Source organism: Borostomias antarcticus, assembly GCF_949987555.1.
Source record: "Borostomias antarcticus genome assembly, chromosome: 24".
Classification (NCBI taxonomy): Eukaryota; Metazoa; Chordata; class Actinopteri; order Stomiiformes; family Stomiidae; genus Borostomias; species Borostomias antarcticus.
The window spans coordinates 7,356,327-7,418,668 of record NC_140257.1 but is presented as its reverse complement, the minus strand read 5'-3'; the positions used below and the strand labels follow the sequence as shown (position 1 = coordinate 7,418,668).

Here is a 62,342-nt window from a genome sequence, read left to right as displayed (position 1 = left end):
TATTATCCAGGTAAAGTATTGTAAGTATTTTGTACACTCTTTAGACTGTTAAATTCGTAACTGCTAGATTTCCAGTAGGCTAGCTGGTTGTCTGGGAGACAAAAGGAAACAACAACTACTACTCCGCTCTCCCGGTGAACCGCCATCGAGCCAGAGGGAGAACAAAGCATGAGTTGCTGGGTGAGTTAATTAGCGGTTTAATGTGTCTTTGTTTCTTTCGAAATTGTATTCTTTCCCGCTGTAAGTTAACTACAAGGTTTCCTTTCATTGCTGTTTTGGGGTTTTAGGCTGCGTCGTGTTTATTAGGGATTTTGTTTCAGTATAGTTTTTATTAAACTGAATTTCCCCGCGCACGCCCACATACAACATCCGGGTCTTACATGCAACATTTTGGGAGCACCACTAGGTGTCCCTGTAACACCGGCTACTAACATATGCCTATATGTAACAGGATTCTACTGCTAGCTTGCAATTTGTCTAGGCCTGAGATTTCGTTATGCGCTAAAGCATTTTTGATTTCTTACATCCCCATCTGAGACTTAGTGTTAAATTTTTAGCTAAGATTCGGGCTCAGCTAGAGGTGGTTGAGATGTCTAGGTTAAGGGAAAAGCCTGTTAATTCTATAGACTGGTCTGCTTTTAAGATTTGGGAGAGAGTAGCATGAGAGGGTTTTTTATTTAGGTCAGGAAGGAAAGATAAGGAGGTTCAGCAGACAGTCTCTCCGCCATTTCCCCAGCAGAATAACTCTGATTTAAAATTAGATTTTTCCCCCTCGACTCGTTGCTCCGTGCTCACACCCAACCAGGCTGTTGCTGTTCCCCCTTTTCATGCTCCCGCCATTAGCCACGTCCCTTCTCTCTCCCCTCTACAATACGAGTTAAGCGCGCCCCTTTCTACGAGGTATTACACCGAACAAGAACAGATCAGGAAGGAAGAATTGGCTAGAGCTATATCTGAGGCTAAGTTTAATTTGGAACAACTGCAAATGGCTAGAGATAGTCTGGAGGGACCGCAAATACACGCGCCTCTGATACGCTGCCCAAACCCTGTTCCTCGCCCTTCACAAATAAATGATGCAGCTGGTTATGCGGCCTGGACTCCAGAGATTAGGGTTTTTAGACCGTGGCGCTCTGATGAACTGCGTAATGTAGCTAAAACCTTGCCCGATCCAACCAAAGACATGAACGAGTTCGAGAATCTTTTTAACAGTTTAGTTCGAATGTATGAGCCTCACGCCGAGGAAATCGCCATGATCATGCGACAAGTACTTGGGTTAAAATGGATCGAAGTAAAAGACCCGTTTGATATTACGTTGCCTTTTTCTCATGTCGATTTTACTGGCCAAAACGCTGCGCTGTTGAACAGAATCAAAACTCGATTCCCTAAAAAGATGGATTGGGACTGTATCACATATTGTAAACAAAATTCCGATGAACAGTTCGAAAAATGTTGGGAACGGCTAGAATCAGTTTTCGCCGCACACAGTGGCATGGACAAAGCGAACGCCGATTATAAAAAGATTTTGAAACAACAGTTAATGAATAACTCTCTCTCCTCTTTGTCTGACCGAGTGAGGATGATATGCCACACCTGGGAATCAACTTCTCTCGGGGAAGTTGTTGATCATTTCCGGTATTACGAACGCCTCCGACATTACATTGAACAACGGAATTTGAAAAAAGTCAAGGATGGTGCCGCTAGACTTCAGGCTGCTCAATTGAGACAATTAGACATTCAAAATAAAGGTGCAGGTCTGAAACAAAAACGGGGACGACGACAAAGGGAGAATAGGCAACGTAGCAGTAGGTCTAAGCATGTTCACAGGTACAGACAGAGTGGGAAAGATGAGGCATGTTTTCATTGTGGTCAATATGGTCACTGGATTGAACAGTGTCACAGTTACCGCAAGCTGAATGAAAGGGAAGAGCCTCAGATTTGGGGTCGAGCGCCACCTGCTGGAGTTCCCTTGAACAACCCATAAGGGAGATTTTAACTAGCCAAGATAGAGCCATTTTTTTTAAGGTAAATAAACAGGAGAAGACAGATGTAGCTGAGGACATAAGGTTTGTGCATGATGGTGGGAGGCGAAGTAATGTTTGTCAGTGTCTTAATCTGCATGCAGCATCACCTAACCCAATTATATATTTTTAAATGGTTATGTTAAATATCTCATGTTTATAGTTTGAGGCACATTCATCGGGCCTGAGTGTTTTTTCTGAGTGTTTTTACAGACAACTGTCGTTCCGGGAGTGATGGGTGAATGCCGAACCAGGAGGCGGGCACAGGACCGGAGGTGGAGAACAGGTTACCGGCCTGTTTCCCTACAGATGGGCGATCTGTGGTTCGTGGGATGCAGGGCCAACGCCATGTCACCGACTCACTGTGAGCGACAGATAAGTATGACATAGGGAAGAGACCATTTTGTCCGAAGCGTGCCCAATACTCTGTCCTCAAATGCAGAAGAGGGAAGTTTTAGATATACAATTTTAACTATACAAATGAAGCTTTGATGGATTTTTTGATTAATTGATAATTGATGTCTTAATTAAAAATGAAGCCAGTTCATTTTGGTGTCATTTTATTTGAGTGATGCATTTTTTTTTTTTTCCCCATCTCTGTTTTATCCTGACTTCAGGAAATTTGTTTCTACCCTTAGGGGGGTGTTATTTTGTTGAGACGAGAATGTGTTTATTTTATTTTATTTCATAAAATCGCGAGAGAAATTCTAGAGCCAAATCCAATTGCCTTGATCATGACTGGGGACTGGGCGTGTTAAAGTCATTCTAACACTGCCCCTGATGTCACTGTAGGCTACTGCAGAGCCTAGATCCCTGCTACTGTCCGATTCGGTAAATGGCAAAAGCTAGATTCCCCACTGACAAACTACATAGACTGACGAACCGACTGGCTCTTATGACACTTGAACAGACACCCTGTTTAAGTTTTCCTGACTGAATAACACAATTTTTCCCCAAAGCAGGAGCTTGCACTTAACCATGTTTCTGAGTATCTCCAACAGACTGCTGATAACCGTTCCTGACCAAAGAGGGGAACAGGGAAACCAGACCAGAGGACTCTCCTTTTGCTCTTCTGTTTTGTCTCTGTTGTCTCTCTCATCTGTGGATCCACAGACGGAGCACTTCATCAGCCTGTACTGGGGGAGCGGGAGCGCCAAGGTGGCCCTCCAGCAGCACGACCCGGGCCGGCCCTACGTGGAGCAGTACCGTGTGGACCGGGCTCAGTTCAAGAGCCTGTACGTGCTGCTGGCGCCCTGGCTGTGTGGGGTCCACACGGACACCGTGTCCCACCGCACCTTCACCCTGCTGAACCAGGACAGGGACTCCCTCCTCACCTTCCGAGAGCTCGCTGGCTGACCGCTCTATGTAGACCTGCCCAATGGGGAGACAAGAGACTACCAGGAGCAGATGAGCAGCCTGAGAACAGGCCAGAAAACATGGAAGAGAAGTAGATGTTGCGGGGTGAACCTACCCGTCAAAGATGGAACAATCAGCACCAGGGCATTCTGGCCTGTGTGGAATAGCTGTCAAAAGTAGCTGAGAGGACGGTCCATGCAGCCGAACCAGAGATCTCAAGGGCAAAGCGGTCACTGCCACACTGTCCTCTCCTCTGATGAGCAATCGGAGAGTGACCTTGACAGTCACCGCCACACTCTCCTCTCCTCTGATGAGCAATCGGAGACTGACCTTGCCGGTCACCTCCTTCTCGTGGTTGTGGTATGACAACGTGGACAATCTCAACAGAAATGACTGCACCTCTAACCGCACACACTGGAACCTACATTAAACATTCAGAGACGCAAACATGGAAGCTATGATCCAGAGGAAATTACATGCGATTATTCACAACAAGAGTGAATGAACTTTGAAATTATCTTGAAAAAATATCATATTTGTTTACAAGAGTTACAATGGTTGAAACATGAGTTGATAAATAAGTTTGGGTTTTTCCTCTAAATTGACCAAGAGGTTTTTTGCCCTTCTTACACTGGTAACCATTTCATCTTTTTGCCTTGTTCAAACTTTAAAATCAAGGTTTTTTGGTGAATGGTTGTCCACTTTTAGACTATAAATAGTATATACTCATGTCATCTTTTTTACCTTGTTTCCTGTCATATTTCTGAAACAAGGGGTTTTGGTGCGTGATTTTGCACGTGGAAAGAACATAATCTATTTTTTGGTTAAATATTTAAAAAAAAAAAATTTTGCTCCACCTAGTGGAGAGATTACTTCCTTTCCACATGTATAGCATAGCTGAATGTTTACACTTTGTGTTTGGATTTTATATTTTATTTTTGTGTACCTGTTCAGGCACAAATGGGGGATTGTTGAGGAATTTACATCCAAACACCTTAAACCTTTGTCCTCTCACTTCTCTTGTAATTCATCACCTCCCCCAAATATTCACATAGCTGTGCTGACATACAAAATGGCTTCCAGAAGGCCATCTGTCTACAACAGAATAACCATCCTTTGTCCCCAATTGCCACCCTTTTTCTCATGTCACATGTCTGTACTCTTGGCCACGCCTGCCATTTCATATGACGTACAATAGATTAGCCAATCACATCCTGGAAGCACCATACCTGTGTTTTGCTTGAATAAAAGTGAGCCCAAGAGGCTGAAGGCTTCACTTCGCTGAATAAACCACCCTTGTTGCGTTCTTCAGGAAGTCCTTGCGCTCGTATGCTTTTCACAATAAACCAGACTTAACCTTTTGAACGAATCTTGGTAAATCCTTTTGACTAGATCAGTTATTTTACTATTACACGTTTTCCGAAGAAGAACCTTCTTAAGGAGTTAAGAAGGGTCCAAAGAAGAGGTCAGCTATGACGAAGCCTTAAGAAAAGAGTGTTTCCCGAGCGCGTTCTTAGAGCCCTTCTTAGTGCCCTTCTTAGCGCCGCGCTAAAGAAGCTTCTTTACAGGAGCTGTCCACCACCTCGGAACTGAAATCAAATCAATCCATGGCAGGCTAATCGATTGTATCCATATTGGATCCATATAATTGCATGCTGCCAAATGAAATTTTTATGTAACAAGTAGCGTCCTACTTAATGCTAAAAATGATCACGCGGGGAAACAAGGCGCCTGAACGCGATTATAATACTAATTGCGAACTGAATCCACACATCTCCTATTTCCCTGCTGTTCTGCCGACCTATTCTAGGTAGGATAACGTTATGTCCTATTAATTTGCAATGTGTATGTAATGTGCTAAACAAATTAAATAGCATTGCTCGCATTGCCCACTACAAATATGAAACACCAGTGACAGGCCTACTATACATACTAAACTAAACTATACTATACTAAACATCAACTGATGCAAATAATGTCCAATAACTTGGAAAAAATCTGAAAAATAAGTCACTAAAAACATGACAGTGACAACAATGAAATATAACATTACATGATGCCTTGACCCCAACAAACATAATGGGGAATACAGATATGCAAGGAGAGCAGGAGTTGAAGCCATGCCCACCAAATATCAACAGCTCACCGATGCACGGGACAATGCGAGACCCTGTGACAGGTAGGCTAGAAATAATAGGCCACAAAGGACACATTCAAGATGGCACAACAAACTGCATGTAGCCTATAAGCAACAAACCAGGCCAGGTCCAGCCTGGCTTATGTGCGTAGCTGGCTTGTTTCTGTTCAGGACTGGTCGAACAGAAGCTAGTCATGCCACTGAAATAGCTGTGAATTGAAATGACATGAAATAATGTCTGATAAATTAAGATAGGTCTTGTCGACTGGACACATCAGTTCCAATGCTTCCAATTCTAACCCAGCACAATAAGAGCGGGATAGCCAGTTAGCTCATGAGTACGGTGGCCGACGCGTGCAAATCACAACGGCAAATCCGGAACACAACGGCAAGTTCAAAAAACACAACCGCAAAGTTCAAACACAACAACAAAGTTAAAAAACACAACAGCAAGTCAGAAAACACAACTGCAAGTCGGAAACACAAATGCAATACAGAATACACAACAGCAAGAGAGAAAACACAATCGCAAATTGGAAACCACGATTGCAACTCCCAAAAACACAACGACAATAACCAGAAATCACATTAGAAATGTGTCAACCGGAAAGGGATTTACCACTTGTTGAATCTGATTGGGCAGCTATAGTGTTGAATCTGATTGGGCAGCTATAGTGTCAATAACAGTGGGACATGTGCGGGAAGCGAATATTTAAATTAATTTGAAATGATACGTTTAATGACTGGGTTTAAGAATGGAACTATTTTTCTCCCACATGCAGGAGCCTATCTTGCCTCCTGCCAGGCTGTTATCTTGCCTCCTGCCAGGCTGTTGTTATAAATAAGAAGTTCTTAACTACTTGCCTGGATAAATAAAAGTTATTGATTGCTGATGAGCTAGCTAGCTAGCTAATTGTCATTGATGTCATATCAAATACTGGACATTTGTATCTATAGCTAGTGACCTGCTTTAGTAGGCTAGTGGCCTCTAAGTAGTTTGCACAAAACAGCTGATCAGACGTTACGATGCATAGCCAGGCTCTTGGCTAGTCTATGTGACACCTAGATGGCAATAATAGCGAAAATAATGAAGATATGTTTTGAGTATATCTGTGGTGGTGATGGGATAACATTCATATACAGAGAGAGGACGAGTAGTTGTTTTGTTGTATATTCAATATACAACAGAGATCATTCTCTACAAAATAGATTACATCCTAATTCGTAGCATCATCATTCATTCATTGTCCTAGTGATTTTGACGTTAGCTGGTTGGCTGGAGTAAGGGCCGACTGCTTCATGTTGAAACGCAAAATGTCGCAGCCCAGCAAACACCCCAAGGAGGTTGGTTTGGTGCAACCAGTAGCGCCAGTTGGGTGGAGTGCGCGGTTCACTGCAACCTGGTTACACACCGTTCCTGTGGGTGGGTGTCTCTCTGTGGCACGGCGGCGGACCAGTATCCAGTGCGCATATTGAGAGATACGGGAGCAGCCCAGTCTTTTATACTCTCTGATATTCTGCCTTTCTCTGAAAAGTTTTCCACTGGTTCTAGTGTATTGGTGCAGGACATCGAAATGAGCTATGTGTCGGTGCCTCTCCATCTGGTGCACTTCAGTTGTGATAGCCAGTGGAGTGTAAGTGGGCCGTGCCTCCGTCTTTTCCAATAGGTGTAAATGTTCTTGCTCTGTAACGATATTGCTGGTGGCAGGGTTATGCCTATGCTGGAGGTTTTGGAACATATCCCTCTGTTCTACAGCCCGATGTGTTGGCCCAGAGCTAGGTTTCCTGAAGTGTTCCCTGTGTGCGCATGTAGCCTACCCGTGCGCAGGACTGAGTGAGGACTTGGTTACCGTGTTCGCGACTGAGTTGTCCGACTCATCAACTGCCCCAGTTCCATCTATGTCCACTTCGCCTACCGCTGACACAAGTGCTCGTAGTCAGAGCATGCTCCAGAGTAAAAACCTTGTGTCCGAGCCTACCCAGCTACCTATGACACGCAGTAACCTGATTTCCTTACAGAGGACAGATGTTGAGTTGGCCAAGTGTTGGGAGGCTGCTCGGGATTAATGGATGATGCTACGAATTAGGATGTAATCTATTTTGTAGATGATCTCTGTTGTATATTGAAATAATATACAACAGAACAACTACTCGTCCTCTCCTCTCTCTGTATATGAATGTTATCATATCACCACCACAGATATACTCAAAACATATCTTCATTATTTTAGCTATTATTGCCATAGGTGTCACATAGACTAGCCAAGAGCCTGGCTAGGCATCGTAACGTCTGATCAGCTGTTTTGTGCAAACTACTTAGAGGCCACTAGCTTCCTAAAGCAGGTCACTAGCTATAGATACAAATGTCCAGTATTTGATATGACATCAATGACAATTAGCTAGCTAGCTCATCAGCAATCAATAACCTTTATTTATCCAGGCAAGTAGTTAAGAACTTCTTATTTATAACAACAGCCTGGCAGGAGGCAAGATAACAGCCTGGCAGGAGGCAAGATAGGCTCCTGCATGTGGGAGAAAAATAGTTCCATTCTTAAACCCAGTCATTAAACGTATCATTTCAAATTAATTTAAATATTCGCTTCCCGCACATGTCCCACTGTTATTGACACTATAGCTGCCCAATCAGATTCAACAAGTAGTAAATCCCTTTCCGGTTGACACATTTCTAATGTGATTTCTGGTTATTGTCGTTGTGTTTTTGGGAGTTGCAATCGTGGTTTCCAATTTGCAATTGTGTTTTCTCTCTTGCTGTTGTGTATTCTGTATTGCATTTGTGTTTCCGACTTGCAGTTGTGTTTTCTGACTTGCTGTTGTGTTTTTTATTAACTTTGTTGTTGTGTTTGAACTTTGCGGTTGTGTTTTTTGAACTTGCCGTTGTGTTCAGGATTTGCCGTTGTGATTTGCACGCGTCGGCCACCGTACATGAGCTCACAACAACTAGCAGCAGCTTCCATAACATTAATGGTAGCGGTCAGTGGCTAAAGCAGTTACACTGTAACGTTAGCTATTTTGCTGCAATTGGTTCAACTTCTGTTTCTGGACAAAGGTAAAAAGATTGGAGTGAAAGGATGAACGTATGGAGGTTTGGGGTATAGTCCCATGAAGTCATCCCCACTGGGTCCTTGAACCCCTGTGTAGTGGGGTAGGACATGACAACACAGTTCTACTGACCATTGTCTGCTGACCACAAAACAGTTCTGCTGACCATTGTGGGACACATCTCCCTCAGGTTGCAATGTGGGATCTTGATAAGAGATCCTCAGAAACACACTCTGGTCTCCCCCTTCCCCCCGCGACCAGTAACCAGGCCAGGCCACATTCCACATGCCAGCCCAGGGAGACAAAGGAAATGCCATTCTTTGTCTTGTTTTCTGTAAATAAAGTGACATTATATCCCAACCATGGATGCAAACATGTGAATAAGCCCGAGAGCAGAGGTTTTGAATGAGATATTTGCAACTTGTGAACTCTGAAACTGAAACTTTAAACTCCGTGAACATCAACTTCGCGCAGCAACGCTACTATCACTGTTCCAGCGGGAGCGCAGGCGCGCTGCCCCCTTCATCAAACCGAGCGACCATCAGATCACGTGCCTCCTCCATTCTTCGAGCCGACCGGCCAACAGCTCCGGACACCGCGCTTTCAAACACACCGCTACTAAGGTTGCATCCATCAATCTCCTTTGATTGTGGTGTGAGATGCCAACGTGTTGTTTTAGATTAGAAGATTTAGGACAGGCTGTGATGACATTCATGACATCATTCTTTTCATTCCTGCTGTGTTTTCATATTGCCACGTGTTTTTCCCATCTATTATTGAATTGTGTTAAAATATTATCTTGATAATTGAGTAGTATAACTTATAACTATTATTAACTTTTGACCACGTCCGAGCGTCATCACATTATCTTAGGTCACTTGATTGAGTCAAGAACTCCTCCTACAGACTGAGATTGATGAATAAATTAGACTATTGATAAAGGTTATCTTGTTTCTCTGTACATTAAACAGAGTGGTGCCCCATATACGAGTTGATTTAATGCATTAAATCAATTTCCTTCATATTTGTGACAACCACGGTATAATCATAAATTATACCGGTCATAGTCATAGGTCTAACCCTAGAACACGCTACACCCGTCTCTCGTGTGGGAGTCCTATGCTCTCACCACTACTCTACTTGTGCAGCGGAGATCGGCGGGTTGGTTTTGGTGTCCTTCTTCCAGTCCCTAGTGTGGGTTGGGGTTAGAATAAGGGTTGGGGTTTGGACAGGATCTGACCTATAAGGTAAGGGGTAAAGGTTGAAGTGAAAGGATGAACATGTAGACGTTTGGCATATAGTGCCATAAAGTCATCCCCACTGGGGCCTTGAACCCCTGTCTCCTGGGTGGGAGTCCTATGCTTTCACTGCTACTGTACTTGTGCAGTGGAGATCGGCAGGTTGATTTTGGTGTCCTTCTTTATTTTGGTGTGCTGGGACTGCTGCCTCTTGTGGTGCCAACAGAGAAATGTAGGTCAACATTGACCGGAGGGAGGAAGGGAGGGAGTGATAACCGGACAATCACTATTCTAGGTGCGCTGGCTTACAGCCAAGCACAAAAAAACACTGCCTCTTGTGTAGGTGTGCTGGCTTACAGCCATTCACAAAAAAACACTGCCTCTTGTGGTAGCAACATAGAACTGCAGGTCAACAACCCGACGGATAAAGGGAGGGAGGGAGAGACAACCGGACGTTTGCTATCTTTGGTGCGTCGCCACACACAAAAAAGAGATGGCTGGGGAAGGTAACATTTATTTCTGGGTATCATTCTAGGTTAAAAAAAAAAAACGAAGCATTTAGCCATCAAGTTTTGACGCATTGGACTTTTTGTTTTAGAAGCCACCGGGAGCCATATAAGCCAGGTCGAAAATCGCACTGTGGACAGGGTCACCCAAGGAGAGGGTCACTCCCTCCGTCTCTCTCTCTCTCCCTCCATGCTCTCAGAAGCCAGCCTCCCAGTTCTTGTTTGAACGGAGCAAGAAGCAGGGGGCGGGACAGGAAGAGGCCCTCAGACAGAGACAGGCATGGCCAGGGGCAGTCCTGGGACAGCCCCACAGGCTCTGTGAGTCTGTCTTATTGTTCAGCTTATTGCCTTCATTAGTATTAACAGAATAGCACCATATACACACAGGGCCGCAACAAGCCACTTCACAGACCGGATGCAAGACGCAAAAAGAAAAGAAAAAAAGAAACCACTGTTTCTTCACCATTGTTGATCAATATAAGACAGATTTATTTATTATTTAAAGGGGTTCATTTTTACATTGCCGTTCATGTTAGGCGTGCTTAAGACATTTTATTTTACACATTTAGCCTGCAGTCGACGCTGCCTAGGCCTACCGACTTGTATTTTGTCTCATTTTTAACTTCCCTCAAAGCCTATAGCCTACAGTTAAAAAAAATAGCAATAATAATAATGAAAGAAAGAAATTCTTTAATCCTCAACCATCCATTGTAGGCTATATGGAACAATCAGTTATTGTATCCCCTTGTAAATGATTTTGGCTCATTTCCACATCTCATCTTTAGCCTATCTCCTAGATCCTCACACGTCTGAATTTCATGCTTGCCCATCTGTCTAGTATCTCATCAAAATGTGTGGAGCATGTGACTTTATTTTCTATAGATATGACTGCCAGATGTGTTAGTCACTTATTGTCCATTGTGGAACCGAGGTAATTTTTAATGGTCATTAGTTTACTGAAGGACCTTTCCGCGGATGCTACTGTCACTGGCATGGTCAGGAAGAGTGAGTGCTACAATTAAATTAGGGAAAAGCATGTCTAGATTTTGCTTTAAAAGGAAGTTCAGTTTATCTATTGCCTTTGTGCACCTATTTTCATTTAGTAGACGGCTTGCAGGATATATTTATTGTATGATGTCTCTATGATGTTACTGATTCTTCCATTTCCTCCTGTGTCATGTTATCCATTTTGATTATAAAACTATACTTTGCGATTTGCACCATGTTTTCAAATCTGTCCGTAAGCTATGTTAAAGACTCTGGTAACTTGGCTTGAAATAATAAAAATGCATATATGATATCAAATGTTAGTGTCTCTTTAAGCATCCACAAAAATCTGAGTTAAAAGAAACATTCAGAACCCTTCGAAAAAAGTGTTCAAAAACGGCTCATTTTGCTCTCTAGACCATTTCTCAGGATTGTGTGGGCGCGTCAGATCAGGATTTGATTGACATTTTGATCCGCCAATGACAAACAATCTCATCAAAACTAGCAACGCACTATGCACAGCAACTTAAAGTCCAGCCGTATATGTTTGAGCCGTCAAATACTCAATTCTCAGAGGATGCAGAAATACAGTAGAAGCCCTGCCAGCTCCAAATAATTCATTTTAATCGATCACTGAATGGTGAGTTCCAAAATGCTTTTCTATCCATTAGTAGAATTAGTTAGCCACAGCTAGTTCTAACCATACTAGCTAGCGCTAACATTATTAGGCTGCTAAGCAGCTACAAAGCACTGATTTGGCAAGCTAACAATGTTAGATTTCTTTAGAAAAAGGTGAGGTTAACAATAAACGTGGAACATTTACTTAAACGTTATCATTAGCAAGTAACTTACATGATCGATCTCTAGGCTCTGGGCAACGCCCATTTCAAACCCACTGTCAGGAATGTTAAATGAGAATATTTCGAATTTTGATAGAAAGTAATTGCTAATACTTTTACATGTTGTTTATTATGTACATAATACACTAAATTACATAGTTAGAAGACGTTTGTGGATTTGAGTTTCCAGAGGCTTTAACAACTAACTACTATTTATTCTCCAGCTAACGTTAACTCTGTTCTGAGTGAGGGAGCGCAGATTTATGAATCGTATAGTTAGTCAGTCACAAATCAAAATTGATTTTGAAACAGATCTACCGTCAACCCTATGATAGTTATTTTTAATAATGTTTGCAAATATATTTCTGTGATTCACAAATACATTTGTGTGATTCACAAATAAATTATTGTTTCACAAATGTATTTTTGTGGTTCACAAATATATTTCTAACTCACAAACATGTGCACCGCTTGTATTTACTTGCACCGCTTGTATTTACTTGCACCTGTGACACGAACCAGAAATCTATTATGAAACGTTTAGAAAAAATCCACCCTGCCTCATCTCCAGCCAATCAGATTACAAGGCAGCTCTGACCAAACAGTGTGCGTGGTCTTTTAAACAGTAAAAGTCTCACTTCAAGAACAGCAAGCGAACGAGAAGATCTGTGAAGAGCTGCAACCAGTGCAAGCTAACAACTTTCAGGTAAGTTCACAAGTACTTTATTGTGCTGGTTCGCCCGACATTGTGTAAGGAAAACTAAAGACACCTTTGCTACCCGAGATCTCTTTCACGCTACCATCGTGTGTCCGTCGTATACTTTCATGTTATCCGACTTCATAATTCAGTGTTCCATCAGTGGAATCATGAACACATTTCCAGGAATTGGAGCCAGCTAACGTTAGCAATAAGCATTATCCAGTCGGAATGAGTTCCCCAAGCTGCTAGCCAGCTTGACGGCAAGTGGCTACAAGAGGAAAATAATTAAAACGGGCAAGTTCGGTAGCCTGAAATCCAGCGTGCTTTCTTCGTTCACCGTTTTTTCTCTCAACTTCACAAGTGAAGTGGAAAAGTAACCTAAAGTTCTCTGAACTGAGCGAGTCTGGATTCCATGCTACCGAATTTGCCCGTTTTAATTATTTTCTTTTTCTAGGCAGTCTATATTCTTCAGCCTTCTTGCATGTGTCTGACCTAATCCAGCTGCTTTGAGAATTGTACTTGCTGGTAACATCCTTTTCTCTCATTCTCTGAGTCTGAAGACTGCAGAGCCCGCACGTTATTTGTGTTTGTATGGATTGCATTTCCGTCCCCCTTTTGGTCAAGGCAATCCTCCACATTCGCAGATTTGACGACCGCGTGACCTGGCTGGTGGTAGCAAAAGGCTCCAGGAGGAGTATCTACTTAGAGACAACTTGGGTGGGTCAGAACATCAGCACCAAAGAGGGGGCAGTGACAAGCGGCGCATCATCACCGACATCTGCAAGCCCAAAGGTCAATACACGCGCACACACACACCAATGTTCTGTGAGCCTTCAGCCTTCTAACATGTCTGTACATAAATACAGCTACATCGTCTTAAATGCTAATTGCATCAGTAGATGCCTTGACCTCCTTACCCACCAACCTTGCTCAATGACTTGTCACCAGGCACCACGGAACCCAGTACACCCCAGGTGCCAGGGCGAGTGGAGATGAAGCTGGAGGTAGAAGGCAGCAAGTCTCAGAACTGAACAGACACTGGGACATTGAACAGAAAATATATGAATGAAATAAAATGCGTACCAATTTCCTGTTGTTTCTCAATGGTAAAAGTGCCTATTTATGCCCTCACTGTCTCCTGTGGGTAAAAATGAATCAATTGTCATAGATGCCATAGGGTACACCTTTCAGTTCTATAAAGTGGAGTAATTAAAGGGTTAGTCTAGGGTGAGTCTTCCGAAGGTTACCTTGTAATAAGCAGCTGGTGAAAATGGACACTTATGTACTGTATGTCCTTTCATACCCTCCTGTTGTACCTCATCACTTATGGGGTGCACACAACCTGCTGAATTGGGCTGTCAACTAAGAATAATTAAACTTACAGTAAGAAAGACAAGTACTGCCCCCCCCCCCCCCCCCCCCCGAACCTGGTGTCCCCACATCCTTTAAATTACTTGACTGAGTGACTGACCTTAACTTGACAGTCATAGACCACGGCTAGCCTGCTGCGCTGTGGTAAAAAAAAAAAAGAGGACACTGTTTTATAACATTGCTTGTTTATGCAGTAAAATATAAATGCATTTTTGTTGGGTAGCACTTCATATCATGGTAGGTTCTCCAGTAACACCTGCAAATCTTAGTCTGAACAAGTAAACACACCATCCATTCCTCAACTGCACTCTGCAACCCTGGAGGACAACAGCACAGGTGAGACCACAAGCATGGTGTTCCTCACAGTAAAATGCTTCTAACACCCCTAGAATGAGTGTAAATGTATCATCTGAGAATCAAGCTGAAATTGTGATTACAAGTCTAAAATTTCAAAGTGCATTGAGCATCTACGGTAGTTATAGAAGATACATTTGACTCCCATTATTTATTTGAATTGTATTGGGGACCTATATGGTGTGATCATGTCCTGTAGCCAACTTTATAAAAAAGGGCAACAAAAAAGACAAGCCTGGGAATCTAAAGTGTGACTGAAATTGTAAGGTCCCTTCCCTAAACTCTGGACTTCAATTAATCCCCTAACGAAATAAGAAACCGAAGCTGAGTGACGGAATCAAAACAAAACGCGCACACTGATTGGTCGGAGCTGCCTCGTAATCTGATTGGCTGGAGATGAGGCAGGGTAGATTTTTTCTAAACGTTTCATAATAGATTTCTGGTTCGTGTCTCGGGTGCAAGTAAATACAAGCAGTGCACATGTTTGTGAGTTAGAAATATATTTGTGAACCACAAAAATACATTTGTGAAACAATAATTTATTTGTGAATCACACAATTGTATTTGTGAATCACAGAAATATATTTGCAAACATTATGAAAAATAACTATCATAGGGTTGACGGGAGATCTGTTTCAAAATCAATTTTGATTTGTGTCAGCAGTTTCATGGTTCGTGTCTCTCTCCCCAGAATGGTTTGTTTCTCGGGTGCAAGTAAATACAAGCGGTGCACACATTTGTGAGTTTGAAATATATTTGTGAATCACCAAAAAACATTTGTGAAACATGTGGTGTATATTGACAAGTATTGAAACAGATCTAACCCCATAGAGAAACACCTGGTCATCAATGTAGGCACATGTGAGTACAAACACGCACACAAATACATTTGCATAGACGGGATGAACAAATATAATATTGGGTTAATGTTAGCGGTAGAGATGTGAGATAAATAAGACAAATCACTGATGCCTGTGACGCCACAATATCAGGTAACATTGAGCAGTTGCTTCCCTGTAGTGCAAAGTGTGGTGGTTTTCTCTCTCTTTCTGTTATGTTATGTTATTTTTATTTGTAATGCGCCCCCCATCCAATAATTACATCGGCCCGGGGCGCAGCCCGGGAGACAAATAGGTAACAGAACGAGACACGACAACACAGAGACAACAGTTAGAGAACAGGAGACTGAAACATTCATGACAAAACACATACACGCTAGCTCAGAATACAACATTGAAAAGGTGTGTTTCAAGTTTCGCGTTAAAGGACTCTAGAGTGGGGGTGGTCTTGATGCTCAGAGGGAGCCTGTTCAACAGCTTCGGTGCCATTACTGCGAAAGCACGGTCACCCTTCCTCGCTAGGTTTGTCTGTGGGACCCTGAAGCTCAGTTAGTCATCAGATCTGAGCTTGGGCCTGGACCTAGAGGTGGGGGACTGGTCCAGGATCAGATCTGAGCTTGGGCCTTGACCTAGAGGTGGGGGACTGGTCCAGGAGGTCCTTGATGTAGGCCGGGGCGAGACCGTTGAGAGCCAAACATGCAGATCCTATATATAACTCTCTCCTTCACTGGAAGCCAGTGGAGGGAGATGAGGACAGGGGAGATGTGGTCCCTGACACCAGTCTGGCAGCGGCATTTTGTACTAACTGCAGGCGATGGATGGTTTTGTCTGTAGCCCCAGCATAGCATTCTCCCTCTCTATGCACAGTTCTCCCGTGTGCTGAACCACTATCCCTGGTATCACCACTGCTGACTGGCACTCCTCTTCAGAACAGCCAAACTGGAGGAGCTCTTCCACCTGCTCAACTTCCTCACCCCCTAGAAATTCAAATTAGTATACCCCAGTGTGTGTGCTTATGTGATTGTAATTGTAATTTTTTTAGTGTACGTGGCTGTTGTCACTCCCTCCCTGGCTTACTCCGTCGTGTTGATACAAGACAGAAGCCGTACCACTGTTATCATTTAGTAACTTGAACTTGATCTCAATTACATTTGGGCTTGATGTGTGTAGCTGTGGTTTCCTAGCTTTTAAGTTAAAGTTAATAAAAATCCTTAATTGGGATACAGTATTGTTGCAGGGCACTTGATATACACCCACTAGAGAGGTGCATACGCTGTCTTAGTTTAGAGTGGAGTTGCATTTGACAAGTTCAGTGGAGATCAAATGTGAGTGTTGACATGCATTGCACTGAGTATATTTGAAAATAAACTTTGAAATTCTGAATTACGGAAGCAATGGCATTTCATCCTTTTTTAATGCACAAAATGTAAGTGTATGGTCAGGGTTTAGTAAGTAAGTGACCAATCAGCATGTAAATAAAGACGTGCAGACCACATATATTGTAGGAAGGTAACTATAGCAATAAATATGTGTAGACCACGTCTCAGCCAAGTATGTCTATGACGTTACATCCTGCTGACATCATCACAAGGTGCTCAATTTACATAAATGGCAAATGGACTGCACTTATATAGCGCTTTCATCCAAAGCGGTTCACAATGGCCTCTCAATCACCCATTCACGGGTGAAAGTGCCTATTTATGCCCTCACTGTCTCCTGTGGGTAAAAATGAATCGATTGTCATAGATGCCATAGGGTACACCTTTCAGTTCTATAAAGTGGAGTAATTAAAGGGTTAGTCTAGGGTGAGTCTTCCGAAGGCTACGTTGTAATAAGCAGCTGGTGAAAATGGACACTTATGTACTGTATGTCCTTTCATACCCTCCTGTTGTACCTCATCACTTATGGGGTGCACACAACCTGCTGAATTGGGCTGTCAACTAAGAATAATTAAACTTACAGTAAGAAAGACATGTACTGCCCCCCCCCCCCCCAACCTGGTGTCCCCACATCCTTTAAATTACTTGACTGAGTGACTGACCTTAACTTGACAGTCATAGACCATGGCTAGCCTGCTGCGCTGTGGTAAAAAAAAAAAAGAGGACACTGTTTTATAACATTGCTTGTTTATGCAGTAAAATATAAATGCATTTTTGTTGGGTAGCACTTCATATCATGGTAGGTTCTCCAGTAACACCTGCAAATCTTAGTCTGAACAAGTAAACACACCATCCATTCCTCAACTGCACTCTGCAACCCTGGAGGACAACAGCACAGGTGAGACCACAAGCATGGTGTTCCTCACAGTAAAATGCTTCTAACACCCCTAGAATGAGTGTAAATGTATCATCTGAGAATTAAGCTGAAATTGTGTTTACAAGTCTAAAATTCAGAGTGCATTGAGCATCTACGGTAGTTATAGAAGATACATTTGACTCCCATTATTTATTTGAATTGTATTGGGGACCTATATGGTGTGATCATGTCCTGTAGCCAACTTCATAAAAAAGGGCAACAAAAAAGACAAGCCTGGGAATCTAAAGTGTGACTGAAATTGTAAGGTCCCTTCCCTAAACTCTGGACTTCAATTAATCCCCTAACGAAATAAGAAACCGAAGCTGAGTGACGGAATCAAAACAAAACGCGCACACTGATTGGTCGGAGCTGCCTCGTAATCTGATTGGCTGGAGATGAGGCAGGGTAGATTTTTTCTAAACGTTTCATAATAGATTTCTGGTTCGTGTCTCGGGTGCAAGTAAATACAAGCAGTGCACATGTTTGTGAGTTAGAAATATATTTGTGAACCACAAAAATACATTTGTGAAACAATAATTTATTTGTGAATCACACAATTGTATTTGTGAATCACAGAAATATATTTGCAAACATTATGAAAAATAACTATCATAGGGTTGACGGGAGATCTGTTTCAAAATCAATTTTGATTTGTGTCAGCAGTTTCATGGTTCGTGTCTCTCTCCCCAGAATGGTTTGTTTCTCGGGTGCAAGTAAATACAAGCGGTGCACACATTTGTGAGTTTGAAATATATTTGTGAATCACCAAAAAACATTTGTGAAACATGTGGTGTATATTGACAAGTATTGAAACAGATCTAACCCCATAGAGAAACACCTGGTCATCAATGTAGGCACATGTGAGTACAAACACGCACACAAATACATTTGCATAGACTGGATGAACAAATATAATATTGGGTTAATGTTAGCGGTAGAGATGTGAGATAAATAAGACAAATCACTGATGCCTGTGACGCCACAATATCAGGTAACATTGAGCAGTTGCTTCCCTGTAGTGCAAAGTGTGGTGGTTTTCTCTCTCTTTCTGTTATGTTATGTTATTTTTATTTGTAATGCGCCCCCCATCCAATAATTACATCGGCCCGGGGCGCAGCCCGGGAGACAAATAGGTAACAGAACGAGACACGACAACACAGAGACAACAGTTAGAGAACAGGAGACTGAAACATTCATGACAAAACACATACACGCTAGCTCAGAATACAACATTGAAAAGGTGTGTTTCAAGTTTCGCGTTAAAGGACTCTAGAGTGGGGGTGGTCTTGATGCTCAGAGGGAGCCTGTTCAACAGCTTCGGTGCCATTACTGCGAAAGCACGGTCACCCTTCCTCGCTAGGTTTGTCTGTGGGACCCTGAAGCTCAGTTAGTCATCAGATCTGAGCTTGGGCCTGGACCTAGAGGTGGGGGACTGGTCCATGATCAGATCTGAGCTTGGGCCTGGACCTAGAGGTGGGGGACTGGTCCAGGATCAGATCTGAGCTTGGGCCTTGACCTAGAGGTGGGGGACTGGTCCAGGAGGTCCTTGATGTAGGCCGGGGCGAGACCGTTGAGAGCCAAACATGCAGATCCTATATATAACTCTCTCCTTCACTGGAAGCCAGTGGAGGGAGATGAGGACAGGGGAGATGTGGTCCCTCATTTTGGTCCCTGACACCAGTCTGGCAGCGGCATTTTGTACTAACTGCAGGCGATGGATGGTTTTGTCTGTAGCCCCAGCATAGCATTCTCCCTCTCTATGCACAGTTCTCCCGTGTGCTGAACCACTATCCCTGGTATCACCACTGCTGACTGGCACTCCTCTTCAGAACAGCCAAACTGGAGGAGCTCTTCCACCTGCTCAACTTCCTCACCCCCTAGAAATTCAAATTAGTATACCCCAGTGTGTGTGCTTATGTGATTGTAATTGTAATTTTTTTAGTGTACGTGGCTGTTGTCACTCCCTCCCTGGCTTACTCCGTCGTGTTGATACAAGACAAGCCGTACCACTGTTATCATTTAGTAACTTGAACTTGATCTCAATTACATTTGGGCTTGATGTGTGTAGCTGTGGTTTCCTAGCTTTTAAGTTAAAGTTAATAAAAATCCTTAATTGGGATACAGTATTGTTGCAGGGCACTTGATATACACCCACTAGAGAGGTGCATACGCTGTCTTAGTTTAGAGTGGAGTTGCATTTGACAAGTTCAGTGGAGATCAAATGTGAGTGTTGACATGCATTGCACTGAGTATATTTGAAAATAAACTTTGAAATTCTGAATTACAGAAGCAATGGCATTTCATCCTTTTTTAATGCACAGAATGTAAGTGTATGGTCAGGGTTTAGTAAGTAAGTGACCAATCAGCATGTAAATAAATACGTGCAGACCACATATATTGTAGGAAGGTAACTATAGCAATAAATATGTGTAGACCACGTCTCAGCCAAGTATGTCTATGACGTTACATCCTGCTGACATCATCACAAGGTGCTCAATTTACATAAATGGCAAATGGACTGCACTTATATAGCGCTTTCATCCAAAGCGGTTCACAATGGCCTCTCATTCACTCATTCACACACACATTCACACACCAATGGCGGCAGCTGCCATGCAAGGCGCTAGCCTGCTCATTGGGAGCAATTTGGGTTACTTTGCGTTTATCAGTGACAAACAAAATGAAATATTACTGTACATTGTGATTCCCTGTTGTAACACAATTTGAAAAAGTTCAGGGGATATTGGATGTCATTGGAGGCAGTCCTCTGTTCTCAACCATTTTGTGTTTTGGATCTCTTCACCACTTTTTATATGAGGTGATTCAAATAAAGTTTACACATTTCGATTTTGTCGGATTGGGGTCTCTGGCCCTTCGGGGGTTTTGGAGAGATTTAAAGTTGATGTACTTTGCTTCCTCTCATAGCTGGACGAGTCTGCTGCAAGGTTACAACCTCACCAAGCATAGTTCTTATTATACCTCAAGTCTGTATAAGGCTCTCACATTTTGACATTGATACTGATAGATTTACCTCTTGGATCGTACAGGGACATCAACCCTGAATGAGCCAATCACTGCTTTGGCCCAAGGAGGGTGCTATCTTGTAGAGAACTGCGTGTGACATCCCAAATTAGACTTCAACTCAGTGGACATCTTGTAACAGCTCAAATCAAGTTACCAAAATAAATGCTGCTGTATCAGGCCGACTGACAGATATAATGTATCAAACAGTTTGTGACAGCAATGTCATCCAAAGCATACCAAGCATAATGTTTTGAATCCAGGGATTCAGTTTAATGAGATCCCACGAGGCTAAGATACAGTATTAACATATTTCAAACGACAAACTGTTACATCAGTTCACTCGATGACAGCTAGATATGTTTGTTTTAATTCATTTTAGTCTAAGCTGCTTATCTTAAGAGGAGATTCATTTGAACGGCTTAGTCTTATGTTCATTACTGTATGACCTACAACAGGTCCAACATATCTAACTTTTTATCTTGCTTGGTTAAACCAAGGTCTTCTGTATTCCATAAGATTGACGTAGCTGACTCCTCATCAGGCCTCAACAATCATGCAAACCTGCTCACTAAACCACCTCCACTACAGTAAAGGAATATTGGGTGACATATCCTTGTATAATCAAGTATTAAGAGGCAAAAATTACTACCCAATTTGAAGTACAGTACATGTAACTGAAGTAATGCCATTATCCCCATGTCATTGTCGTCGTGCTGTTGAATATCCCTACAAAATCATATAAATCCAGCCATTAACTCAGGACATGTGTTCACATTAATCACTTTATATTAAGTAGTTTTCAAAACATATGTCAACAGTTACACCAAATAGTTACATACAGTAGACAGCTTGTGAAATACTGCATATATATCAGCTCTACTCAAGCTATCTGAGTGGCAAAGATGGTCGGCCTTGGCTTCAGGGTATGCTATAAAAGCTTTGGAAGGAGGATTATTAACTTGAACGACATGAGTAGAGAACTGAAAATAGGATGTTGGAACCCTGTCAGGTGGCAGCCAGTAGAAATGTGGCACAATTAATCATAGCATTTTTTAAATGTTGTCCCTACGTAATAGCTGACCAGCATGCCAGGCTACTGTAAATGTCATCACTTATAAATCATTACTCGTATTGTAGATCTAATGGCAAGGCATTGGATTGGATTGAATAGCCACCCCGCCCTGCCCCCAGTATGAATGCAAGGAGAGTGTACAGTAACTGCCATAAAAGGTGACTGAGCAGAACAAAAACTGATGTGTTTATCACAAAAGTGCCTCTCTATGCACAATGGTCTCCCATGTAGAATCTTTTTGGCCACAGACTCCACCAAGCGCTTACATTTATCCTATAGCCACCTAGACTTGAATTTAAAAGTGTTTTTTCTAGTGACAAACATGCACAAACCAATCAATCAGAATAGATATAGAACCACTAGATCATCGCTACATTACCAGTTCAGTTTTATATGACTCTCCTGCTAGCACATAAAGCAGTAGTGGGATTTGATTCACAAGATTTTGCCAAATGGGTGGGAGGAGCAAGGGAGTACTTCACCAGTGTACATTTTCCACTCATGTTGTCTGAATAGGTCAACACTTAAAATCAAAATGGAAAATAACAGCTATAATTCATGAAGTGGATAGTCATAAGAAATAACTATGTCTAATATGTAGTAGTATAAGAATGGAAATATAATTTCAATAGTTTGATAGCTTTGTCTATTTTTTTAATGCCTGCTATGTTACTAGTAGTTATTGCTCATGACCCTCCTCTTTCTGAATGAGAACTGCAATTCTCTCATTTACATTTTATCAAGTTATTTTACTGTATTAAGCAACATTAATCTCTAACATTAAATCTCTTTTAAGGTTTAGCCCAATTTGGAATCGTATGGACCTTTTAATGGTGTATATATAAATATATATATATATATATATATATATATATAAATACACATAAATACATACATACATATTTACATCTGTAATTTTGAGGTAACCATGTAGTTAAATGGCAAACTGTGTCAGGTGAGGTGTGACCTATTTGAATAGAGCCAAAACAAAAATGTGTCACCGTTCCTGTTTTTCACTTGCTAGTCCTCCAGGTCTTCCTTTTGTTTGTTTGTAAGTTCTTGTACCAAATACCTTATAAATTCTTATGTTTACTTCATCAGAATTGCTGAAAAAAGCTTGATGAGGAATTGCCATAATGAGGGAAATGATCTTTAAAGATTGTTATTAAAAATACTTTTTCTTGTTAGTAACTTTTTTCATGGTAAGTCTATTTATAGGACCCTACAATTTAATTGATGAAATGAACAACATTTCAACAAAATAGTGTTCATAAAAGATCATATAAACACATGAAAGCACTGTGGAACACTGTTGCAATTTCTATCATCAAAGAAAATATAGAAACAGAGCTGGCGGGAGGGAGAAAGAGGGAGGGGGTCAAAGTCAGACCTTATAGGCAATAGACTCACTTCCAATTCCTTGATGAGAGTGGTCCACAATTAGCTCCTGCTTGTTTGGCACTCTGCAGCAGATATAAGGAGATCCAGAGACCAGTATCCATGGACAGATAGCTTCAACCTCTGTGGTAAGACCCTATAACTCTTTGCACTCTTCATTCACACAGTGTTATTATTGGTATCTTGAGTCATAGTATATCTCTTAATCTTATTAACACTTAACATACGAACACTACATTTGTTATGGGAATTTTATATACTTTGTCATGTCCTAGTACACAGAGATATCCCATGTGTGCACATACAAACATACTGTATACAATGCATGTTAACTTTTTATATTTTGGAATCATGACGTCATACCTATACCTGGTAATTCTTCGATAATATTCTTGACTATTTAGGAGATCCAAATAGACTCAAGAGTACCCCATGATGTGAACACATCTTTAGTCCGAGACTAAAATGAGCATTTGAGCAGTCTTAACTCAAAGTGACTATAGATTTACAGTATCTTAAAATGGTAGTAGGTTTATGCTGTTCTACATCAAACAAAGCCGATTGAAGGAGGATTGGAGTTGCTCTAGGACTAAATTGAAGCTTAAATTAACCCTTCAAAGAGGCAGGTTTAACTTCTGCTTAGGAATGTTTGTGACGGAGCATGGACTATTTGGAATATCTAAATGCAGACTGATGTGCACTACAGCCAGACGAGTACTTAATTACTTAAGAGACCGCTTTTGTATAATAATACAAACGTTTGTTCTATACTTTGTTTTGTATAACGATACACAACAGGAATGGTGTTTTCTATTCCATTCAGGGTTCTTATGAGCACCATTAGACCAACAGCCTGTTCTGTGTTCTCATTCAGGCTTACTTACCTACCACTCCTGGACTCCATAGTCTCCGACTAACTAAGCCAAAGTTATGCCACATGCATGCAAGCTCCTTAAATGTCTTAGTTTAACTGGTCCACATGAAGGTCTACTCCTGGCTTAATCTAAGCCCTGTCTGTGAAAATTGATTTTCATTTGAATTATGTATGTAATTTAAGTTGTGTTTTTCATTTTTGTGTTAAGTCGTGTGTTTACTCACAACATCAAAATCTTTTCCAGTGTCCACTAAGGTACTGTTTCATCTGGGAGGGGAAGACAAGGTGAGATGTTGTAATGCAACATACTAGTGCAGACAATTTAAAGTTAAAGGACAGGATTTTATCTGAACTAAACTCCTCAAAAATAGTTCGGAAAAGCTATTTTGCTCGATTAATTCTCCCCTTTAAAAATACCAATTGGTATTGTATTTTATTTTGTTGGAAAGACTGATTAGTCACCTTTACAATGAGGTACAACGTGTAAGGATCATGCATTCGTGGAATGAGCAACATAGCTAAACGTGTGGGTAGCACCCAAAAAAGTGCCAAAATCCCCTGCAGTATTCTTCTGTTGGTATTCACTCTTGTTTTGAGTTGCTTGGTGGATTGGATTTGCACTCTCCCACAGTAATAAGGAAGAAACAACACATATTGGCCATTTTTACACTTAATTCATTTTACACTTTCAGGGACCTCAGTAGCGTGTGGAGAATCCATACGCATAAGAATATTGCAGGGGATTTTTGGGGGCCCCTACCCACACGTTTAGCTGTGTTACTCATTCCACAAATGAACAATCCTTACAAGTTGCATGTCGTTGTAAAGGTGACTAATCAGGCTTTCCAACATTATAAAAAAAATTACCAAGTAGTATTATTAAAGGGGAGAAATAATTTACCGAAATAACTTTTCCGAACTATTTATATGAATTGACTGGAGAGATTTATCCAACAAAAAAGATTTGTTATTATCATATTATCAATCTTTTTTATTTTTTTTATTTGACTTAATCATATTAGTTGGCCTGCCTTTTGTATGCCATTTATAAAGCCAACATATAATCATTGTCGATGTGATAACACTCATCTGTAGTGGGCACCATTCAAGGCAAATATATTTATCATTTTTCTCATGTTTATGCGTTCTCTTTTTCTTCCAGTAAACCGCCACCATGAGTACGGACGCGGAGATGGCCCAGTACGGCCCAGCCGCCATCTACCTTCGTAAGGGTGAGAGGGAGAGGATTGAGGCTCAGAGCAGGCCATTCGATGCTAAGAATGCCTGCTTTGTGACTGACAAGGTAGAGCTGTACCTCAAGGCAAAGATTCTCAAAAGGGACGCTGGGAAGGTTGAGGTGGAAATGGAACTGTCTAAGGAGGTAAGTCTATAAACTGACGTGTTCAGTTGGGTTGCAATTGTACAGAATTAACATGTTTAGTGAATCGTTCAGTTGAAACTAGTTTTGGCTTTATTTCTTAATTTAAGACGAAAACCTTCAAAGATGAGGAGATCTTTGAAATGAACCCCCCTAAGTTTGACAAGATTGAGGACATGGCCATGATGACCTACCTCAATGAAGCTTCTGTCCTGTATAACCTCAAAGAGCGTTATGCAGCATGGATGATCTACGTAAGAAAGACACAGACATACACCTGCACAAATATATCCCATAATTGCATTCTTATATCTATACTGCATGTTGCCTGTTATATATCTTTTGATATCTGTAGACCCTGCATGCACCATAATGTGTCTAATGTCTTGTCTCAATCGCTTCTGATGCAGACCTACTCTGGGCTCTTCTGTGCCACGGTGAACCCCTACAAGTGGCTCCCTGTGTACGACATGGTAGTGGTCAACGCCTACAGAGGGAAGAAGCGTATGGAGGCTCCACCCCACATCTTCTCTGTCTCTGACAACGCCTTCCAGAACATGTTGACTGGTACGAACAATCGTTGTGTGGATGGATGAAGGGATGGATATACAGTATGGAGGGATGGGTTTATGAATGGGCTGATGGATGGGGAGGTGAATAGATGGATGGATGATGGATGGATGGGTGGATAGATGGATGGGTGGATGGAAGGAGAGGTTGATTGATGAATGTACTTCATGATGATGCTATTCTTGACACCTCTTACATTCTTTACTTGCAGACAGGGAGAACCAGTCTGTCCTGATCACGTAAGTTTAACATGCAATTTAGAATTGATTATTAGTTTGTTAGAACTTACCAGTTTGTAGTCAGAATCAAGTGTTTCACTGCACTTTAATTATGATACTACCTATCTTGAGACATTTGCCAATACTTGTACTACATGTAGACTAAAATACACCAATTTTCTATTCCATAAACCAGTGGAGAATCCGGTGCTGGAAAGACTGTCAACACTAAGCGTGTCATCCAGTTCTTTGCCACCATTGCTGTATCTGGGGGTGAAAAGAAGAAGGAGACTGGCAAAATTAAGGCAAGTCCTCAGAATTTCTGGGGTGGCAGTGGCCCTGCAGTTATGAAAGAGAGACAGCTACCAAAAGGTCATTCGTTTTTTCAGGGAACATTGTGGGTTATTTTCTGGCTGCTAGACTGTTCCAGGTTTCAGTACTGTGGCCGTGTTATGCTGTTCACAGCTGTCCTTGGCCTGCCTACTGAGTTACAATGTAACTGACCAACGTGCTCTTTTCTCTCAGGGTTCCCTTGAGGATCAGATCATTGCAGCTAACCCTCTGCTGGAGGCTTATGGTAATGCCAAGACAGTGAGGAACGACAATTCGTCTCGCTTTGTAAGTTTGGGGGGACAATGTTATATATTATAGCACATGCTCTTTCTAATACATTCCCTGTTACGATGATATAGTACAGCATACTACCAGCAGTACCATAGCAGTACTGTAATTGCCAAAATGTTGTAAATCAAAGTGTAAATACTGTGTGCTATTCTGGCAATTGTATTTATTTTCTGACCCTCTGGTATTTCTCCATGCTGTACATTAGGGTAAATTCATCAGGATTCACTTCCAAAATACTGGCAAACTGGCCAGTGCTGACATTGAAACTTGTAAGTTGGCTTGGATTGCTTCTCAGTTCTTCACTAAATACACAAGGATATTACACCAGATTGTTGGCCTAAATGTAGACAAAAATTACTATGACTATCGGTTTCCTACTTCAGATTCAAATTGCTCGCTCTCTCTCTCTCCTTCCCTCTCTCTCTCTCTCTCCCTCCAGATCTGCTGGAGAAGTCCAGAGTGAGCTTCCAGCTGCCCGATGAGAGAGGCTACCACATCTTCTACCAGATGATGACCAACCACAAGCCTGAGATTGTTGGTAAGATGAAGCAGAGTGCAGAAAACCAGTGCCCACTACTAATACTACTACTACTACTACTAATACTAATAATAAACTTTAATAATTACGTTTGTATAGCACCTTTCATACAAAAATGCAGCTCAAATCTATTTGCAATAAAGAAATTATATGCAATAGTGCTTCACATAAAAATAGACCTAACATGACCATAAAAACAGGGATAGAGTGCCATAGTTCATGTAAAATCAGATGGAAGATGAAAGACACTGAATAATAATCACTAAGCAGAGCCTCGATCTTGATGCTCAATCAGCAGATCTGTCATACTCGGCAGAACTTTGTCTGCAATACCCTATATTTACTGATATATATTTACGTATATATTTATGAATATATATATATATATATATATATGAATATATAAATATATATATATATATATATATATATATACACACATATACTATAGATATTCTAATGTACAGCATATAGTTGTTATATTATTTATTCATAATCATAACATTGTCTATTGTAACCCAAGGTAGCGATGCTCTGAGCGGATGGTAGAGTGCATGACTACAGTTCCCTGAAGGAGGGGAATGAGATACAACACATTTCTGTGGGAAAAACACTGGCGTAAGAGCTTTGGAATACATCTGAACAGGCTAATTTGCTACAGTACTGGATGTTGGCAAAATAGCTTTGAGTTACACCTGAGCAGGCTAATTACTGTCTAGTGTGCAGAGATGAACAGCCCTGTGTACCAATATGCTGCTGCAGTAAAGGGTGTTTTGAGTTTAAGATCCACTGGTGTTGCAGGTAGAAAGGTGCAGCATTGATGAAGTCAGGCTTCGATCCAGGTTGATCACCACACAAATAGCTGATCATTCTTAACACACTTATATTCTTTGGCGTTTTTTCCTGACATAGCCTAAGACACTTGTCCTTTTTCATGTGACATACTGCGTATGTTTTATTATGTGCTCTTTGTGTGTTATTGTTGTTTGACTTGTACAGCACTTTGGTCAACTTTGTTGTTTTTAAATGTGCTCTACAAATAAAGTGGTATGGTATTCTGGCACATATTCAGCAAGCAGTGCTTATAGTTGCATTATAGTTTTATACAAGCTGATTTTCATTCTTGGTTCTCCACAGAAATGACACTCATCACCACCAACCCCTATGACTATCCCATGATCAGCCAGGGTCAGATCACTGTGGCCAGTATCGATGACACAGTGGAGCTGGACGCTACAGACGTGAGTCACTGAAAGTACAATACAACAATTGAAAATAAAAGGCGTAGCATAAATGCAGTCATTAAGTCCCTCCACCTGGCACACTTGAGTTGATCTTACTTGTTTACATCTTACATTAATTTCCTCCTCCAGGATGCTATTGACATCTTGGGCTTCACCATTGAAGACAAGCAGAGCATCTACAAGCTGACTGGTGCTGTCATGCAACATGGCAACATGCACTTCAAGCAGAAGCAGCGTGAGGAGCAGGCTGAGCCAGATGGCACAGAGGGTGAGTCCCACTTCAAGTCCCACGTTCCTCAAAAATCTCTATCAAATTCTTTCTTTCTACTTTGGATATTTAACTAGAAAATATTATAGTCGGTCCAGCAGTTTTTTTGTAACCCTGGTCCAAAACATTAATGGTGGTGAATGGCCAGCCGTGTTTGGGCAGCTCGTGGACCCGCCCCATGATTCAGATCCGCTCAAAAATGTTGGACCACACTACACCCATCCACCGAGTTTCGTGAAAATCGGTCCAGTAGTTTTTGCATAATCCTGCTAACAGACAAATAAAGAAACACAAGCAAGCACCCACCCACAAATGCCACTGAAAACATTACCTCTCACCATGCGCTGTAGCTGGGGTGGAGATAATAATGGTGATCATTGTGTCCCTCCTCAAACTCTATTTACTCCTCTCTCCCTCTAGTGGCTGATAAAATCTGCTACCTTCTGGGTCTGAACTCAGCTGACTTGCTGAAAGCCCTGTGCTACCCCAGAGTGAAGGTCGGCAATGAGTATGTGACCAAGGGTCAGACAGTGCCTCAGGTAAGGGGAGGTACACATTTGCTGAAAGAAAATAGTTTACTGCTTATTTCTTTAAATACTCAAGACATGCAGTTACAAAGTAACTGGAATGGTCCTTTTAATTTTCCCATAGTTCTAGAATCAATACAAGGCAAAAAGCAGACTATGAGATAAAGTACATTAGTGTAATAAAGTGGAACCAACTCATGGCATTGTCATTACACAGGTGAATAATTCAGTGAGCGCTCTGGCCAAGTCCATCTATGAGAGGATGTTCTTGTGGATGGTCATCCGCATCAACTTGATGTTGGACACCAAGCAAGCAAGGAACTTCTACATCGGCGTGCTCGACATTGCCGGTTTTGAGATCTTTGACGTGAGTTTGGTATTGCTATGGGATTGTTCAGGCTTTTGACCATATTTGGTAAAATAAATCCTGTCTTATTATTAATGAACTCATAAGTGAACAATTTGCGCTTCTTCTTCTTTTTTTTTGTTATACATGAATACAGAAAGTGTGATCTACCCTAATTAATTAAGAGTAAATTAAGTCAAGATAAAGAATCAATACATGGAGGGTATCTAAACAAAGATGATCTCTCAAACTGTGCATCTACAGTACAACAGCATGGAGCAGCTGTGCATCAACTTCACCAATGAGAAACTGCAACAGTTCTTCAACCACACCATGTTCGTCCTGGAGCAAGAGGAGTACAAGAAGGAGGGCATCGTCTGGGCATTCATTGACTTTGGCATGGACTTGGCTGCCTGCATTGAGCTTATTGAGAAGGTGAAAACTATAACACTTCATGTTTTTGGCTTTGCAAGTATAGTGGGTACATTTGAGGCAACTGAATAGTATCATAATAATCACAGACATTATCATATTGGTAATACAATTCTATAATGTATACATAAATATCAGACACATTTGGACAAGGCACTAGTTTGTTGTATGTAAACAGACATTTGTCTGATCAAAATGTGTTTCCTACACAGCCAATGGGCATTTTCTCCATCCTTGAAGAGGAGTGCATGTTCCCCAAGGCTTCAGACACGACCTTCAAGAACAAGCTGTACGATCAGCATCTTGGCAAGAACAAGGCCTTTGAGAAGCCTAAACCTGGAAAGGGCAAAGTCGAGGCCCACTTCTCCCTGGTCCACTACGCAGGTACAGTGGACTACAACATCTGTGGCTGGCTGGACAAGAACAAGGACCCCCTGAACGACTCTGTGCTTCAGCTGTACCAGAAGTCCTCAGTCAAAGTGATGACCGTTATCTACGTTGCTGCTCCACCTGAAGGTTTGTACATGTTCAATCCCCTCAAAGCAAAATGGATATAAGAACCCTTTTCCCTCTAACGGTCACTTTGAAGTAAGTGAGATAGACGATTCAAGTGTTCAGAGTGAAAATATTTGTGTATAGGAACTTGTTGAAAAACACAGAATATGTTTTTAAATAAGTTAATACATTATACACATTTAATTGATTGTTTGTGAATTAAAAGGAAACTTAACAGTACTTAAATATAAATATTGTATCACATTATCATGTATTATTCTCTAACTCATGATACTCATAGACACTTCAAAGAAAGGAGGCAAGAAGAAGGGAGGTTCCATGCAGACTGTGTCCTCTCAGTTCAGAGTGAGTGAACTTTTCTATCTAATTTCAAGGTACATTTGTGATGTTTTATGCCATGATTTTGTCTAATGGTTATTTATAACAAGCTACTAATCTTTCCATACTTTATATTGAAATGTATTTACAGAATCAACTAATCAGCTAATTAGGTCTAGTTGCAATCTAGCTCGTCAACTCCATCATCAATGGTATCTGAGAAAACTGTCATTTGGAACACCCTTACAGGAGAACTTGGGCAAGCTCATGACCAACTTGAGGAGCACCCACCCTCATTTTGTGCGTTGCCTGATCCCCAATGAGTCTAAGACTCCAGGTATAACAACATCACATTTTACAAATTATTTTACTTCTTAATTGACATTTAAATGACATCTTAATTTCTAAAAGACGAAAAATCATCATTATCTTTTGTTTCCAGGTCTGATGGAGAACTTCCTGGTTATCCACCAGCTGAGGTGTAACGGTGTGCTGGAGGGTATTAGGATCTGCAGAAAGGGCTTCCCCAGCAGAATCATCTATGCTGACTTCAAGCAAAGGTACAGATACACACACAAACGTTTGTGCACTAACACATACAAAAACACAAAGTTAATGTAGAAAGGCACATGCACATTTGCACATGAATACACACACAAACATACTGTACATGTATGCACTCCCACAAACACCTTTTCATCCTTAACATTTAAAACCAAACTAATCAATATTCAATATTTCTCTCTACACAGATACAAAGTATTGAATGCCAGTGTCATCCCCGAAGGCCAGTTCATTGACAACAAGAAGGCTTCTGAGAAGCTGCTTGGGTCAATTGATGTGAATCATGAGGACTACAAGTTTGGACACACCAAGGTAAGATAGCACATATTCAGGCTACGAAATACGAGCAACAACAAACACCCAACACAATAGCATTTCACCCATTCAATCAAATTAAACTCAACTTTGTGTCCTACTTTCACCTTGTTTACTTCATCTGTGTATTCTACCTGTGCCTCAGGTGTTCTTCAAAGCTGGTCTGCTGGGTGTCCTTGAGGAGATGAGAGATGAGAAGCTTGCTGCTCTGGTAACCATGACACAGGCTCTCGCCCGCGGTTACCTGATGAGGAGGGAGTTTGTGAAGATGACGGAGAGGAGGTGAGAGTGAGCTTATAATGTCTTTTTAACCTTTGTTTTACCACAAACCTCAAATTATTTGTGCAAATTCTCTCCTCAGGGATCAATAAAGTAATCCTACTGATACTTATGCCAACAGAAAATATGTTGTACTACAATATTACAATGTTTTGAATTACCAAAATATCATCCCGGGTGTTAGGATTTTAACTTTAATGGTAATTTTGATGGAAATATTTTACATATCTAAAGATACATTATATAAACATACCGGTATCAGAGGATAGATTGCATTCATCACATCAGATCCAATGTGTATTGACCTTAACATTCACTATGCCGCTCTTTCTTGTGATCAGAGAGTCCGTCTACTCCATCCAGTACAATATCCGCTCATTCATGAATGTTAAGCACTGGCCATGGATGAAGGTGTACTACAAGATCAAGCCTCTTCTGCAGAGTGCTGAGACAGAGAAGGAGCTGGCCAACATGAAGGAGGATTATGAGAAATGCAAAGTCGCCCTCACCAAGTCTGAAGCTCGCAAGAAGGAGCTGGAGGAGAAAATGGTGTCCATGCTGCAGGAGAAGAACGATCTGGCTCTTGCAGTTGCATCTGTGAGTGAGCTACAGTACACAAGCACATGCATTCAAAAATAACCACCAATATCGAACAGAATTGAACACTGATCTTTTCTCCACTGTGTTTGCCTCCCAGGAAGCAGATAATCTGAACGATGCTGAGGAGAGATGCGAGGGTCTGATCAAGAACAAGATCCAGCTGGAGGCCAAACTCAAAGAGACAACCGAGAGGCTGGAGGATGAAGAGGAGATGAACGCAGAGCTGACGGCCAAGAAGAGGAAACTGGAGGATGAGTGCTCTGAGCTGAAGAAGGACATTGACGATCTGGAGCTTACCTTGGCCAAAGTGGAGAAGGAGAAACACGCCACTGAGAACAAGGTTTCACCATGTCAACATCTTTTCAATAGCAAAGCAGTAGTTTGTTCAAAAACACAGCCAAACAGTAATGAAGTTAAGCTCTTCTATTCCCAAATCATTAACTGACCATCATCTCCTTTCGTTCTTGTCTTGTCCAGGTTAAAAACCTGACAGAGGAGATGGCCGCCCAAGACGAGAGCGTTGCCAAGTTGACCAAGGAGAAGAAAGCCCTGCAAGAGGCCCACCAGCAGACACTGGATGACCTGCAGGCAGAGGAGGACAAAGTCAACACTCTAACCAAGGCCAAGACCAAGCTGGAACAGCAAGTCGACGACGTGAGTCATCTTAGAGGATGCCTTGAACATTAGGGGCAGTTCTAACTATGCCTCTTCATGAATCGCTTATTGTTATCCTCATGATTGTTATCAATATGAACCTGTTATCACCAAAGGTGAGTGAAAATCAAAAAAAAATGTCTCCAGCTGGAAGGTTCTCTGGAGCAAGAGAAGAAGCTCCGTATGGACCTGGAGAGAGGCAAGAGAAAGCTGGAGGGAGACCTGAAACTGGCCCAGGAAACCATCATGGACCTGGAGAATGACAAGCAGCAGTCTGATGAGAAGATCAAGAAGTAAGTACAAATACTTTTCAGAGATCATTTGAGATATTTGTGACTGATTGAATTAACTTGAATTCCAACCATCATTACAATGAAAGTGGTTTTAGTTTTGAATTACAAAACTCCAAAATTGTAAATGTGTGCAACCAATATAAATGTACTGCAACAGTCAATTTGGTCATGTTCTTGGACAAGCTGCCCTATTGTGATGATACTTTTTGTCCCTTGGCCCTTATTAAATGTTGTCAGAAATTATATCACCCAGGACACAGCCCTCCGCCCTCACAATAACACAGTAACTAAATGTTTGTCATTGATTCCTTTGTGCTCCATAGGAAGGACTTTGAGACCAGCCAGCTCCTCAGCAAGATTGAGGATGAGCAGTCTCTGGGAGCCCAGCTGCAGAAGAAGATCAAGGAACTTCAGGTACCGTGTAGTTACTGAGCCCTATTACAGTCATGATCATTATGATTCCAGAAAAAATAATCCTACATTTGATAGCGCTGTCCTTGCTTCTGAGACGTTCAGCCGGTTTGACTTTGGGTTGACTTCACCCTTATTTGCCCCCTGTCTCCTACTGAAGACCAGAATTAAAGAGTTAAAGGAATTTCTTTGGCAGCCATGATTCGTTAGAAGAGTACTTAAGAGTATTTAATCTCTACTTTAGGCTCGTATTGAGGAGCTGGAGGAGGAGATCGAGGCTGAGCGTGCTGCCAGGGCCAAGGTGGAGAAGCAGAGGGCTGATCTGTCCAGGGAACTTGAGGAGATCAGCGAGAGGCTGGAGGAAGCAGGAGGGGCCACTGCTTCTCAGATTGAGATGAACAAGAAGCGTGAGGCTGAGTTCCAGAAACTGAGACGTGATCTGGAGGAGTCCACCCTGCAACACGAGGCCACGGCTTCTGCCCTGAGGAAGAAGCAGGCTGACAGTGTGGCAGAGCTGGGTGAGCAGATCGACAACCTGCAGCGCGTCAAGCAGAAGCTGGAGAAAGAGAAGAGCGAGTACAAGATGGAGATTGATGACCTCTCTTCCAACATGGAAGCAGTTGCCAAGGCTAAGGTCAGTCATAATTCAATATTTTGATATATTACATGCAGTCTCTGCACCAAGCAGTATAGGCAAATCTGCAGTGTTCTCCCACATAGAAGAGAATAGTAGGGTGCCAAAGGAGGCTTGCGAAAAGCTAATGTCATTGTAGCTCAACTGATTATTATCAATGCAAACCAGACTCACTCAATCAAATACAGTATGTGTGTATTCCAAATACATGGTAGGGAATCACTGTCCTCTTTCTCCTCAGAAAAATACATTAATTCATGTAAAACGAAAGTGACAGTGTAATTAAAGCATAACCCTTTACCATGTCTGTAAACATGGTGTTTGACCCACAGGGCAATCTAGAGAAGATGGCGCGCACCCTTGAGGATCAGCTCAGCGAGATCAAGACTAAGAATGATGAGAATCTTCGCCAGAACACTGACATCAGCGCACAGAGAGCCAGACTCCTGACTGAGAACGGTAAAATGAATAAATCAAGAACAAAGATGCATTGCATCTCATTACCAATTTTCAATTCAAACCTTTATTTAGCCAGAGGAAACACATTGAGACCAGGGGTCTCATTCACAATGTTGCCCTAGTTACAACAATCAGTGAACAGTCACAAAAACACACAATACAATCAAAAAAAAGCAGAACAAGTACACTCATAAAAACAATAAACAATGCATAGAGATAAAACATGTATAATTTAATTAAAACAAACAAGTATCTAATCCAGTTTTATTCATCATTTGTTTACAATCACCCATTGAGAGGTATTGTATCTAGTAAGAGTGTCTTGCAGCTCATTCCAGGCTCTGGGAGTCCAGTATCTAAAAGCAGTCTTCCCTAGCTCAGTTTTTGACTTGAGGGACCTCAAGAACCAACCAGTCCTGGGACTTTGTCTGGTAATGTCCAGAGCACCATGTGATGAGTGATGTCAGGTAATTAGGTAGTTTTTGTAAGATCGCTTTGTAAACATACAGGTACAAATGATGCATTATCCTAGCGGACAAGGATGGCCACCCCACTGACTGATACAGGTGACAATGGTGTGTTCTAAAATAATTACCTGTAATAAAACTAAGTGCTGAGTGGTAAACCATGTCAAGCTCATAGTCTAGAACTGACAGGAACGTTAATTTTACTAAAAGTTTCCTTAATTGTCACACAAGATACTTGGATGTTTCTATACAAGAACCCAAGTTTCACTCTCAGCTTTTTTGTTATTTTGTCAACATGCATTTGAAAAGTTTTTCGTCAATACATTATAATAGATAATAATAGCAGATAAAATAATTACTTTCCTTAAAGGAGCGTTAACTAGAACATGCTATATATTTAGTTTTAGCTGCATTTAAAACCAGATTAAGCTCCAGGAGTGAGCCCTGAATGAAGTCAAAGGCTGTCTGCAAAATAAACAATTCTCCTTCCATTGACCAGGTAGCTGAGTTTAGCACTGTATTGTCGGTATAAAAGTGCACCTTACAACCATTTTTAAAAGAGATAATGTTATAAATAACACATATAAATTATAATAGACCTTTGATGATTCATAAAATCCATATACAGATGCATGGACCACATGATTCAGTTTAATGTATGAGAGGGGGAAAAGCATCAATATAGAAAATGTCTGTGATGTTCTTTGCCTGATGAGAGCTCCATTCATTCCCTGCAGGTGAGTTTGGACGCCAGCTGGAGGAGAAGGAAGCCTTGGTGTCCCAGTTGACCAGAGGCAAGCAGGCCTACACCCAGCAGATTGAGGAGCTCAAGAGGCTTGTTGAGGAGGAGGTCAAGGTGAGGCTCTAAAACAAGTTGAACTATGGAGTCAGGTTCACCAACTATGTCAGTGACTTACTGTGACTATTACACACTGTTTCTCTCTTATTGAGTCCTTCTTCTTTTTTGTAGTGTCTTGTTTAGTTTGTCATGCTTTTATATGTATGCAACTTATTTCATGTAGTTTCTGATGGCTCAATGAAATATGAACTTGAAAGTATACATTTATGTAGTTTTCAGTAAATAGAACTAGAACAATCTCTTGTTTTCTTCTCCTCCCAGGCTAAGAACGCTCTGGCCCATGGTGTCCAATCTGCTCGCCATGACTGTGACCTGCTGAGGGAGCAGTTTGAGGAGGAGCAGGAGGCCAAGGCAGAGCTGCAACGCGGCATGTCCAAGGCTAACTCTGAGGTGGCTCAGTGGAGATCCAAGTATGAGACCGATGCCATCCAGAGGACAGAGGAGCTGGAGGAGGCCAAGTAAGTCAAAGGAACCAGAAGGCCTTCCCCAAGAGACATTAAATGCCGTTCCCGTTGGCGAAGTAGATTGCTAAGAAGAATCGCGATGTAAAGCTACTTATGGAACTTATAAACTTTCGATCAGGACAGAGCACCTTCACAAAGCCTCTTTTGTCCCAAACAGGAAGAAGCTGGCTCAGCGTCTCCAGGAGGCTGAGGAGACCATCGAGGCCACCAACTCCAAGTGTGCCTCTCTGGAGAAGACCAAGCAGAGGCTGCAGGGAGAGGTGGAAGACCTCATGATTGACGTTGAGAGGGCCAACGCATTGGCCGCCAACCTGGACAAGAAGCAGAGGAACTTTGACAAGGTGAAAAAGATTATACCACAACTAAGTTTCAATAAGGTGAAATGATAGTTTATTGGCAATCATTGGTCCACATGCTTTACTAGATGGCATGGAAAGGAACCTGAACACGCAATTGGAGGGTTGAGGGGCTTAGAGCGATTTTAACACATTCTACTATTGTGCTGTTGGTTCATAACGACCTCAATGGCAAATGTAGTCATTATCATTTTCTAAATGCAATTAGTGTTAAAGGCTGCTTTCGCATGTGCTTCCTCCTACTGTAGGTTCTGGCAGAGTGGAAGCAGAAGTTTGAGGAGGGTCAGGCTGAGCTGGAGGGAGCTCAGAAGGAGGCTCGTTCTCTCAGCACAGAACTCTTCAAGATGAAGAACTCCTACGAGGAGGCTCTTGACCAGCTGGAGACTCTGAAGAGAGAGAACAAGAACTTGCAACGTGAGCTAAATGCAGTGCATGATGCTTTTAGTAGAGTATTTTCCACAGAACAACCCGAAGTAGTGGAAGGAACTGTTTCTCATTTAATGACTCAATTGTGCTGTGGATTAGTTATGTTCATGTAAAATGTTTCTGTTTCAAATCACAGAGGAGATCTCTGACCTGACTGAGCAGATCGGAGAGACTGGCAAGAGCATCCATGAACTGGAGAAGGCCAAGAAGACAGTGGAGACAGAGAAGGCAGAGATCCAGACTGCGTTGGAGGAGGCTGAGGTACAACTAAAATTAGAAAAGTAGAATACAGTTTCATTTGGAAATAATGAATATCGTCACAGTTCTTATATAACAAACTGATTACTTCCATTTATTCAGGGAACACTGGAGCACGAGGAGTCCAAGATTCTGCGTGTGCAGCTGGAGCTGAACCAGATCAAGGGTGAGGTGGACAGGAAGCTGGCAGAGAAGGATGAGGAGATGGAGCAGATCAAGAGGAACAGCCAGAGGGTGATTGAGTCCATGCAGAGCACCCTGGATTCTGAGGTCCGCAGCAGGAACGACGCCCTGAGAGTGAAGAAGAAGATGGAGGGAGACCTGAACGAGATGGAGGTCCAGCTGAGCCACGCTAACCGCCAAGCAGCAGAGGCCCAGAAGCAGCTGAGGAATGTGCAGGGACAGCTCAAGGTACTGAGAATCTTTATAATAATGATTACACTGCAGAGAAGAAAATAAAACCGCTTTCAGTCCAGTAATGCTGTCCTAGATTGGATCATATCCTAGATTTAAAGCTACAGTATGTAACGTCTGCACTATGAGCCTGATATGAGCTAGCAACAAGCTAGTCATGAGTAAAATTCCATGTGCCAGGGTAAATTCAGTCTTCTTCAACGTTTGTGGGTCTGGGTACGCCCACATTCCCATACGGCCATAGAATGCCCATTGTTGACGATTGGATCTTGTGCATGCATGCACACGTTGAACCAGCTGTGGCCACACCTCTACAAACATGTTTTCCCATTACATACTTAATCCTTTTTGTTCCTTCAGGAACATAAGGATGCAACAATCTGCTTCTATCTGGTTCTGTCCTGTGCAGCACTTTGTGCCTCGCCCCAAGTTAGGTTAGCCATTTTCATTTCAGAGGTCACAGTTCTTCGACAAGTTGTTTTTGGCCTCCCTTGTTTCCTCTTTCCAGGTTCTATCTCAAGGCTACTTTGGGAATACAGTGGGAATACAGTCCTGGTCCATTCTGAGGACATGTCCTAGCCATTGGAGCCGGCACTGTTTAATTTCCAGCACTACACTGCGACAGTTTGTATTTTTACACAGGTCCTCATTGTAAATCCTTTCCGGCCAGAAGATGCAACGGAGATTTCCTACGGAGACATCCATTGTGGAATGCATTGATCTTCTTCATGTCATTCTCAACAACTCGCCAGCTTTCTGAGCCGTACAGCAGAACTGAATTAACATTGCTGTTATACATTCTGATCTTGTTTTTTTTCTTCCCACTGACACACACATATACAGACAAAGCTGCTAGAGTACTAGACAACTTAGATTATGTGTAGTAAATACTATGTCATATCTGTGTTTCTAGGATGCCCAGTTGCACCTGGACGATGCTGTCCGTGTTGCAGAGGACATGAAGGAGCAGGCAGCCATGGTGGACCGCAGAAACGGTCTGATGGTGGCTGAGATTGAGGAGCTGAGAGCGGCTCTTGAGCAGACAGAGAGAGGCCGCAAAGTGGCTGAGCAGGAGCTGGTGGATGCCAGTGAGAGAGTGGGACTGCTGCATTCCCAGGTGCTAACACACAGACAGAGATAAAGCCATGGAACATTCATAATGGAAGTTATTTTTAAACGTATCATTGTTTAATCCTTCCAGAACACCAGCCTGTTGAACAGCAAGAAGAAGCTTGAGGGTGACCTGGTGCAGGTGCAAGGAGAGGTGGATGACACCGTCCAGGAGGCCAGGAATGCTGAGGAGAAGGCTAAGAAGGCCATCACTGATGTGAGTCTGGATAAGTTTAATCTGTATGCATCTTTCACCCTCATCACACTGTACTGTTTGCTAACCAATCAACTTTTACCACCCATAACAGCTATGCTGACTTACCTAGCAGTACTTCTCCACCTCACCCAAGCTGTGTTCTGTGGTGGCAGGCAGCCATGATGGCTGAAGAGCTGAAGAAGGAGCAGGACACCAGCTCTCACCTTGAGAGGATGAAGAAGAATCTTGAGGTGACAGTCAAGGACCTTCAGCACCGTCTGGATGAGGCTGAGAACCTGGCCATGAAGGGTGGCAAGAAGCAGCTCCAGAAACTGGAGAGCAGGGTGAGTTAATAGCAGTGGTAGAATTACCTGAGTTGCCTTGAATGGGGTAAAATGTTTTTATGGCATGTAATTGATAAAATCTTCTCAATGAGCTCATGTTCTCCATGCAGGTGCGTGAGCTGGAGGGAGAGATTGATGCTGAACAGAGGAGAGGTGCAGACGCAATCAAGGGAGTCCGCAAGTACGAGCGCAGAGTCAAGGAGCTGACATACCAGGTAACAACTCACACTCCAATACACTCCTCATTATACAGACATCATATATGTATGTGAACATAATACCGTATATATATATTTGCATAAATGTGTGTGTGTGTATGTGTATACACACATGGTATTTACACATATTATAATTTCTTAATTTCCTATCTGCTTTAGACTGAGGAGGATAAGAAAAACATGGCCAGACTTCAGGACCTTGTGGACAAGCTGCAGCTTAAAGTGAAGGCCTACAAGCGACAGGCTGAGGAGGCTGTAAGTCATACACTAAAGAGTTCAAACTGCATTGCAGGTTTAACCTGAAATCAAAATCTTTTTGAGTTCCATTGAAACCTTTAACTAGGAGCTACATTCATGTCAAAATACTTGAGCTTGATTGAGTTTGCCCTTTATAAAGGAAAAAGTGCAGAAGTCACAAAAGTTTAAGTCCACCCTCAAATTAAGCCATTATCATTTAGAATGAAACAATAGGCATTTGACCTTACTACCAAGTAGAATAGAATGCAAATTTGCTAAGATACACAACTTGATCGTCATTCTGCAACTACTGCATTTTGGGATGCTGATGTTTTCCTCTCAATATCTCCCAGGAGGAGCAAGCCAACGGCCACATGTCCAAGTTCAGGAAAGTTCAGCATGAGCTGGAGGAGGCTGAGGAGCGTGCTGACATCGCTGAGACTCAGGTCAACAAGCTCAGAGTCAAGAGCCGTGACTCTGGAAAGGTAAGGGGTCGTTTGCTGTTGGCTAAACTTGAATCATGTCCTACTGGAACCACTACTTCACGTTATAGTTTACAAAAATGCATATTTTGTCTGGACCTTTTCTGCAAAAAGAAGCTGAAAACTAATACCCTCTTTGTTTTTTTCTTTCCTTCTCTCAGGCAAAGGAAGCTGAATAAACATGACAAGAGCCTGTCACACATTACTATGGCTGATAAAATATGAGTTTCATGGTGAATGTTTTCTGAAATAAAGTAAGCAAGAATGCAGTTAATGAATTTGTGGATTTGTTACAAGAACAGCTAGTGTAAACGAAGACATGGGGTCACTCAACTTTACTGCAGCTTCTTTATTGCTTCATGAAACACCTACAGCAACTAAAAGCAGCTCTTTTCAACTTTCAACTACAAACACAGAATACACCCCTGGAAACAGTTGATCAATAAATCACCAAAGGTTTTGCAAAGACTGAAGGTGGATATAAACCAAGCCAACAGAATGCTTTCTAAACTGTCAAGCTGCTTCGGTTTGGTGGGGCTGCATTTTCGACTCTGGTCTGGAGTCATGAGGAGGTGATGCGGGCTCATTAGGCCTAATCTGAGAAACATGGAGGTATTAGAGAAATCGGCTCCCAACATGTCAGGACGACAGTATAATTGTGACTGATTGTGACCGGTCCCAGGCGAGTTGAACAGCTGTCCACCCAGAGACAGGATTTCTCGCTGCGGCATGACGTTAGCGGCTAACCCACCGCGCTCGAAAAAGAATGAATACCACCTACTAGCAGTGTTCAGTCACAATTATACTGTTAAAACTAAGATGCCTGGATAAAAAAATATGCTTTCCAACGGATATATTTGACGAAAGTAGATTAATAAGCAAGCCGCTTTGCATCGCTAACTCAGAGCGGGGAGAGCAATCTGTTTGTGGACTACAAGAACGTGTTTTTTTCAAAGATGGCGTGGTTCAATAGGGCTTCACTTTAGATTTTGAATCCTGGGGGCCTGGAATAAAGATGGTACTGCTGCTGCATTTTAAACATACTGTATCTGTCCAACTTGTATAATAATGATCAGCATTTTCATTGTTGATAGCCATGGAATTGAGAGGTTGTACTGAACACAGAGATTAAGCCTTTCTTTTTTTGTTATTAAAGCAATACATCGCGATATTTGGACCTTTACAAACATGTCTGGTGCTAATTCTCCAATTAGGTTCACTAAAAACTGAATCGTCCAAACAGTCTACTCAGAAAGATAATAAATTGACATTTATTACCTTTTAAAACTCACGCCACCGGGACGCAGCATTCAGTCGAAGTGTACATGTGCAACGTTGTAATAGCTAACTATTCTGGTGTCTATGGATATCATGCGTTTTTTAGCTCAATGATATCATGGCGAAGGTGAGAAAACCGAAGCGAAACATCACAGAGGAAGCCAGAAAAAGAAAAAGACAATCTGATAACGTTACAACAGTAAGACAGTGCACTTACTCACAGAGCCTGTGGGGGCGCAGTTCTGAGAAAACGCTATGTATTGCTTTAAGAATTGTATTGATTTTCACTATTATACAAAGCACCAATTAGACAGAGATTCAAAGGACAACACTGCATAAGAAAACAGCACAAAACAAAGAACAACAACTAGAAAGGGTGCTCAGAGAGCACAGGGTTCCGCCCATTAATGCATTTTGGTGGTGTAATCGAGTTGAAATGGTTAAACTCACTCAAATATAGCACACTTTGCACCATTGAAGACTAAGCTTTTTGGTGGTGTACCTGATAGTGGTGTTTATAAGAGATGGTCATGTATGAACACATCTGAACATACTTGTGTACTTGTGTAATTCTTTCAATCAGCCATTATAGATAATAACAGAAGACATAAGTTACACAACTATATATAGTTGTATATATACAGAAATTAAGTCCAGTGTTCATTCCTCTGGGTGGTAAAAAGGATGGGCACTAGCCCAGTGTCCATGCCTCTGGGAGGAGTAGAGGGGCACTAGTCCAGTGTCCTTGTCTCTGGGATGGGTTCTAAGTTGGCTTATGCTACACCTCTCTCGAGTTTTGTGAAAATTGTTCCGGTAGTTCTTGTGTAATCCTCAGATATTATTTTATTTTACATGCATAGAAACAAGATAATATTGGTTTCTTAAACAGCAAATAAATTGATATCTTCGATGATATTTAAAGCTAACTTGATTCCTCATTGTAACAAAGAATCAACATCTTCATCTCGAACTCGCAACGAAAATCATGAGACTAACACCTTAACCGCTCGGCCACCAGGCAATGCGTAAGCCTGGCAGAACTACCAGAAACTGGTCATTTTTGTATAATCCTGCTATGTGATGGATAATACTGTTTTTTTCGTTTGCTTCAACACTCAAATTAAAGAGAACACATAGTTAGTGAAACCTGACACTCGAGGGGCAAAACCTCAAACCAGATGTGCAGGTAACTTATGATTTATATGTAGGCTAATACCACAGGATCCAGGCTAAGAAAATGTAACTTTTCCTAATACAGTGTTTATCTGATTAGTTTTTTTTATAAATCAGATATGATTTAGTTTTACATGCATAGAAACATAAGACAATATTGGGCGTAAACACCAACAAAAAAAAGTTGATATGGGTTCGTCGCATTGCTAGACTGATACATTACATTACCGCTCGGCCACCGGCGGGACAGTAAACCCGGCAGGAGAAGTAGATATAAAGGGAAGGATGCCGGTCCAAGTATGGCAAATGTTTTCTTTTTGTGTATCCGCCCACTGATTCTGATCCGCACCAATATTTTATGTGTTCTAACGTGGCCCATGCTACACCACTCCACAAAGTTTCATGAAAATCGCACTAGTAGTTTTTGTATAATTCTGCTATGTGACCGAACAAACGAAATAACACACATGACTGAAAATATACCCTCCCCCAGTGGTCGCTGGGCGGGGCCAAATATAACCGCACATGGTAATGGGACGGGTTGCTACATAACTATACTCAGGACGTTTCAACCTACAGTACAAGGTCTTCGTCAGGTAGCCTACAGTTCTGGGTATTTCACAGGGAAATCCCATTGGAAATCTCGTGGGATTTCAGACAGGTGTTATTTCATTTTAGTGATGCACCACCGCCAGGTGGCCTCTTTGAGCAGATTTAGTAGACTTGGCTCACAGTGTATGTCTCCTATAGTCTACGAATGGAGACAAGCCTGATCATTGCATCATTAAATTCTTTAATTTAAATGCTCTGTTGTAAAGCACTTTGATCTGAATTTATCTTTATGAAAGGTGCATCTATAGAAGCACACCATGATTCTGTGCCAGCAGCCCCACACAGTACACGACAAACAACACGGCAACCACACAGAAAGTCATGGTCACACACACACACACACAATCAGTGGTACACGCGTCACACTCCACCCAGTGCAAGGAGACTTATGACCGGCTAGCTAGTCTACCTCCTCCCCGCCGCCACCCCCCACTCAGAAGAAATACAAAAATGCACAACGACCGCACGGCTGATCAGCTGGTTCAAGGGAGAAGGGCAATTGCTTACTGAGACCTATATTCTATCTGAAGCTAAACTAGTTGTAAACGTGAACATAGAATTCGCTAAAACTTAAGAGAAGACAAGGCTAATCAAAGCAGCAGCTAACATTAGCAGTCCTACGGGGACAAACAACCAAATTAGTCACTGACCATGAACTGCCACTGCTATTCTATGGTCGCAAAACTCCATTGCTATAGCCTACCTGGCTCTGGTTTTGGAGCGGCTACATAGCTGCCACAGACCTCGTATTGGTGCCTTGGTCAGGCTAGATGTCGACTACACACAGAAATGACAAAATGTTAATATAGGGACAAACTGGCGGCTAGAAATTCGGCAACATGTATACGGACCAGGGTGGTATAAACGCACCTGTATAATCCACCTGTCCCCCTTCCTACTGAGACCAAGGCTGCAACTCTTTGTTCACAGTCTGTATATGAACATGCACCATAACGTTAACGACTTGGTGAAACAGAGCTAAATTAAATGAGCGAAAAAATGATTTACCTTCAGACTCCGGACAGCGATAACCCACGCCAACACCAGTGCTCAATCACTTCCTGCTGAGGCCAACTACTCCTTTTCTACAGGTGCGTGCCCACGTCATGCCTTAGGATTGGTTCACACCAATTACCTTGGTTGACACTTGCGGCTACACAAGGTTCATCTTTGCAAGTCCAAGCTGGTTACTTTCATTAGGTGGGCTAGCTTGTAAAAGCTAGCCCAAATGGTGATATTCCCACTATTTCTTTCTTTATTATTAGGTGGGCTAGCTTGCAGAAGCTAGCCCAACTTGTGATATTCCCACTATTTCTTTCTTTCTTTATTAGTGTGAAGTAGTGCTGCAAGCATTCACACTATTGTTATCCAGTTCTTTATTATTTTTACTTTTTCCGTACGTTTTTTGGCTCTCTGTAGCTCCTTCATACTTTGAGCTACAGAAACCATTCAACTATCAAAATGTTCAGCTTGTTAAGGACACGATGGGACCTCTTTTTTTCAGATTTTTAATACCTTTTATACTTTTTAAAATATTCAGCTTTTTCAATTTTTTTTTTGAATGGAAGTCAATGGGGGAGTTTTGAAAACTTCTTCAGCCTTCAACTCCTTTATTACTTTGAGCTACAGAAACCATTCAACTATCAAAATGTTCAGCTTTAGTTAGTTAGTTAAAGTAAGGTCTTTATGGGATATCTTTCAGATTTTTTATAACTTTCATACTAAAGTAAAATATTCAGCTTTTTTCAACAATTTTTTACAATGGAAGTCTATGGGCAGACCTTGAAACCCCTCGTCAGCTTTGAAACCTATCTCCTCCTTAATTTTTTGTGCTAGAAACCTCCTTCAGTAAGTTTAAAATGTTCAGGACCTTTAGCTGAGTAAACGATCCATTCAGATTTTTGAAATTCCTGATAGTTTTTATGTAATTTAAGTTTGTTTTGGACCCTTTTTAACATTGAATTGGATGTGTGGAATGTTCAGTTTCTAGAGTGTGGCAGCTCGTATTTTGAACACATCTACACGTTTTGTAAACTGCTGTCGCTCCTACAGTTTTAACAGCTCATACACATATTCTACATTAAAACGTTCACACAACTGTGCTGATTCGTACAATGTAAGTATCTAAGCCGTGTGACTTATAGTTTTCTCTGTATGACAATTTGTTCGGCAACTGCGCTCTCCATTGAAACGTATGGGCCCACCAGGGTTTCCGTTAGAGAAAATCGGCACCGGTCAATGTGTCCGGGAAGATTAGACTTTTCCAGACAAACTGGAGAAATTCCGGTCATTATATTATAATATAATATTAGGCCTATTATAGGCGTTTGTCGCGGTGATTGGCCGTTGTGTAGCTTATATATGCCATTTATCGTCTTATTTAGCATCCGTATGATTAAATGTGTGATAGGCTGTCATGATTCCATGCGCTAGGCCTATATGTAATTGCACAGCCACAAAAATAGTCACCTTTGAATTGCGACTGTAGGCTAGAACATGAATGTCTCAATTAATGAAATGGCTATGCCTACTGCACACTGATAGTTGGACTATTTTTTTTCATTTTGAATACCATTTTACTCATCTTGCAGATTTTCCAAGCTCGTCCCATGTGAGCGAGCGGGGCCCAGGCCCCATGTATAGCACCCCAGCCAGACCAGGTAAGAGTGGCATGTACTGCTGTGGTGTTGTGATGTCTACCTGTTAATGTCTTAATTTATTTTCCTTCAAATGCCAGAAGCCAAAGCATGCTGCCAACACCATAACGTTTCCTGCTAATCCCTTTCCTTTATCCCTTTTGGTTTTCAGTTAGATCTGTGATGCCGTCGCCCAAGAAAACGGCTCCAGCAGCATTGACTCCATGTACCCCTCTACCCAATCGATGCTGCTCTGCAGATGCTGGTATGTGCAATTTCAGTAACTACTTCATGTTGCATGCAGGGATATATTTTGAGTTTCATTTAGTTTTATGTCAATGTACTTATAGCCACACCTGTGTTTATCTAGATTTCCAGAGGTCGGTACATCAGCAGTTCTCAGACTTGCGGGAGCAACTCCGTGAGCTTGCGCAGAGTGTGAGGGAACTGGCCCAGAGCATGCGGCCTGAGGAGTCTGGAGGTGCCCAGGGAGAAGTGCTGGATGCACTGGACCCTGCCCAAATGGAGGAGGAGCTGCAGGTCTTTGAGGCCAGGTTGAAGGACTGGGAACATCAGAGGAAGATGGTGAGTGTCTGCAGGGCAGAACTTTGTCTTATTTTTGCAGGGAAGGGTACAGTAAATTACTGTCTTTGTTTTGCAGACACAATACCTAGGTGCCATTGGTGGCAGAGACTTGGCTGACAGTGCGGCGGGTGCTGTCAGCTGTTGCCACACGTGCGGTGTGGAGCGCCTACAGTGTGCACGGGAAGAAGGGGAAGAAGCCACTGAAGAGTATGATACTCTTCAATGTTCTAACTGGTTGTGCTAACTATGAAATGGTTCATATTTTTAATATTTTTTAATACATCGTCTTTGTTCCATGACCGATGTGAATTGAAACCATTACCTTTCTTGATAACTTAAAGGACAATGCTCGTTTTTGACAAGACGTTTGACTCACCTAGATCACTTTGGTGTAGTTCGGAGGCATGTAGAAAAAAAATAAAATCCAGCGCGAGCCAGTATATCCATGTAATGGCGGTGGTCGTGGCACTTAGAATGCAGTTTCTTAAAATCTATTTTCTGCCGCGAAACGGTTGTTTTCATCAATCTGTCTTGATGAATCGCTAGTTGAGCTTACATAGAGCATGCCTGTTGTGGTTTTCACATGCCATGATCTTTAGAAACGTCTTTCGAAACGAAATAGCTTCCTCACTTGCTCCAGCACTAATGCGCACAGCGCGCAATCGTTGCTCCAGCACGCTGTGCGCATGCGTGCTGGAGCAAGTGAGGAAGCTATTTTGTGTCTAAAGACGTTTCTAAAGATCATATTACAGAGGCATGTGAAATACCACAACAGGCCTTTGCTCTCTATGTAAGCACAACTAGCGATTCATCAAGACAGATTGATGAAAACAACCGTTTCGCCTCCGAACTACACCAAAGTGATCTCGGTGAGTCAAACGTCTTATAATATGTCGTAAATAAGGTCCAGGTTGTCAAAAACTAGCATTGTCCTTTAACGGTGCAGTTATCGTCTCGATGCCAAAGGCTACGATGGCGGAGGTGGCCGCCCAGCTGCAGTAGACATTAAAACATGCCCCTGCTAAATGCAGAAGGGTAAGTGATATATTTTTTTTGGTTTCTCCTACCCAGTGACACGGCATGGTTCCAATGATTGTGTACCACTTTTTTGTGCATGTATGTGCGTTGTGTATTTACAGCCATTTCATTATGTCTTTAGGTATCTGCAGAAGTCCGTCTGAGCACAGCCCGCCGGAGCACAGCCCATCCAAGCACAGTCCATCTGAGCCCAGCATTCTGATGAGGAAGACTTCCCTTCCTAGCTGCCCCCCAGCCCATCTGACCCGCACCCGCAGCCCATCTGAGCACAGCCCCCCCCCCCCCTCCCCCCAGCCTATCTGAGCACAGCCTGTCATTATTTTGTAAATAACTCTTTTTTTTTTTAAACAGGATGTTTTTTAAAATCCTTTTTGTTTTTAGAACTTGTTTATTATGTTGCAGGCCAGACATTGTGTGTACTTTTTTGTCTGGATAGCCATAGTGTGAAATTGTACTTTTTTTATATAATAAATTGTTCTTAACTGTTAATGGTGTTGTGTCATAACTTTTGTACCATAATTTTGCTTGCTGCATTGACTATGGCATTAATAGGCTCTTTGCACAAGCTCCACTACTTCCTCTACAGGCATATTTCTTTCCTGTCCTATACTAGTGGATGGAAGTGATTGATCAGGTGTGCTGCACACCGGATTCATCGCAATTGCTATCCAATAGTATAGGACGGTAAAGAAATATGCCTGTAGAGTTTCAGGAAGTAGTGGAGCTTGTGCAAAGAGCTGATTTGTTTTGTAATGCAAATTATAAATGTAGCCAATGGAAGTGTAGACCACGTTGCAGCAACTATAATACTATAAATATATATAGACGTATATACAACGTTGCAGCCAGGTACAACTACAACGTCGAAATCATCACAGAAATCACAACGTTGTGGACACGTTGGAGCAACTTGTGTGCAGATACCGCATTTGCGTTGCATGCACGTTTAACTTGACGTTGAGTGGACCATACAAAAGTCTAAATTGGGTTAGTAGGGTAGTAGGCAACGCTATTTTGGCTGGCTAGCTAATGTTACGGCGCAAATAACCCCACGTCAGTTGTGTCACAACTAGGCTCGTGGCTAGCGCTTAGCTATTGTAAGATAGCTTTCGCTGATGTATGCGAGCTGCAGTGAAAGCTAGCTAACATTAGCTAGATTATGTTAGTTAGCTTTCACTGCAGCTAGCTTTCAAGTTAGCTAGCTAGCACTAGCTAATCGCCCATCAGTTAGATAGAAGCCAGCTAACATGGTATAACAAGGCGGTTATGTTGGCTCGTAAAATAAGATAGTGAAAACTGTGAAAACTCATGATACTCACCATGATGTGCGTCGTTATGTTCACGTCATCGCAGCTGGCGGCAGGCATATCAGACTGGCTAACCGTTGTGCTGGTGGCAGGCGTAACGTCATCCTCCTGAGTAGTGCAACCCAAAATATGGGTGTTTCAAAATGTTCTGCTCCTCGACCAGGCCATACCTCTGCCTTCTCCAAAGCCTCCTCTCGATGGACGTCCACTGGACATGAATGAGGCATGGGAACGTCTTAAATGATAATAAAACGAGTTGAAAACCCTGAACTGGTTTGTGCAGCCATCAATCCCACAGATGGCACGGAAGCCAGGGCTACGGCCGTGTGCTGTATGTGACTCAACAGAGATTTAAAAGTAAGGGCTGCAAATAGAAAGCAAATAACACAGCGCCAATTCATTTTGAATAGCAAACGTCACAGTGCAGGGAGAAATGTAAAATTAGCCAGAATGTGCAGAAGTGCAATGGTGAAAAAAAAAACTAGTCTTCTTCGCCTTTTTCTGTGGGGGGAAATTATTCTCAGAGCTCCTTGGGTTTCCTGGCTGATCAAATGTTTCCAGCATTTTTCAAAATATAGGCGCAAACGAATTTCCGGTTTATACCAACCAGGGCTGCGTTCAAATTCAGCTAACAGAGGCGATCGTTCGTCGCAAACATGTTTTCTCCAAACGGTCACATTTGAACGGCTTTTAATGAACGTTCCAAATAGTTTGCATAAACGCAACAATCCGCATCTGGGAGCACATCTCCAGTAAGCCTGGGTCCATTGTGATCCTCGTTCCGTTACTGGCGAACTATCTCTCCAGACTGTTAGCTTCTGTTAGCAAACGTTTGCGGCGAACACAAAGCTAACGAAAAATAGTTTGCTAACGTTCGCTATGTTAGCTGAATTTGAACGCACCCCAGGTCATGGGATTGAAAATTCGCAGATAGTAATTAATTAATGTATTTCCATCATAAGAAGGTGCAATACTTCAAGAAGAACGTTTCACTTTCGTGTTATGGATAATTATGTAAAACTAAAACAGACAGAAGACAGCTGGCTGGTCGTCTGGTAGTAGGGTCCTTTACCCATAAACCCATTGCATCAGATTTTCTGTCGTTGGTCAAGCCATTGTTTCAATGCTGGTAAGTAACGTACTTTTCCTAAAACCATTCATAGCTAAATCGTTTGAATTATTCTACCAATGACATTTTTGTTAGCCATATCGATAGGTAATGCTGACCTTGCTAGTGGTACTAGAACAAGTAACGTTAGCTAGCTAGCACTAGGGTAACGTTAACTGAGTTAGTAAGCGAGCTGTGGCTAACGGTTAGCTGGCGTAGCTAGCTAACGTTAGCTAACGTAACTTGGTCTGTAAGCACCACTAGTTAGATCGACTAACGTTAGCTAACATTACCTATCGATAGATGGCTAACAAGCACGAATGTGCAGTTACCATGTCCCATGGCTAGCGCAGATAGCTGTGACTGGCAGTCCATGCAGCACTCACCTCGCGCGCCAATGTTGTAAGATTACTGGTAGTCCTATATCTATGGTAAAATGAATTGAAATGGGTGAAACATGTCGGAAATAAGATGTAACATATGTTTAATAGAGACTCACAATATAGTAAGATGGTGTAATTGAAGATGAGATTTGGGAAAGTTGAAACCTTAAATTGGGTCTGAGGTCGATGTTGCTAGGGATATGCTAACTACATGGAAACTGGACTAGATAACCGTTAGGCTAACGTTATGGAATGTATTTCTTGATGTGCCGCCATTTTTTAACTGGACATGCATGTGAAATTCGCAGTAGCCAAATCTGTCCAATGATTTTTTATTTTTGTTACAAGGCAGTTTTGTGTTTGTGGTATTTATTCAGTTTGGGACTCGACACTGTTGTAGTCGAGTTTCAATAAGGTAGTGACTATTTTAACATATCGACGTCAGAACCACCTACATTGGTGTTTGTGTGGAATAACTACACCCTACAATGGTTAAAGCCTAAAAGATCACCTCACCACTTGCCCACGGCATAGATGGTACACGTGCACATTTGAGTAGAATGTATAATTATCTCACTTTTATGTTCTCAGTTCTTCAAGCAATGAGACATGGACCCTTTTGATCAACTGGATGATGCAACGACTACCATTTTAAAATGTATGAAGTATAGTATTTGCTCAGTTATTTGACCACAACAATGTTTAACATCTGTGAACTTACACATTTTTCCTATCTTGTCTCAATAGCTGCGAATGTGAATGGGGCCTTATTGCAAACTCTCACACGTGATGACATTAGAGATCTTTTCCCGGGACCGCAGCACTTTTTGAGAAGAAAACATATCTGGCAGGTAGTTCATCCAGAGGTGAGACTCAAGCAATAGTTAGAAGGTCATGATGTTATCTATCAGTTGGATGTGAGTACGCTTTATTTTTTATAATACTGCCGTATTGTGTTGTAGTTACTGGCACATGAAGGAAAAATGGTCAATAGCCAGTATATAAGATCCTATCATAATATATCACAGCAGCCCTTTCCATTAACTGGAGGTCCAGTATTTGCATCTGGGTCAACTGAGAAATTGAAAGAGGTTGCTATGTGTAATTTCCATCAGTTTACAAAGTCTGAAATAATGACCGAAATGACCAACTGCATGCCCAGGCTTGGAGAGCAGAACACATTAAAATGTGTTCACTGGTTCTCAATGTGATGTTACCTCCATATATTTAAAGGAACAGACCACTGCTCCAAACAGACCACTGCTCCAAATCAACCATTTCTCCAAAGAGACCACCGGTCCAAACAGACCATTGGATCAAACAGACCATTTCTCCAAACAGTCCCAGCGATGAATCAGATACAAGTGGGCTATGCCAATACACCTCTCTCAGAGAAGCAAGCAAGGACATGGTGTTGCAACTCAGGCGTCCCGACTTTGTTATTTACAGTGACAGTGAGTTGGAGCAGGTGCGCCTCAAGTACTTTTCTATGAAGAAAAACGAGAGAGAAAATGACTTAACGATGTCAAAAGAACTTCGATGCAGACTGGTTAGAAACACGATAACCTCCATGATCTCCATCCTACGGGCAAATGTGCAAGATTATGATTTCCGATATCCCTCAAAACAAGAAATGACAAAAATGCTTGTTGAGTATTATCCCATGCTGCAAGACAAAGATCCTCCCTTGAAACATCGCTGGGTAAGAAGACCAAGGAACATAAGATTATTGATGCAATTGAGAATTGATGTAGCCTACAGATGATATATGCATTTGGTTTTCATTATATGATGTATAATGTTTTGAGTGCATCTTAAAGTTGTGGTTGTGCACATTGATGACATTTGGTTGTAATGTCTAGACATTGTCTGCAATTCTGTGCCACAGGGAACTCTGTACAGACAACTTAACAAGAGACTGCTCAATGTGACAAGACTGAGAGGCACCGGAGACATCGCATATATTTTGGAGAGGAAGGTGACAGAGAGAGTGACATCTCAGAAGACTTATCAGATGCATCAACTGTACTGTTTTCTGATTCATCTCCAACCAGAAGCATAACACCAGATGAACAACCAGGTGCATTACCCTTTAAAGCAATCTCTCAACTCACAACTCTCAACAAACTGTTTCCTGATCTTTGTTCTTGCCCATTGTTAAATGCTATACTTTTTGTCTATCCATCTGAAGGGTCTTCAAGTCAGCACTGTTGGCAGCCCCAACCAAGGGACAAAGCTCAAGGGCGGAAGAGGCCTAAACTGAGTAGCAAACCAGAAGCAGCAGCTACTCAACGTTCCTGTGGCCAAAATGGTGAGTTAATTACCTGTTTAACTTGGAGAACAAACTTTAAAAAATGGAATTGCAATTTAATTTGATTGTCATGATTTGTTATATTAGCCATAAATTGTGAAATTATTTTTGGGATGCTTAGTTGGCTGGTGGCTCTTATTATTTTATAAATAATATAAACGTTTCAGGAGGGTGTGACCGACCCAGTTCCACCTCCACCTTTGGACCTCTTCCTTCATTCTGTCTCCAGCTCAGATGAAGGATCCTCTGTAAACATTTATTGATAAATGTATGTGACTTCATGTTTGTCTTCATCCAGGTGAAGGGTCTTCGAGTCCAGACAATGGGCAATCGCAACCAAGAGACAAAGTTCAAGAGCAGAAGAGGCCAAAACTGCACAGCAAGCCAGAAGAAGCAGCTACTCAAAGTTCCTGTGGCCAAAAGGGTGAGTGCATTACCTGTTCAAACTTACAGTATGTAAGATCAGCCACTAGGTGTCAGTATGTCGCTCATGATGAGAAACGGCATGGTATTTTGGGAATTGCTAATAATTCCTTGACATCACTTATAAGTGTGCTTTCCATTATTTTATTAGGAATGGGAATGTGGGTACCCTCCAATATGATGTTTACTGTAGAAAGAGCCATATTTGCTACTTTTTGTCTGTAAATCCTCATCTTTGTTCTTGACCATGGTTGGATATTATACTTTTCTTTGTCTGTCCAGATGAAAGGTCTGCTGTTCACAACAGTCAACAGGCTCAAGCACGGCATTACAAAGCTCTTCAAGAGTTATACAAGAGACCTAAACCAAATAAAGACGCTGTGGTCCAACTTCTTGATTTGGAGTTTGAATGAAGACAAGCTTTCATTGATTCAGACACTGTTAAGGAGCAGGACAAGCCTCCAAAAATCCTTGAAGCGTACCCTTGCTTTAAAGATACCTACCATGTAAGGATATATTAAAAAAAGAAAAAAAGAAAACGAGTCCAGTTGTATTGAATGTTTGGCCAGCCCTGGTCAAAATGTATGTTATGAATTATTTCACTATGCATATCAGTCTGGTGAACCTTGCATTGAACCCTTTTGGAATATGGGCAGCGCCAATGAGCATTGAAAAAAAAAACTGCGTGCCGATTCGATTTATATTGCAGTTTTTGTGGCAAATGCGATTCTGTAATATTGCGATTCGATATGACGGGTTTTTTTTTTACCTGGTGAGTTATGAAAGCCGAATTTCTTCCAGATTTGCGATTTGAATTGTGGAGGTGCAGCATGGATCTTCTCATTGTCGTCCGACATGTTTGCTGCCTCTTCTGAAAAATTATAAATTCGATACGATACCTGCTAAAAGTATCTTGATACTGATACTGAAACGCTACCATGGCAAAAACCTAAAACATCAGGAAAAGTAGGCTAATGGAATAATACAATGTCAGGTGTAGCCTACTGGGCTGAGTTTCCCAGAGGCATCGTAGCCCTACGTTCATCATAGCGCTATGATGAACGCCATAGCTTACGATGAATGTAGCGCTACGATGCCTCTGGGAAACTCAGCCCTGCAGATCTGTTTGCTGTCTGCAGAGGCGGAGCAAGAATGTCAACTAAACTAAATAAATTACATATATAAATATGTATAATTTATTTTATTATTTTATTAGTTAAATGAAAAAAATCTCTACTCTGTAAAATAATACGCTTGGGATGCTACAATTATAAGCTGAAAGTGTCTGCTGTGCTCCACTAGTCTGACACTCAGATTGAATTGCTATTCAGATTCAGGGGCGGGAGCCAGGCCACTGATCCTCTCCTTCACTCTGTCTGCGCGCAGCAGAGCCCCAGTGAGCACAAGACGTGTTTTCAATATTGATTTCTAGGTTAAATCTCGGTGATATTCGGTCAGAACGTCTAAGACTTGTTTTCGCCATATTTTCAACCAGCTTAAATGCGGTTACAACATCAACGTGTCACAAAACAACAACATCAACGTGTCACAAAACACAGATTTTGATTATTTGTTCAGTTGTTGCCGAGAGACTATATTGATTAGTGTGAAGGTTTTTCTCCAAAATCATATTGCACTGGTATTGGTCGGCGAAATGTGGTCTACACGCATACGTAATTTCAATATGTCTGCTAGCAGCCAGCAAAATATGTGATTTAGCTGCCATATAGCTATCATATAGACCTACCTCATTTATGGCTATCATATAGACCTATTTTAGAATAAGCATTAAAGCATTATTACAATGAATTAAAAACTGTAAATGCCAAAAATATGCAGCAGACGTCCTGTAGGCAAGCAAGATAATTATCAGAGCAGCAAATATGAAAAAGATGCACCGGAGACGTCCATAGGCTACAAGATAATGCTTTTTTTTTGCACAAGTAGAATATTGATGTGTAAACTTTGATGCATGCAGCGCCGTACTATGAAGAGTTTGAACACGCACATTGCGCATGCGCAAATTTCAAACCTTCACAGCGGAACACAAGCAGCCGGTGTAGAGCAACAGAGAGGTGTAGATCCCCTCCGATGGAACAAGTGCTTTTCACATGCGAGGAATTGGGAAATCTTAACTTTGGGGTAAATATTGATCTTTGTATTCATAAACTGCATCCTCTTAATTGACCTTTAGCTATTTTTGTGACATTGTTCGACAGTTTGCTAGTGCTAGCTCGCTAACGTTAGCTAATGTTAGCTGTTTAGCTAGTGACCACTCGGTTAGCGACCGAATTCATGTAACGTAAATTTTTATAACATGTTTAGTGACTCCATTAATGTATATCATCTGTCCTGGTATGCAGTGTGATTTCTGTACAGTTTTGTCTGCTGATAATACGTTTTTAGCTGTCGAGAAATACACTAGCAACATTCCATGGCTTAGTTCCACAACATTCCTCCTGTTGTGTTTGCGTTGCCTGGGAATATGAATATATTTCCTTTAATTACAAGAGCAGATTATCTTCAATTGCAGATGCCACGTTTTGTTTTTCTTTCATCCATGTACGTTGATGTATGTGATATATTGTAATGTTTGAAGGAGATTCATGTTCTTTTTCGTAAATAAATTATCCTGATGTCTCTAGCCAAGAGGAAATGGAAGAGCAGTCATGTTAGACTTGACTGCATGAGATCATCATGCTTCCCTCACCTACTCCGGCTGCAGCCACCATCTCTCCAGCTCCCGCCTCGGGTCCCTCCCTGGTGCCCATAGGGGTGTTCCCCGCGCCCTCGGCCGCCTGCAACATCTGCCACTGGAGCCTCTCCAACGCCCCCGCACCCATGGCTCCGGCCGACCATGCCCCGCCCCGGAGGGAGCCCAAGTTACATCACCCCAAGCCCTATGACGGTGGCGTGGAGACCTGCGGCGAGTTCCTCATGCAGTGCGGATTTATCTTGGCGGAGCAACCAGAGGGGTACCTGAGAGACATCTCCAGGATCAGGTACGTTGCCAGTCTCCTCACTGGCAAGCCCCTCTCCTGGTTCATGGCGGCGTGGGTGGTCGGTGCTGCCTGCATGGACTCCTACATTGACTTTTGTGCTGAGTTCAGGTTCGTATTCGACCACCCCACCCGGGCACTCCGCGCTGCCGGCCGACTCCACCACATCCGCCAGGGGGCTCGCAGTGTCTCCAAATACACCATCGATTTCCGTATCCTGGCTGCCGACAGCGGTATCAACGACCAGGCCCTCCAGGTGGCCTTTTGGGAGGGGCTGTCGGAGGTCCTCAAGGACGAATTGGCCGTCAGGGATCACCCCGCCACCCTGGACCAGCTCGTCCGCCTGGCGGTCAACATTGACCATCGCCTGGCCGAACGTCTGCGCGCTCGTGGGGCAGAGACCGTCGGCCGTACCACCCGCCGAGCCAGTCCTCCTCCTACCCGGGCTCCGTTCACCTACCCACGCTCCCGGGAGCCTGGCACGCCCCCAGCCGCGGTGTCCTCCACTGCCTCTGACCGGGAGGAACCTATGCAGGTGAACAGGGCCCACCTTTCACCAGAGGAGAGGCACCACCGGCGAGTCCAGGGGCTCTGTTTCTACTGTGCCCAGGAGGGCCACAGGGGAGAGGACGGTCCCATCCGCCCAAAAGACTTGGCTCATCAGGGGAGTGGGGCCTCCTGGTGAGCCATGTCTCACAGTCTCCCTCGCCCCTCCCTCCGGTCAGGTTCGACGTCACCCTCTCCTGGCATGGGCGCACTCATACCATCAGTGCGCTCATTGATTCAGGAGCAGACGGCAATTTCATCGACGCGGACCTGGCCAGGAGGGCGGCATTTCCCCTCACCGTCACAGCACTGGATGGACACAGCCTGGGTCCGGTCATGGAACAGACGGTCCCATCACCCTTACCAGTTCTGGCAACCACGTGGAGGAGATCCGCCTCTGACTCCCCTCATCCTGAGCCGGCCGTGGCTCGAGCAACACGTCTCCCACATCAAATACGGCAACAGACGTATACTCAGCTGGAGCACGGCCTGTTATGCCCGGTGCCTGCGTGTCGCCCAGACACCCTCACTCTCTGCCCTTCCGGCCCCTGCACCCCCGGACCTCTCCACCGTGCCGGAGGTGTACCACGACCTGGGAGAGGCGTTCAGTAGGGACCGGGCCCGCTCTCTCCCTCCTCACCGACCCTACGACTGCGCCATCGAGCTCCGCCCCGGTGCGCAACTCCCCGCGAGCCGCCTCTACAGCCTCTCCCTTCCTGAGAGGGCGGCCATGGACAGCTACCTTAACGATTGCTTGGCTGAGGGTCTCATCTGTCCATCACGTTCCCCAGTGGCAGCAGGGTTCTTCTTCGTGAAGAAGGAGGAGACCTGAGGCCATGCATCGATTATAGGCAGCTGAACGAGATCGCCATCAAGAACAGGTATCCTCTCCCCCTCATGAGTGCAAACTTCGAACCCCTCCAAAGGGCGACTGTCTTCACCAAATTGGACCTGCGGAGTGCGTATCACCTCCTTCGCATTCGTGAGGGGGATGAGTGGAAGACCGCGTTCAAGACCCCGAGAGGCCATTATGAGTACCTGGTCATGCCATTTAGCCTCACCAATGCCACCTCCGTCTTCCAGGAGGTGATGAATGACATGCTCCGGGACATGTTGGACATCTTCGTGGTGCTCTACCTCGACGACATCCTGGTGTTCTCAAAGGAGCGCTGAGGAACACGTCCAGCACGTCCACCTCGTCATCCAGCGTCTCCTGGAGAACCGCCTCTTCATCAAGGCCGAGAAGTGCACCTTTCACGCTCCCTCCGTGGAGTTCCTGGGACTCATCATGGAGGGTGGACAGACTTGGCCTGACCCTAAGAAGATCCAGGCTGTCGTCGAGTGGAGCCAGCCTCCCCTCTGCGTCCCTTCATCTGGACACCTGAGGCCAGTTCCGCCTTCGCCGACCTCAAGAGGCGTTTCACCTCTGCACCCGTCCTCGTCCAGGCCCTTCACCGTGGAGGTGGATGCCTCCGACACCGGGGTCAGCGGAGTCCTTTCACAGAAGTTAGCAGCAGATGGCAAGATGCACCCCTGTGCCTTCCTGTCCCGTCGTTACACCGCTGCAGAGGCCAACTACGACATCGGCAGCCGAGAGCTGCTGGATGTTGTGGAGGCGTTCGAGGAGTGGCGGCACTGGCTGGAGGGCGCAAAGAATCCCGTCACCGTCTGGACCGACCACAAGAACCTGATGTACATCAGGTTGGCCAGGCGGTTGACTCCCCGACAGGCGCGCTGGGCCCAGTACCTCGGGCGGTTCGACTTCCACCTCATCTACCGCCCGGGGTCGAGGAACGCCAAGGCCGATGGACTGTCTCGCATTCACGACTCCGAGGAGGACCCCGAGCCTCCGGAGACCATCGTCCCCTCGTCTCGGATCATCGTCATGAATGTCGAGGCAGTGATCAGGAGGGCTCATCGTGTCCAACCCTGTCCCCAAGGGGGACCCCCCAACCGCCGACGGGCCTGCTGCGCCCCCTCCCTGTGCCCAGCCATCCCTGGAGCCACATCGCACTCGACTTCATCACCGGTCTCCCTCCGTCCCATGGTAACACCGTCGTCCTGACCGTAGTGGACCGGCTTTCGAAGTCGGTGCACCTCGTGGCTCTCCCCAAGCTTCCCACCTTGGCAGAGACGGCTGGGCTGCTGGAGCAGCACGTCTTTCGGCTCCATGGCCTTCCCCTGGACATAGTGTCTGACCGTGGTTCCCAGTTCACTTCAGGGGTGTGGCAGGCCTTCTGTAAGGGAATTGGGGCCACGGTCAGCCTATCGTCTGGGTACCATCCCCAGACCAACGGACAGGCGGAGAGGGCCGACCAGAGTATGGAGGCGGCCCTCAGGTGTGAATCTTCCCTCCACCCGTCCTCCTGGAGCCAGGACCTACCCTGGGTTGAGTACTCGTTGAACGCCATGGTCAACTCCTCCACCGGCAGGTCGCCCTTTGAGTGCTCCCTGGGGTACCAGCCACCCCTGTTCCCGCTCCAGGAGGTCGAGGTGGCGGTCCCGTCTGTCCAGGCCCATCTCCGCCGCTGTCGGAGGGTCTGGAAGTCTACACGCTCGGCGCTGCTCCGGGCCAATGAGCGCGCCAGCCACGGAGCCAACCGCCGACGCACCCCCGGCCCCAGAGTACAAGGTCGGTCAGCGGGTCTGGCTCTCCACCGCCAACCTGCCTCTCAACACCGACTCCGGGAAGCTGTCGGGCCGCTTCATTGGTCCCTACCTCATCAGCCTGGTCATCAACCCCATCGCAGTCTGGCTGGACCTGCCCTCCTCCCTCCGGCGTGTCCACCTGGTCTTCCACGTCTCCCGGATCAAGCCCCACGTCACCAGCCCCCTCGTACCCCCGGTGGCGGGTCGCCCGGCTCCTCAACTGGTTGACAGCCACCCTCAGTGGACGGTGAGGAAACTGTTGAAGGTCCGTCGCCAGGGCCGGGGGTATGTTTACCTGGTGGACTGGGAGGGCTTCGGTCCGGAGGAGCGGTTGTGGGAGCCCCGCTCCCGCATCATGTCCCCAGCTCTCTTCCGGGACTTCTACCGGGAGTTCCCGGATGCCCCGGGTAGGTCGCCTGGTGGCTCCCGCATGGGGGGGGTTCCTGTTACAGCTCCGCCTCCGCCTGGGCGCTCTCCAGCTCCCACCACCGTTCCTTCAGCGCACGCTCTGCGCGCCCTCCGACGTGATAACCCCCGCACACCTGAACACGGTTCTGCTAACCAGCTCCGAGGGCGCGGCTCACCAGCTGCCACCACTCATCCAATCACCTCCCCTATAAGAACCCTGTCTTCCCAACGTTCGTCGCCAGTTCTTCCCTAAGATTCGTTGTGGCAAGTAGTGGCTTCTGTAGTCTCCGTGCTAGCAGTTGTGATAATTGTTTTTTTTCCTGTGACTCATTCTACTCTCCACTCCTCTTCCAGATTCCGGTTTGTTTGCTGCCCTTTTCCTGGACTGACACACGGCTTCCCCTCCTCGGACCTCGACCACGGCTTGGATTACATTTTCTGGACATTTTTTTGTTGATTGATTGACCCTGCCTGAACTTGACTACTCTTTTGCCTTGCCCCTCTGTACCTCCATTTACGTATTAAACCGAGCGCTGGGCTTGGAACTGTCCATCTGTGTCCGTGGTCCTGCGTTTGGGTCAGCTAGCCAACCAGCCCCTTACACCGTACAGCCGCAACAAGCCACTTCCCAGACCGGGTGCAAGTGTTGAGGAATTTGCATCCAAACACCTTAAACCTTTGTCCTCTCACTCCTTTTGTAATACATCACCTCCCCCAAATATTCACATAGCTGTGCTAACATACAAAATGGCTTCCAGAATGCCATCTGTCTACAATAGAATAACCATCCTTTGCCATCCTTTGTCCCCAATTGTCAATGTCCCCTTTTTCTCATGTCACATGTCTGTACTCTTGGCCACGCCTGCCATTTCATATGATGTACAATGCAGTAGCCAATCACATCCTGGAAGGACCTTACCTGTGGTTTGACTGCATATACGGCACAGCAGAAGACCAAACGGGCACTTCGCTGAATAAACCACTCGTTGTTCAGGAAGTCCTTGCGCTCGTATGTTTTTCACAATAAACCAGACTTAACCTTTTGAGCGAATCTTGGTAAATCCTTTTGACTAGATCAGTTATTTTACGATCACAGTTGGCGACGCGGATGAAAGGGAGGACTGCCTGCGTGTTGCTTCGAGATTCCAGTGGATGAACTGGTGACAGACGTGTCGGTCCATAGTGGGCGTTGGAAAGTCAATCTTCTCTCGTGCGCCAGAGCGCACGCCGAGATTATTTCCTCAGTTCTTCCACTGGATTCTTGAAGCTCACAGGTACGTTTAAACGAACCCTCTTATGGTTCTGAGTTGTATTTGCCTTGTTTTAGTTTCGGATTGTGTGGGTCTGGCGTATTGTTGAAAGCAAAACTCCCCGGGGAAGGTGGTGGCGAAAGGCGTTGTTTTTAACAGTGGCAGTTTAGGATTGGTGATATTGCATTGTTCTCTGGATTCGTCCTTGTTTAGGCTACCGGGGTTCTCTTCAGAAGAGGTGTAATTTTGGGTTTGGGACTCGCTCCCTTACAGTTGATGTAGACTACAGTTTAGATTGTTTGTCGGCTCGGCTGTAGTTAAGAAGTGAGAGTGCACTTCTAGGATAACGTTTTGGGTTGCTTTAGTTCGATGTTCCAGAATTAGCACAGAAGGGAATCTGTTGAAGTTCGCAGTGAGTGCGATTTCCAAATTGTTGAAGTTCGCAGATAGTGCGATTCCCACAGGGTTGAAGTTCGCAGATAGTGCGATTCCCACAGGGTTGAAGTTCGCAGTGAGTGCGATTTCCAAATGGGTTGAAGTTCGCAGTGA

The 62,342-nt window shown here is 43.3% G+C and overlaps 1 protein-coding gene across 1 annotated transcript; it reads left to right on the top strand.

The window, feature by feature from the left end:
* Nucleotides 1-25,242: 25,242 nt before the first annotated feature.
* LOC311325098 (myosin heavy chain, fast skeletal muscle-like) lies at nt 25,243-41,266 on the top strand (the record flags this gene model as incomplete). Its single annotated transcript, XM_084457751.1, has 39 exons — nt 25,243-25,449; nt 25,557-25,700; nt 25,857-26,013; nt 26,228-26,255; nt 26,431-26,539; nt 26,760-26,852; nt 27,064-27,127; nt 27,298-27,396; nt 28,534-28,637; nt 28,770-28,908; nt 29,329-29,447; nt 29,653-29,802; nt 30,046-30,216; nt 30,426-30,729; nt 31,010-31,074; nt 31,297-31,384; nt 31,490-31,607; nt 31,800-31,923; nt 32,072-32,208; nt 32,547-32,802; nt 32,903-33,145; nt 33,283-33,459; nt 33,607-33,752; nt 34,076-34,166; nt 34,408-34,797; nt 35,130-35,256; nt 36,461-36,579; nt 36,844-37,040; nt 37,204-37,387; nt 37,651-37,816; nt 37,965-38,089; nt 38,189-38,497; nt 39,414-39,617; nt 39,702-39,827; nt 39,980-40,150; nt 40,261-40,365; nt 40,528-40,623; nt 40,959-41,090; nt 41,249-41,266. The coding sequence occupies 39 exons, from the start codon at nt 25,243-25,245 to the stop codon at nt 41,264-41,266; spliced, it is 5,802 nt and encodes a 1,933-aa protein (XP_084313877.1).
* Between the last annotated feature and the right edge of the window lie 21,076 nt (nt 41,267-62,342).